The following is a 71,910-nucleotide window of genomic DNA, read 5'->3' on the forward strand; positions in this document are numbered from 1 at the left end:
AGGAAACGGATTTCTTAACATGCAGAGAATGAAAAATTTCCTTTAATTAAACATACTTTGTGCAGTAGCAATGAGCTATGAATTTCAGAACCTGGATTTCTGGTGTTTATTTTCTATCTACTAGTTTAGTGATGGTAGCACATGAGCAAGAAGATGAAAAAGCACTGTTCAAAGGTAAGACAAAAGTACTTAGTGGTGTACTTTAGGGTGGACTTAAGTCCAATTTCAACATTTTTCTACCTGTGAATCTTGTAATTACCAGATGACTAATAAAATAAATGCATATGTAGCCACTAAAATAATCAGAAATAGCTTACTGCTTTACAGGTCACTGTGGAAAGAGACTTGTTTGAAAGCAGTATTTCTCCAAAGTTCTGGAGCACACTTGACTTTGTTTAAATTTACAGTTACAGTAAATTCTTAGATTATAGAAGGGCTTCTCTGGTAGCGTTTTTAAGGGGCATAAATTAGTGTCTGCAATAATACTGTCAAAGACAAATTGATGTAATTAAAATGCTACCAGCTACTGTTGTCTGTATTAAAAACATGCTAGTCCATGGCTAGCACCACTGCTGTTTTCATTGGGTTCACATCAATGTTCTAAGATCACCAAGATTCACAGTGGTCACTGGAAGTGTAAATTCCATTGGTGATACCTTGTTGCTTTTCACATGTTGCTTCAGGCCTTATTCCTGAAAAATAGCAGTTGAATGCATGAAAGGGAAGTGACAAATATCTGTACAAAATGGTACTGGCATCTGACACCCAAAGGAATTTTTAGATCCCAGAAGTCTCTGATGATTTGATCTTAGTATCATATTGCTTGCTTATGTAGCATGTATCTGTGTACATCCTCGATCCTGTACATGGTAAAATGCAGTATTTTTAAGAAGCTTCAAATGCTCATAACACAGTAATCAGGCTTTATGTGATCACATGGTGCAAAGCCTTGTGAGGAAATCTGTGGTCCTTAAAAAAAGGTATAGCTCTCAGGTGGTGATGGCTTTTTACTTAAATCTGTCAGGTATTACCGGACATTCATGACTTTAAAATCATCTTTACATTAGGTTTTTATTTTCTCAAGACTGGCATGTTTTTAAATAGTTAAAAAAAAAAAAAAAAAAAAGGAATACAAATTATACCATGAGACTTAAAGTTGTTGAAAAAAAAAAAAAAAAAAGACAAGCCATTCCCCTTGTCATCCTCTGCTTAGAAGGTATCTTCTAAATAAGCAGGCTTGGGTGCTTTATTTGTGTAGTTTTTTTTTTTTTTTTTTCTTCCAAAATGAAAGCAAAACAGCAACTGTCAGTTAATAATAAAATGAATAATATAATTACATAATTGACTTGCTTTCATGGAACACTTGCTACAAGCATTAGTGAACTGCAGTGGAATAGTACACATCCAAATGCCTGAAATATTAATGATTTTGCCTGGCTATTGGTGCCTGTATTATGACACTTAATAATCCTGAATGTAGTTGGTTCATTTTAACAAAAGATGCCATTTTATTGATCCAATAAATACAACATACTCCTCTTTAAAAAATTAGATAGTGCCTATATCTTGCTGTATGTATTTTCAGTATTCAGGGAGGAAGAAACAACTTGCTGATTTTGGACAATTTGCCTTATATTGTAGCTACTGATAAAGCAGGTATTTTCACTGCTCATATTCCTGCAAGAGCACCGCTGGCTGCTCAGAGAAACTGAATTATTGCCCTTTTCTGTGATGCCTCTAGAAGTGAGGGATGAAACCACTGTGCCTTCCAGTGGGCTGGGATTCCCTGTGTGGGTCTTTCCAGATGGATTTCTTGGCAACTGGCAAGATGAGATTATTTATTCTCAACAAAATTGTTCATGCTTAGCCCCCATTCAATTTTTGTAAATTTGAGTTTTTATAGTCTGGTAAATGTGGGTGCTGTAAGATCTTAAGACTATATGTATTTATTTTAGAAGACAAATTATAAAAATCGAAGGTTTTGTGGTTGTAGAGATGAATTCCATACAATTTAAATTTTACCTAATGTTTATCTTGTCTGCGAAGTGCCTCCGAACTCGGAGGGATGAGCTTCTCCTCCCTGACCTCACTTGGAGAGCCAGTTTTTAATATATCTTTGGACTCATTTGCTCTAACTACCGATTATTTTAGCTGAGTGGGTTAAGGTAATTGGGTGAAGCATTTTCATGAGCACCAGAGGCCTGAATTGCTACCAGGAGAAAAGCAGGTGTTGGGGAAGCAAGATGTAAAAAAAAAAAAAAAAAAAAAAGGGGTAAAAGAACAGAAGTTAACCAACAAAATTAAGTCGTAGACAAAAAAGCTGAAACAGTAGTGTTAGCGGTGCCGGTGCCGTCACCAAACTGCCAGAACCGTGTCTTTGCGAGGCAGGTTTTCAAAGCCGAGCTCTGTTGTGCTGCTGTAATCCTCACGGTGGCAGAAGCACCGGGCGGCACTTTATCGCCTCGGCTGGAACTACTGACGGCCTGAGTTGTAAAATAACGACTGTCTGAGCGATTCTGCTCGTAACGACGTGCTACACCCACTGCTAAGAAATGGTATTTGCACAAATTTGAAGGAAGCGGGTGCCCGCGGGGTGCGTCACCTGCGGCTCAGCCGAGCTCAGCCCCCGCGGCCGGGGCGGAGGGCGGGCGGGCCGCGGCTGCGCCGTGAGAGTCGCGCCCGGCTGCAGTTGCCGCCATGTTGCGCCGCTTTGCCGCTGCGGGCAGGTGAGAGCCGCGCCGCGCCGGGGGCAGCGCGGGGCTGGGCAGAGCCCCGCGCCGGGAGGCGGCGGCCGCGCCGCCCTCGCCCGGGCCGGCGCCGACCCGCGGACGGGAGGGCAGGAACGGGGGAGGAGGCGGCGGGAGGGTCGTCTTCTCGCCCCTGGGTGTCTGCCCCCCGCCATTTCGCGCGCAGGGAGGTCGCGCTGCTGCCGGCTGCCTCCCCGGGTCGGCCCCGGCCCGCGCGGGGGCTGCTAGTGGTCGTCCTTGAGCGCTCCCAGGTTCTGCCCGCGCCCTCCGCCGAGGGGCTCTGGTCGCCTGACACGGTGCTGCCAGACCCTCTCGTCTTTGCTGGCCGGGGTCGCCACACTCGGCCTCTCTTCAGGGTCCCGGGGGCGTTGCTCGCTGTGTGTCCCTGGCTTATGCCAAGGTCACCAGCGATACGGCGGCGGGCCTCAGAGGTGACCGTCCTGCCGGCCCGGCGATTCTCCTCTCGTCGTGGCCCTTGTCATGTCGCGTGACAAGCACGAGGTGTTAAAATGGGCAAGGATGACACAACCTGCGTGGTGTCTGTGCCGGGCATCGCGGCCGTGACGCCCCGTATCATTTTCCGGTACCCGCTGTGGGGACAGGGAAACATGTCCGTGTAAATGCTGGAGAGATTCAGTCCTGGGAACCCGGTGACTGCAGGTTTTTTAGGCTTTTTATTTCCCAGTATAGGGACCTTTTGGATAGCGAGGGAAGGGCACTTCGGCAATTGTCTCTGCTTCTATTTTTAATCAATAAAGATTAGGTGAAGCTTTGAATGTCATTCAGGTTACTACTGGCTTTTCATTGCTGTCCCTGCTTTTCCCTCACCTGCATGCTTGGGAGGGTGCACGAGTCTTTGCAGTGGCCTGGGGGCTCGGTTTGAGAAGCAGCAACATCACGCTGCAAAGCCCTGTATTTGTGACCTTTGTGTGAATTCATCTTTGCAGTCAAGCTGCAAAGTATGCTTGCTTTGAGCTCTTGAGAAATGGAAATTGGATTTCTTTGGCTAGGATATCACCCCAGGTACTTAAAGCAGCTGATCATAACATTAGTGGTTTCAGTCTATTTCACTGGCAAAGCCCAAGTTTTACTGAATAAGACTACTTCCTTCTGGTTTTCTTTTTTTTTCTTTCAGAAGCAGTGCTAAGTTGGTAGCACCCTTTGGGTGCTTGGTGTCTAGGCAGAAGCACACTCTTCCTGACTTGCCATATGACTATGCTGCTCTGGAACCTCATATTAATGCAGAGATCATGCAGCTGCACCACAGCAAGCATCATGCTACCTATGTGAACAACCTGAACGTTGCTGAGGAGAAATACAAAGAGGCACTGGCAAAAGGTTTGTATATCCACAGTCAACAGGTGAGATGGAAGCTTATTGGCATAGATGATACAGGAGAACTACAAAAGGAAAAAAAAAAAGAGGGAAATGTTTTCTTACAAAAGTTTTGGATTATGCCACTGCAGTATTGTTAGGAGAAAATCTTTCATTGTAGCTTCAGTGGTGCTGATAATTGGAAATCAAATGTGAGTAAAAAGCATGAATTCCATTCTCTATAGTGCTGTAAAACTAGAGGAAGATAATTATTGATTGTTGTGGATCTAGTCCATATTGCATTAGTAACTTGAACCAAACAAAGACTTGAGTCAGTAGGAAATGGCAGTCATTTTGCTGAACAAGTACTTTGCAGTAAAAGGTTAATAGCAAAGTTAGATAAAGTGAAATTTGTGGGCCTTGATAGTTTTCACATCAGATGCTCTGCTCCTCTTGGTACGTAATCTCGGTTGCCTACAAGTGGAGGTAAAACAAACGTGCAGTTAATGTATACAGCAAGCAGTGGAGAGACTGGAATTTGGGTGCTAGCTATGTCACTGGGTCAGATTTAGGGGTCATGTAGGTCACAAGCCCATGTGAGACACTAAAATATGCAGCAAGTGATCATGGAATTTTTGGTTACAATCTCAAAACTGGAGATATGCTTCCTTCTGCGAAACTTTGCAGTTGTAGCAGAGCTACCCTAAAACACAAGATGCATTTTTTCTAAATTTTGAGTATTTCAGTTGAACTGATGAAAGTGTGTGAAATAATGTGTATATCTTTTTAAGAAGGTGAAATATTTTCTGGGTTGCTGTTGTGTTGATCTTCTTAAAAGGTATCAGTTTACCTCAGATAAATTATTACTGTATAGACTCAGTTTCCTCTGCTTGCCAGGTAGCTTCACAGTGGAATTTATCTGCTTGGGCTTGGGTGAAAGTGAGAATTGCCAAAATCTGAGTAAACCTGAACCATGTATCCCTTGACAATTAATTGCCAGTGTATTCGAATAGAGAATGGGGATTTTCAAGTACCTAAGTAAGCCTAAAAATAACTTGTACAGTCTGAATTAATGAACTGATGAGATTCGATTAAGAGTCAGATGATCAAGACTGACTGCTGCCTTGCCCTGCCAGTGGCAGATCCAGGAAAGGTGTATTCTGGAGATGTAATTAGTGCAAACACAACTGGGGAGGGAACCTGAACTGTAAGAAAGCAGTGTGTCTGCTGCTGCTGTTACTGATGCTGTTTAATGACCAAGGCTTCAGCCACTATTGGAGGCAGAATTTCTGGTTATCAGAAGCATTTGCAGCGTTGTGGATCCTTTGAGTTATTTTTAAAAAACCATATCTTTTGATAGCATCTCATCACTTGCTGTTGGAATGTTTTACGTAGAGGTAGAGATTAATTTTTCCTTAAGGATTCTGCAGAGATTATTTTCCTAATGGATTATGTATTGGTTGTGGTCGTGCACACCAAAGCAGACAAAGAGTTACTTGGGATATTCATGATTGTGCAGTTTCTTTGGTTGGTTTTTTCCCAACTGGTATCCCAGTATACTGTGTGCAGTATTTTGACTCTAACTAGAAAATGTTCTAAGACCAGGGCAAAGTCTGAACTGTCACCTCATTCTGTCGATATTGTTGTTATTTTTTCATACTTAAAACTGAGCACAGGCAAAAATCTTTCTCGGCTGTGTATCAGTGTTGGATTATATAACATCGGATCAATATCTCTTTTCCAGACAACAGAACCTTGTCAATGTCTTATGTTCAGCAACAGAAAGTAAAGTATTCTCTTCAGATTATCTTTAACATGTTCTTCACCTATCTGTATCTGCATAGAAAACTCAAATAAAAGCCATCCTGTTGGCTTATGTTGTCAGTTCATTTGAAAATACGTGTGCACTTCTGTGACAGCGCAGGACTTTGTTTCAGCATCAACTGGTCCTGACTACTGGCCCATCAAAATGTGTCAGATTTGCTAATTGAAGGATATTAACTTGAAACTTACTTTCAGTGAAAACTTGTTCCTACCATAGTTTTCCCTGCTCTTCTTCGGCCATGATGTGACCTGTGATTGTACTCTTACGTGACTTAGACTGAGAAACCGAGCTGACTGCTCTCGAGCACCTCTGAGCTTCTTGTCTTGGTTTACTGAATTGTCCATGGACTCTATACCAATAAATTCCAATAAACTTTTGCTGTAACTTAAGGGCAAGTCACCCCTTTTCAGTTGTTTGTGGGTTTTTTTTTTCCCCCAATGCAAAGTTCAGCAGCACAAATACTGTTTTACAAGGACAATGGTCAAATGGCATGTCTGGTTCCTAGTAGTCCTGAGGAGTGGGTTCTTCTAAAGGATGGTGGAATAAAGAGTGATGAACACATTAAAGACTTCTAAGTTATTTTTTAGTTTCTGGCTTGCTATATGTTGTATACTCTGGGTGAACTTGCAAGTGTCATTAAGCCATGCAAAATTCAGGGAAAATGTCCCAAAGATGCCATCTGAGTGGCTCTGAGAGACTTGTTATCCTTAACCTGATATCTAAATCCAGCAAATAATGTTTTTACAGACTGCATTGGATGCTTTGTTTCAGTGCTGTAGCCATCTGTGAAGGTTGTGAGGAAATGCTGAGAACATGGAATCCTGAATTAAAACCTTAGTAACAAATAGACTGCTGCTTTGAGTTGTGCTACTGGTCTGAGGCTTGTCTTCATGTCTGTGTTGTTGAGGTGACTTGGAAAATTTACCACTCAGTCCTGAGAGTGGAGGAAACAGCTGCCCCCACTGATTCCTTACTAAAGAATGTATTGCAGTGGTGGAAAAAGCCTTAAAAACCTTTGAAATGCTTCAATGCTTTTAAAAGCCAAAAAAATGATGACAACATTTGTATTGAAGTGGTGCAGCACTGTTCAGAGACACAAGGCACCAGTGAATTCTTCAAGGAATACAGCATTTTGTGGAGGGAGAGGAAGTACAGAGCTGTTCAATCTTGATTTCAGATGCAGGATTCTGTTGTGTAGTAAAATTATTTGGGTCACTTTTCTGAAAGTATCTCCCTCCAAAAAAACCCCAAGTGAAACAAAAGATAGGAAAGAGAACAACATTTTGTTTGTGTATGTGCTCACTTGTTTCTCAAGCACAAGCTGTTTGCCCTGTAAATTGTTTAAAGAAGTTTAAAAATTCTTAGTTTGCAAATCAGTGAGCTAATGGGTGAGTAATACTCTTGCCTTGTAGTGATGATACTGAAGAATTTATAAGTGCTGGGTCGTCAAAAGAGTTCTGGCTGTGCTCATTGTTTCATTCTGCTGTAGAATGGCAGTAGGTCTTACGTATGTAGTATGGGCTGCCCAATAGTTGCAATATTGCAGATCACTTATTACAGCATAAGAAAAGGTCAAAGATAATAAATCTTTATTATAGTTTGTCTGTGGCTGTCTAAAATACGGCTAACAGTACAAACCTTATGTTTTCTATTGATAAGTCATATGCTCGTAGAAAGATTTTGGAGATCAGTGGAAGCCTAATAGAAACTTCCTGCCTGTTGTGGTGGTGATAATGTTTTTATTTATGTATTTTTATCTTCTGCATCCTTAGGTGATGTTACAACTCAGGTGTCACTTCAGCCTGCACTGAAGTTCAATGGTGGGGGTCATATCAATCACACCATCTTCTGGACAAACCTTTCTCCTAATGGAGGGGGGGAGCCTAAAGGTTAGTGCGTGTTACAGTGGTTTATTGCATCAGTTCTAATTAATAGGTAGAATTGATGATCTTTTCTCACTTTGAAAAAGTCTAGAGAACCTTTATTTTTCAGAGTTAGTTCACCTTTCTATGTGACAGTTACCAAAATTCTGAGGTATTGAGGGGTTTTGGATGTAAGCCAAGAGTATAAAAAGCTAGTCCTGTACCAAATATTTTAAATTTCTAGACTTGATTATGTATACACTGCAAAATGCCTGGCTGTTGCTGTATATATCCTTTCCATCTTCATAAGAGAAAATAGTTGTACAAAGCTGTGCTAATTAAGTTGCTGTGTGTATTCGGTTCACAGAAAGGGAAGAAATGTGCTGCAGACCCGCCCAGCCTAGTGGCTGGAGTTTTGCTCCAGTTTGGATAGGGATAGTTTAGCAGTTAAAGCCTAAAGGAAAGAATCCCCTTGGGGAGAATAGAGTACTGATTGCCTACAAGTGACCTGCAATTAAAGGTAAAGGCCCTACAGTACAGATCTCACAAAAGCTGTTGTGATAAACTTCAGAGGTTTTGATGGAGGTTTATATGGCTGTGGTCTTTTTGTGCTTTTTTTCTGTTAAAGGAGAGCTGATGGAAGCCATCAAGCGTGACTTTGGTTCCTTTGCAAACTTCAAGGAGAAGCTGACAGCTGTATCAGTCGGTGTTCAAGGATCAGGCTGGGGGTGGCTTGGCTATAACAAGGAGCAGGGGCGCCTACAGATAGCAGCTTGTGCAAATCAAGACCCTTTGCAAGGAACAACAGGTCAAGTTTCTTTCCTTCCCTTCTGGTTCTGTAGCTTTGATAGGCAAGTGTATGAGATCTGAAAAGTGGTTTATGGACAATGCTGAGAAGAAATTGATGGATAAATAGATCCGGAAAACCAAATGTCTCTTCTAGCAGAAGTGAAAACACAGTTTTTAGAGCAGCATTTGTAAAGCAGGACTTAAAAACTCTGAAGAGCAGTAGGATTAAGTGTCTTTCTAGTCCAAGGGAAAATAGATGGGCCATATTGTGAAAGTGCTTTTTAATTGGCCAATATTTTAGATTCAGCTTCCTTGGATTTTTGAGTAGCTGGAGTAACTTGCACATATTAAGCAAGATTAAATTAAGCCTCTTGCCTTCAGATTTTTTTTCCTCTGGCAGAGGAGCTGTTCACAGCACTGTCAGTGAAGGCCAGACAACAGGAGAGGGGAAGATGAACATAGTAACTCCTGTTCCAATGGCTGGGTTTAAAATGGAGCCTTACAATTGCTTCCTTTATATTGACAAAGAGTAATGAGTGTCAACCAAACTAGTCTAGGATGTGATTAAATGTTACAGTGGGCAAGCAGTACAGCACTGGCAATAATCTCTATCCAAGATATTCTTACCTCCTTAGAGAGACATGGAAGTGGTAATGGCAGGCTGGACATCCTTTACAGAGAGAAGAGGTCATGGCCAGTGAGAATCTGCCTGCAATGTCCATTCACCCAAATCATTTTGCAGATACCTTTAAAACATGTTCCACAGAATTCATAGAGAATGGCAAGGAATTTAATGTATTTTCAGCAGTTTGTGTATTGCCTATCAGTAGGGGGAAAAGAAATTATAGATTTAGTATAGGGACATAGAGCATAATGGGGCTAAGTTTCACCCTCCCTCCTGTGAAAATTTACCATTAAAAATTCAGTAACAAGGGTATTTTAGCACAAAAGCAAGGAGGTAATTAGGCACTTAATGAATAGCCTGTAATTAAAGTATTGGAAGCGAGCTGGCATAGCAAGAAACCTTTATAATGTAATTTTTCATGAAAGTGCTTGCATAACTGTGCGAAAGATACAAACCTTTCAAAAATTACTTCATCTGGTTTTGGTTATGTCTTCAGGGCAGTTCCAGAGTATTTATACATGTGTTTACCTGAATCAGCTCTTTGAGTTTATGCAGAGTGTGTGTGTGAGCACAGTTTTGTTAAATATTGCAATAAGGACCCGTGTGCTGCAGAGCTCTTTGTCTTCCTGCAGAGTAAGACTCAGAAACTGGAAACAGCTTGGGGATGCAACATAAAACTTTACATGTAAAGTGTGTTTTCATGCATTTAAAAAATTCATCCTCTTTTTTCACAGGTCTCATTCCTTTGCTAGGCATTGACGTATGGGAACACGCTTATTATCTTCAGTATAAAAATGTTCGACCTGATTATTTGAAAGCCATCTGGAATGTGATCAACTGGGAGAATGTATCTTCAAGATATGCAACTTGCAAAAAGTAGAGTGGAATTCTTGCACAGACTACTAAAATGTCACCAGTTCTACTCTGATACCACTCTTGTAGTAGTGCCTGTGGCTTACAAATGAATTGTTCTACTGCAGTAAGCACTTCACTCATCCAACAAAAGCATTTCATAATCAAGCAAAGGGTCTGCTTGTTTAATTCTGTGAGAGGTATTTACTTAAGAGTTCTGAAGCTTTAAACTGTTGTGCAACAAAGGGAGACACTTCAATCTGTTCATTGCATATAGAAACATAGGTCACCTTGCTGAAGCTTAATAAGGTAATGGATTTCCTTGTTGCACTAAAATACCTAAGTGGAAATATGTACTACTGTTGCTATAAACAAATAAAACTCAAAAGAAGAATCTTCTGTAACTGTCTGCAAGAGACTCATTTTTAGTAATATCTGGTCTAGTTACTTGATTTTAAAACAATTGGAAGAGAAAAATGCCTTTTGTAATTTGTTGTATTACAGGCTGCAGAGCTTTCATAAAGGTTGAAAAGATAAATGAAAGGGGAAATAGGTGTTGCTGTGCCTGTCTGAATTGACTGTCTTCAGTCATCCCTACCCCTTCCTGCATCTCTTAAGTGAGATCTTTGTGTATCACACTGACGCACAGGTGTTGGAAGCATTAGCTTGGGCAAGAGATTACAGTACTGGCTCAGGCAGATTGTTCATATAGGGCCTCAGTGGCAGCATGTGACATTCATTTCATACTAGCTGTTCAGGTTTGTCTTAGAACGTCCTTTAACTAAAGAGACTGATTCCATGGAGGAATCAAGCATGAGTTGTCTCTGCACAGCCGTGTTTCTGAAGCAGTAGTAGCAAATAAAACTTGATGCTTGAAGCAGGGATGAAGTAACCTGCATGGTGTAATAGAGCATGCCCATGGTCTTGAAAAAAATGGTTGGCATGTTGTACTTCCCACAGTGTCTGCTTGAAGGTGAAGGAAACTGGAGTTTTTTTCTGTTCCTTATTACATACGGTGAAGTACCACATAGCAGAGATTGAAAAACTGGTGGAGTGCTCCTCATAATGAGTGACTGCTGAGGCAGGGCTTTGTTAGCGAGTGCTGTAATGTGTATGCCAGACATCCTGGTACTGCACACTCCAAAGGAACAGGAGGTAAGTATGCCTGTAGACTGGTGCTCTGCAAAGGAGTGCTTAAGCTGTTGAGGAAGCCTGAGTTGGCTCCAGGTGGTGAGGCTTTAAACTATGGAGAGCTCCTCAAGCATAACCAGCGCTTGCTGAGGCTCTAAAGGCAGGAGTGTGAAACCCAGCACATGCTGGTAAGGCTCAGTTTCTGCTGTGCATCAGGTTAAGAAAAAGTTCAGCTCCTCTCCTGCTTCCAGTCAGCTGGTGAGTCAGTCCTGCTACCTTGTGTCCTGTGTCAGTCCGAATGTGGAAAGTCCTCGGCTGTAAACAAACGAGAATGTCTGGGATAGGAAGATGAGAGCTTACTAACTGTTGAAGGTAAATAGTAGGGACAGTGAAGCAGTGAAAATTATTTAATGCTTGTTCTGGTGGACAGCTGTAAAGGACAAAGGTTTCTTATGTGATTCATTTGAAGTAAGGGCTTGGTTAAACTCTTAATTCCATACTGCTGTGAAATCTGGAGAAAGTGGTTCTTGTGGCACTATGAGCTGGAGTATGTGCCTGTAATTTAGCAAGTCTGCTAGCAAAGATGTTGACTGGGCAGTGGAAGTGCATAAACCTCTTACTAATCCATGTTAGGCAGTAAACTTGGAATTGCTGCTGAGAACTAGCACTTTGTGTTACAGTAGTTGCTGTGGTGGTGGCCAGGTCTGTCTCTCTACATGAATTGAGAAATAGGAAGGGAAAGCCTTACAGCTGATCTCAAATGCCCTGTCTGGACAAATCTGAAAGCCATTACTCAAACATGAAGTTAACTGTTTGTTCTACCTAGAGCTTCCTAGCCCTAGTGGTAAAAATAGGTTTGTGTGTAAAGTCATCCCCAACCTGAACTGTGCAGAGCTCATCAATGAGCATGGAATTATTTGTAGACTTGATCCGCATGACAGGAGCAATGAGTTTGCAAATTTCAGTGCTGGATTGGTCTTTGACCTGGACCAAACAGAAGAGTTGCAAAATTGCATCCTGACAGTCCCCAGGGCTTAGCCATGTCGCTGATGAAGATGCTGTGTTTGTAGACATAGTTAATTTGTGTGTAGGCCACAGTATGTTCAAATAAAACCTTGGAATAATTTTAGAGAGGGGAACAAATTGCAGTACATAACCCAAAACCTGGGAAATGATAGTGTGTCATGGCCTGAAAGAACAGGGTGCATCAGGTGCATCCCATAATAAATACTTGCAGGTGGCAAAGCTGCTGCACACAGAGACTTTGGTTTGCACATTACTGGTTTTGGTGGCCGAAGTGTTTTTCAGAAACATGCAGTTGGGTCCAAAAGGGCAATATGCTGCTGGGAAATGCAAGCGCATGTTTGTGACTTTTTGCTGGCCTGTAAAAAGACATTTGAAGGCTAATGTGAATCACAAAGTGTGCATATCTTGTTCTGTACCAGAACAGATTGGAGTAATTCAAGGTCAGCCAAACTGAGCTCTTGCAGCCTTTCTGCCGCCCCCCGTGACAGCCCCAGTGAGCCCTCAGGATGGCACCTACATCCTGCTCGGAAGCAGGAGGGGTCTGTGGGTGTCTTTACTGAGCATGCAGAAATGGAAATAGATTGAAGATGCTTTTGCGCTCCAGCTTCTAATTTGCGCCTCCCAAATTTTTATTTTACCTTTATCTACAGCATGTATTAAAAACCCCCCAAAGTAGTAAACCCCTAAACTGTCTCCAGAAAATATGGACAGTTGACTCAGCTTGTGAGCTGGTAAGCTCTCATAGACATTAAAGCCTCTTTATTTACTGAAGACTTACTTGTCTTTAGTTTGCATTCAAGAATTTAGTTCTCTCTAGTGTAGCAAAGTAGGTTTAAAATGCCACTGTGCCATTCTGCTAATATTTTACATGCCTGTTGCATTGACCTTGCCGAAGTTAATCATTACGCTACTATAAACGGAAAGAGTTGTGTTTGCAGTCATGTCTAATACTGAGGAGATAAAAATACTGGTGACTTGTTAGGCTTAACCTGCCTTTTTTTTCTGCTTAATAATTAAAAGTCATGCTCTCAGATTTTGTCATAGCTGCTATTACTCTTGTTGATTCAAAAAGCAAGGGGCTCTGTGGTAGGAGTGTGTGAGTCTGCAGAGCTGAAGCAGCTCCTGTCCCGGAGACCCAGAGCTGTGCCTTCCCCACTAGGTGGGAGTGTCCGTCTGTCTTATTCTGTTGTCTTCGGGCTTCCAAGTTGCATTTCCAAGAGTCAGGTTACGAACCTGGCTGGGTGTTCTCACTGCTCAGGAGGGGATGTGTTTGGATTTCCACTTTCTAAATAATCAAGGTGACCCTCGTCAGTGAACAGTATGTGGGGAGGAGACAATGCTGCTGTGGAGAAGGTGGTTTATGGTAATACATACAGTCAAATAAAGAATTTACTGTGACTAGAGCCAGGCAGGCAGAGGCTAGAGGGAGGTAGTCCTAACTACAGCGAAGATGCTCCTAGGGTTCCCATCTGCCTCATCAGGCTCTTAGCGTGTCTGTGTAGGGACACTGTACATGACATCCTGAATGGTCTTTCAAGTCCAGAGACCACAGATTTAACTGCAGGGGATGAAATCTGTCACACTGCTACAATTAAGCCAAGTCTGCAGGGAGTACGCAACCTGAGGCACGGAGCTTTGCAGTTACAACTGTGCTGCTTTATAGGGCTGCTGCTGCAGCAGCTTTTCACTGGATCTTCTCACCTAAAGAGATGGATAGACCAATTAGCACAAATTGGTATACCTGCTGCTGGACCTGCTGGAGCTGGTGGTGGACCCACACAGCCTTGTGACACCACTGAAGCAGCTTTGATATATGTCCCGTAACTGTGTTTTAAAGCATGTCTGGATTTATGGCAAATCCCTGGAGCTCAGAGAACTCCCTACAGCACAGCACTTGGGCAGTGTTAACATTAGGGCTTTGTGAAGTGACTGGCAGTCCCCATAGTTGTGGGCTCCTGTTGCATATAAATTTGAAGAAAAAATTACAGTTTAATTACAGTATTAATTTCTGTGGAACTCTGGGGAAACATGTAAAAGTTGCTGGTCATTGCACTTGGTATTTGCAGACAGGGGCTTTAAGAATCTGACTTCCTGTGACGGAGTTTTGTTCTGGTAGGAAAGGTAAAAACTTTGCAAAGTCCAGGTCTGTCTTCAGTTAGACTACGTTTCCTTAGTCCTTTCTTGTTCCCATCACCTTCTTTCTGAGAGGGAACCAAGTCTATACTTCCCTGGCTTCTCCCTACCTCTCCTGAGGTCCCTTACTGAGCCCACTTCCTTTGGAACGAGCTCTGCAGTTCTGTTCCTTGCAGCTGTGTTGCTTCTCACCAGCTGCTCCATAGTGCCTGCATCTTAAGGGCTTATGCTACTGGCGCTAGGACTGTAGCTCTAAAAGGTCAGATCTAGAAGCAAGCAGCATGGTAATTCAGCTACTTTTATCCATAACCTTTGCAACACGCACAGTATCAGAAGATTACTGCACAGGAATTTCAGTTTTGCCTTGTTTTTAAAAGAGAAGGTTGGAAGTTTTTACTCACTTACTACAAAAAATATCACTGACATCACATCAGGGGTCTGCAAATCAGAAGGCAAGAGAAAAGAGTATCTGTTCATTTAAGTGTCATGATTTGAAGGTAGTCTCACAATTCTGAGAAGGACTCATTTGTACTATTCCAATATTTGAACTTGACAGGAAATTGTGATGTTGCAACCCTTGTTTTGCCTCTAGAAATTCAGACCTGAGGTAGCTAAAAGCAAGGGGTTCCAGTTTTCAGGAATTTTGAACTTTGGCTGTGGTCAAAACTGGATACAATTGACAACTTGTCAGTGTTTCCAGGAATCCAGAAGCTCCCCAGGCCCTACAGCTGTCAGGGAAGTCTGGTGTCTTGTCTGTGAAGGCAGCTGTTGTGGGCTTCAAGCCTCAGGCTTCTCCAAAGGTCATTCACACAGAGCTGTTTCAAACAAAACCTTTTGGGCTCATAAAGGTATTGTTTAAGAAAGCTCTCTGTCTCTCTATGTATCTGTCTTCTGACTAAATGCTTCACTGGGATATTTCCAGCTACTCTTATCCCTCTAGCAGAGTTGTGTTAAGAGGCTGTAGGGAGGAGGGGAAATGCAGTCTTTCAAAGAATGCATCATCAAGCTGTCTTCGATTTCTTCCTCCTATAAAAGATGCACACAAGCTTGGCCAGCCTGCCAGGAGAAGAGCTTGACTCTTGGCTCCCTTGAGTGTTTGAGTTCGTTTCCCAAGTCACTGAGAGGAACTTGTGTCAGAAGGACTTTAACTTTTTCTTCCATCTGGGCTCCCCCACCTCTCCCTGGGTTTAATTGCAATAATTTGTACTGGTATTTACAAGGAAATGTGTTCATTAATTTCTGCTTATTTATTATTCTTATGAAAGAATAAGGGTCAAAAAACTAAAACTCTCACCTGTTTTTTTGGGGATGAAGGGATATTATTTATAACAGCTTAAGTGTAGGGCTTGGTGCTTGTTTGCATAACTAAATAAAATGGGAGCAATCAACAGGAATTAGCCTGTCTGAGGGTCAAAAGCTCTGGTGGGAGTTTTTGCTTGCCTTCATGAGATCCAGCTCAGTCAAAAGCAGCTCAGAGCCAGAATTGCTGCTTTTCTGTATTATCTAGCTGGAAATTAGAGTTGTTCCTGGATTTTGTTTTATCTAGAATGTAAGTCGTAGCAGTTAAGTATTGGTTGTTGTCCATCTGCTGATATTCCTTGCTGTCCTAAATGCGTTCTCTCCATCTGGTATGAAACTGTGCAGTGCACATGGAGTGTGTGAGTGGCAAACCCATGCCTTGTATACAAGAAAGCGCAGGATATTAAATGGAACTAAATGGTTTTGTTCCAGATGTGGCTGTCTGGCACAGGCACTGTGGAACGGACAGAGGTGTGGGCTAGTGATGAGGGCTCAGCCTTGAAAATGGTCTTTGAGAGTAACGTCTGCACCTACTGATTCTGAGCTGACCTGCCCAGATTTCTCTCCAGCGGGCTCTGATGTCAGCTTCATTAGAAAGTAGCATGTTTCTGTGGCCTCAGAGAAGTATCCAAGCAGCTAGATCCTATTGGGATATAGGACTATCCCATCAAAGCCCTCTTTCCTTTGCCTGAGCACTTTGCATCAGCAGCCAGTATTTTGCACAACAGTGCAAACAGTGATCTTGCTGCTGTATTTTTTTATTCCAAATCCCAAGCTGTTCACTGTAGGGCAGTTCTGCATGGGTAGAAAAGAGCAAAGATGTCCATGGCCAGCTGATGAGCTGTCCCCATACTGCATCCAGGAAGCATGTTTTAAAGTCGGCTGTAAAGGGATTCTGTGGACTGCCCCCTTGAGCTGATCCTGACATCAGGGCAGCAATATGGAGAAGTCCTAGTCTGGCTGTTACTCACTTGGAGCTTCTTGCAGAGTCTGAGCTGGACCTGACATCTGAAAATCTTAGCCCTGCCTGTAATCCTTAGGGATTACAGTTTTGAAGGGGCTAATATGTGTATGTGTCTAAATATGCAAATATGATAATGAATTTATCTCTATGTGTGTCATTCAGTTAACCTCTTCTGAATGTTTGGAGAAAAAAATGGCAGAAAAACCATCTGGTTACACTCACTCTTGCAAGCCAGCATCTGGCTGCCAGACTTGAGAGGCTGTGTAATCTCTGCTCATGTGGTTTCCATGCTTTGATTCCCTGCTACGACTGAGTGCTGCAGAGGAACTCATCCCTTGTGGCAGAGTGTGATCTGACAATGTGTTGGAAGGACAGAAGGTGTCCACCATTAGACTTTGTTTACATCGAAGTGTTGCCAGGGTAATCCAAGTGGCAGCATATGTCTATAGTGTTTCATCACTAAAGCCTTGCCCTTAAAAAGCTCTTGCTTATGCTGGAACTGTGCTTGCAGTTACCCAGATATATTGTAGAGGTGAAACATCTGTCCTGCACTATGAATGTCATAAAAGTGAATGCTTCCTGTTAGCCTCTGAACTGAAATTCAGGAAAAATACGCTTTGCTTTCCTTACATGCCACACACATGCACAAGGAAATGAGGCCTTGCGTCTTGCCTCTTTGATTTATTTCTGGATGAATGAAAAGGGTGCAGTGAAAAGGATAACAGTGCAGTTTGTGCAAAGAAGGAGGACATGGGTGCTGAAGCGTTGCCTCTGCTGTCTGCGTGGACACTTTGGACATTCCAAAATTCAGGAGAGCAGCATGGAATTCTTCCTGTGCTGACATGGACTTGAACCTGTATCTCCCACTGGTGTGCCCTGTCTGCCATGGCAGGAGCATTTCAGAGGTGATGTATTTTGAGTTCCTGCAGCCAAAATGACTGAAATGCTCATTAGTTGAGGTAATCAGGCAAAGGTGACCCCCTTCAGACCAGTGCCCAAGGTACTCTCCGAATAAGGAGAGTCTGGATATCAAAAAAATACCGTGGGCAGTATCCTGACTGCTCAAGGGGAGCCATCTGCCCTCAGCATGATCTCGTTCCACTAACTGAGCCCCACATCCTCTTTCCAGCTCCAAGCATTTGGTGACTTCAGATGAATTGGCGAGACATTTTCAATCAGTCAACACCCCATATTCAGTAAGTAAGTTATTTGCTTCTCCCAGTCTTGCCCAAAGCATTTTTCAGTTGCATGAAACTATTTTCTATTGGCTTGAAAGGGGAACAGGAATGAAACAAATTTGTTGACTGAGTCAGAGAACATGTAACAGCAGCTAAACAAGAACTCTGATTTACTGATTTTCGTCATGATCAAATTTAGGCTCCATCTTCCACAGATATTCAGGCTGTGGAATTTTTTTTTTCCAAAGGAATTCACAATGAATTTGTTCATCTCTAGTCAGAATGACTGTCTTGGTGGCAGTTGGCAGTGACATTTGGGTTATGTTAACGAGAGCAAAATTAAATATAGTGCAAAATAAAATTTAGCACAAAGTAGGAACCAGCAACATGAAAAAGAAGAAAGAGCTACCTGACTGCAGATCAAAGGGAGAGAATTACTGGAAAGTCCCAGCACTAGTTTTTTTTAGTTTGGGGTTTTTTTCAAGGAAAGAAAAAAGATTACAGTCAGAAAACTGGGATAATAATTTTCTTTTTTGAAGCCACGTAACCTCACCTTCTGTTGGAGAAACAATCAGGTTTTATCATTCACCTTGACCAGAAAAATAAATGCAGTGGAAGAGACAGGGAGAGGAGAAAGGCTCTGTTTTTGTCTTTCATACTAATTTGCATACTGTTCTTGACAATGGTGAGAAATTTGTAAAAGTTTTCTGAAAAAAAAGCCCAAATGAAGGAATCAGAAAAAGAATATAACTGGAAAACAACAAAACCAAAAAAAAGGTTGCTTGTAGAAAGCCAGTTAGTTGGTTATCTGTTGCAGGATATTTTTGGTGAAGACTAAAAGCTGCCCACAGAAGTTAGTAGTATCACCACCATCCACTCAAAACAACCCATTACCTCCACTGCCGTCATCTGTCAAGTTCTCAGGTTGCAGTCAAGGATTGTCAAGCATGCTCCAGCCTCATTAGCAGTAATTTTTAAGAAAAATATGTCAAATAACAGAGAGGCCCCACTTAGACCAGACGTATCCTATCGCTGCATTGTTTTCACTCTCAAGTTGGACTGACATGAAACTAGGCAGCATTAATGTCTGTATGGACCCTCTGCTCTCTTAGAGGCAGCTGCTCCTTATCACCAAAGGGAATGCTCCCAGAAGAGCCTGTAGTTGCTTGTAGCTGATGTGTTGCCATTCCAGTTTCAAACATCCACCTTTCCTGAGTGGCAGCAGTTGCACAGCCCAGATCCTCATGAGTCATGCAGAGCAGGCAGCTGGATGAATCCATCAGACAGTTGTATGTTAAGCCATGATCTACAAAGGCACAGGAAGAGCACTTCCAGCAGGAGATGGTATTTATTTCCACAGAAACAAAATAATCCATTTTATGTCACTTTCTTTGCCATGTGGCAAAAGACAGAAGAGAACAGGCAATGGTAAGCCCATCTGCTTCTTGTGCTCTCTCAAACGTCAGTAATGTAGAGGTCTAAATTGTGAACAAATACATTTATCTCTGATTTATGTTAAATTGTTCACATGTGATGTTCATAGCCAAGAGTGTCATGGAGTAAAAAGCCTGCTGCATTTCAGAGATCTATCTATCAGGCAAGTCTCAACACATCTCCAGAGCTGCAGAAGTCCTTGAAGTTGCGCCTGCTGGTCTTGTCCTGCACCCTCTGCACATAAAATTTTCATTCTTAACAAGTCCTACAGGAAATTTCAATTGCAATTTCCTTAAGAGATAGGACATCAATACATTTCAGAAGGAACATAAGCAACAGAGACCAGAAAAATGCTGCTGCTTCCTGAAAACATATGAGATTTGTATGTGTTTGGAGAAGGCCTGAGTATCTTGAGAAGTGTTTTGTATTTTTTCATTGGGAGCTGATAGAGTCCTTGCTCACTCTTCTTTCAGTACCACTTAGCAGATTAAGGTTATGAAATTTAATGTGGCATAACAGTCCAAGCAATTATTTCTGGGGCTGTGGTGGTGTCTAGAAGGTCATTGCCTGAACCCTCGGCCCGAGATAAAATTAGTCTTAAAAGAACCCACTGTGTAAGTAGGGTCCAGGAACTGCTGACTGTGTGGGGGATGGATGAGGCTGTCTGCTTGCTCCCCTAAGGCATGGTCATAAATATTGCTGTAATAATGAGAGCTTGCAGAAAAATCTGAGACAGTAGTTTGAATAGCAATATGTGTTCTCTAACAAGGAGGTTTGGGAAATCCCATATTCTTCTGAAGTTCCCTAGTGAATGTATTGACCATATCTAAGGGATTTTTGCACAAGTTCACATCCAGCATCTGGAACAGCATATAGGAATATATTCCTGAAATGTGAATGGGTGATGCTGGTAAAATACTGCTATATTAGCATGCAAGTAAATGGGTTTTTTTCCTGAAAACACCTGTAATTACAGCTGTAGAGGAACTAACACCTATTTATTTGGAGGTAATCAATCATATTGTGGCCTGGCTTACACAGGAATTTGTAGAAAATGGATGATCACAGTGTCTCTTTGTGTTTTAAAGCCTGTAAATTTAGTATCTTTTTCCTTTCTCATTTCCCATATAATCTGCTTTACTCTTTCTTTCTCTTTGATGAGAAGTTGAGTCCTCTCTCCTTGCAGAAGCTGAAAGCTTTGATCAAATCCTTGCCTTCCTCTTTCTAATGTGTGTAACCCAGTAGAGTAGGATGTCTGTGGCTAGTCTGAGCCTCTGCACTAAAGTGTATGGAATAACCAGGTTTTCCAAAGCCAACCAATTCTGTGTGATACAAGAGAGCCTCAAAAAGAAATTATGATCTCTTGCTTTAGAGACAGCAATAACTAATCTCCCTCTCAATCACACTGATGTAATACAATTTATTTTTTTCCACAGAATAGGATAGGAAACTTTCAGGAAGAACTAATTTATCACAGCATCCCATTAACTTTGTGGAGGATCTCAGGCTGTTGTTTTTATAGAGAAAAGAAGTAAAGTTAAGTTGAGGCAGGATATATTGTTACCCATGAAGCTTATATACCAGACAAAACTACAAAAGTAGTTTTTTTGTAATCTTGGCATAACTTCAGTAATTGATGTGAAAAGCCACAAAGTGGACCCTTTAAAGTAACAAACGTTGCCTAGGAAAAAGAACCACTACTGTAGAGGGCTGGCTGGCATGACAGATGTGTTTTCCTCTCTTGTGCAGTGAGTTTCTTCTCCAGTATGCTGGGAAGGGAATTGTATCACACCAAAACACTGCCCTTCTTCCACCCTAGGGCACAGGGCTTGCTTGGGTGTTTGCTTGCATTAGCCTGCCATATAAGAAGTCAGGATGTAGCCTTCTCCTGTGTTTGGTAGCTTGTCAAACTAGGCCATGTCTTTGGGCTGTTAGGGGAGTTGCAGATGCTGCTGATTCAGCTGATGGCTCTGTAGGAGTCCATAGCAGGGAAGAGGGCTGGCCTGAGTGCATCCTTCTGCAGATCTGAGAGAGTTTCATTGCGGCAGGTGGCCTCCTGTTGTGGTTCCTGGGAACAAACCTCCTTAAGTGAGGCCATGCAATTTATTTTGTAGCCCTTCAGGCTACTTTCTCCCTGAGTTTGTGCTGTGCTATTTCTAATACCATGCCCTGTGTTCAGATCCTTTACAAGAGCTGCCTTGCTTTGGAGTCTCGTCTGTCCCTCTCCACAGAGTATGAGGAGAGCCAAAGGCTGGCAGCGCAGGAGGATTTATTGCATTGGTTGTGTGCCCTACCTGGGTGCAGGGCAGGCACTGGGGTACCAGTTAGGTCTTCCTGAGGTGCCCACTCATCCACAGCCCCAGGCTGTTCTTGCTGCTTCAGAGCCCTGACTCTTGCTGGAAGGCAGGGGAACACAGGGTCATCTTTCCTAGAGAAGGAGCAGCAGCTGCATTTAAATCCCTTATCCATGGCACTGTAGTGATTTTGCTACTGCTATGAGGATCAAATTCCAGCTGTGTGTGTCCCTTGTGACTGCCAGGCACACAGGATACAGGTGTGTATGTATACTTAAACAGTCGGGAATGGCGGTCTCTGAATCCAGCAGTGCCATGGTGTCAACATAGAGCTGGAGAGAAGTGTGCTTGGAAGAAAACCATTTCTCAAACTATGTTTTGTTGACTCAAAGCCCTAGAACAGCCAAACACTTCAGCAGGTATTTGATTACAAACAGAGGAACACTCACTAGCTTGAAGAGCAACCAACCATGAATTACCTAGATGGGCAATGTTATAAAAGGGCAACAGTTGGCCAGCTGTGCCCTTCAAGAACAATACAGGCCTCTTGATGTAAAATTACCTTTTTGGCCAACATTTTCTCATGTATGACACTACTTCTCTTTGATAGCCAAAGCTGATTGAAAGAAAACCTCAGAAAAACCCAGAGAGATGAAATGAGGAGGGAATCTAATAAGCATAAACCTAAATCTCTAATATTCCTAATTCTGCAACGGCATGATTGTCAGTAACAAGCTTTGCATGAAAGCTGAAATTTCATTTTGGATTCATTAGAAGATTTTTATGCTACTGAGGAAAAAAAAAAAAGACAAAATTACACTCCCTTATGAATTGCCAAGTGATCACACAATAGCTGCATTTGTTTTATTAGCCTTCTGACCTTTCTCTTCTCTGGTGAGGTTTCTTTTTCCTATTAGCTCTATTAGAGCGTCTACTGAGATGGCAACAAAACAAACACTGTTATTGTTGGCTAACTTGCTCTTTTAGCAGGGAACAGGGATGCACAGGCCATGAGCAGACACTGGCCTTGCACTTCCATGGTAGGCGTGGGAGCCACACCATGCCTGGGACACCAGGCTCTGGTAGGAAGCCCTCACTGTGGACACGACCATGCTGAGGATGCTGCACCTATTTTCATAAAGTGCTTCAAGTCATGCTTGACTTGTAGGCTGGGAGTGATTTATTTGCCTCCAATAGAGGAGCATTATTTTGTTTAGTACCATTCACGTATTTTTGCACAGATATTGGGGGGGTTTCCCCCCCTCTTTTTTATAACTGCTCCCCAACACCTCTTCCTCTGGTGGTGAACAGTGTTAGACCATGTGGTGATGGCTGGATGCTTTCTGCCCCTGTGGTTCCTGGGGCAGGTTGGTTTGCTGCAAAGAACTGAAGCTTCTGGAGAGATGGTTGTGATTATTGTGGCAGCACTTTCCCAAAGCACTATGCGGATTTTGTGTCCTTAATTTAACTGGCTGCTCAGCCGCAGTGGAACTGAGCGTTTCAAGAATTTATACCAAGCAGTAAGGGTTGGCTGTCATGCTGGCAGGGAGCAGGACTATGGAATTTTTGGACTTATATGGAAGTTTGAGAAAACTTCAGAAATAATTCTGGAATATACCCAGCAGACTGCTTGGTAACAGAGGAGCTGGCTGAGGAATTTATAGCTGCGGGGAGAGAATAATCATCTTTTTTCTAAAGAAATTTTGATCCCAGGAGAGGAAAAAACAACTCAGAAGAGTAGTGGAGAATTTGTCAATTATCTTTTCCTTTGTGGTTAACTTATCTGGGACCTATACATATAAATCATAGTAATAACACAAACACTGCTGAAATTACCAGCAGCATTTAAGGAGGAGAATTTGGGAATAGGATCTCACCAGCTTTCCAAAATGCCAAGATTGTAGTCCTGTGTTATTCTAATATTAGTCACTTCTAGCAGATAAGATTGCACAAAAACCACAGCCCATCTCCAGTTTCAGGAGGGCCAAACCAAGCCAGTTAGGAGCAGTTAAATTGCTGGTTCTTGAACATAAGTGGCAGCACGATAAATGTGACCTGTTAACTCCAGGAAAGTGCAGCCAATTTTTCTTAGTTTAGCCTTAGGGAAAAAGCGTATTAAAACTTTGCATGTTGGCATTTGAAGTCTTCTATCTTTAGACAAATGGCACCACAACTCTAGAGTTTAAGGAGGAAGGCTGAATCAACTGCTCTTATACTTACTTATATTTACTCCATATAATTACTTTGTTGTCCTAATTAATTTCCTTATAATATCTTACCGCTCAGGAGACTGAGATACTTGCAATAATCCATGGTACTAGACACTTTTTAAACACACACCACTACCAAAAAAACTCCCACCTATCTCTCTTTCTGTGGCTGTCTAGGTACTGGGAAAATGTTTACAGTAGCTGTATTTCTTGTTGCACACCAGAGGTGTTTGAAGTATTGCGTCAGCCTGGCAAAGAGGCAGCTGGAATCAACCCTGACACCCCAACATGGGCTGTGCTTGCCTTTAGTGAGAAATGGGGTAATTGCTGACTCTCTCAGGGAAGCTGTACATCTAAAAGTGAACAAATTACTAGCTGTTCTATTAGATATGATAAAAAGGGGACACCTCAGACAGTGAGGAGAATAGAGAGGAATAGGGTCAGGGCCCATCCAGTTAGGGGATAGGCCCTTATGCCCTGCTTTGACATCATGCAAGGTAAAGTTATACCAGGCCTTTGCTGACAGTCATCAGAAGATGATCTGGTACCCTGGATTCCCAAAACAAACAGTCAGGAATTGGAACTGTGGTATTGCAATTAAAATAATAACAGCTGCACTGCCACAAGGGCTTGCTCGCAGCATGAACAAGCGATGGTCATCTCTCTGGGATTTCACACTGATCCCACCTCACCAGCCATTTGAGCATCCTGTGATTTTCCACAAAGCTACTCAGGACAGGCAGAACAGCAGAGACTGTGAGGCTATTCTGGGCCCCATGGCACAAGGGGTTAAGTCAGGACCAGGGTGAACACACTACAGAAACATAGGGATGAACCAGAAACTATCTTCCAGCTTAGCATCTTCCTATCTTTTTCACCTTTTTTGTGCACAGATGTTCTTGCAAAACCCCTGTTAAAAACCAGAAAGGATTAATAATACCTGCTTCCAGGGCCTCACTTAGACACAGACAGTACCTCTAGTTACCCAGTTTGAGCCACAGAGCATGTCAAGAATGTATGTACCATTATGCACTGGGAAGATGTGTGCTGCATAAACTCTGAAGCCTTAATTGGCTCAGCTAGAAATCTTTCTAAATGAATATTGCCAAACAGTGTATGGTTTTCAACTGGCAGTTAGTATTTTAATATTTTTTTGATCAGAAGTTGTCAGGAGAATAATAGAGTCAAAGAAATTCCAACCCCGTGCATTCATGGCGTCACATTTAATTGCAGTGATCTGAATACTGCAAATTACCCTAATGATCACTTTCGATTTAATTGCTGGGCTACCTCTGTATTTTTCAAATAACTGAAGTTGTAAAGTTTTCTGCTTCTTAACTAAGTTGCTTTTTGGTGTCAGTTAATGTTATGCTTTATTAAGTCAATATGGTGGTTTCCTGCCAGTTTTATTTCATGTTTAACAGACAAGTCATCTCTATAGGGTACTGTTAGAAATTATGTTATAACATTTCATGTCTATTTGCTAACCACAAACAGTCTCTCTGGTGAAACTAAATACATTCAACTAGCTTTATTTTTGCTAATTTCACTTTTCTGTGAAAAGTCCCTTCTGATATGGAGAGCACAGCTGCACAGGATGAAGCCAAGAGAACCCCAGAGAGAAAACAGCGGTGCTGGCAGGAGCCACTGGATGGGGACCGCACTGCTCCCGGAAACCCAGCCTGTGGGAAAGGGACTCCCAGGCTCTGCTCCCCTCTCCCTGCGCCCGGGGCACGGACACGGCTGTGCCTCCGCCGGCTTCTGCCCCCACTGCTCTAGAGCTGCAGCCTGGGGGAGTCCAAGGCAGCTGTCCCACCTGCAGGTGACTAGGGCATGGATGGATCCACGCCGCCAATGGGCAAAAGCACCATCCCTCGGCACCAGCAGGCTCCCCAGCAGCCTGCCCACAGAGGCTGTGCTCGGGCTCTGGAGCAGCACGCACTGAGCAGTGAGTTACACAAAGTGGTGCCAACAAAAACTGTGCTGTTGCTCCACTTCTTTGATGATGTGGATTGGCACAGTCCTGCTCTTTGTGATGAGCCCGGGAGGCTTTCAATGCTTTCTTTTCTTGAGTACAAGGGCAGGTTGAACATATTGACCTGGTAAAGCTGGTTGCTTTGGCCTTAGGGTATATACTGCGTGTAGCGTTAGGAACCTGGTTAACATCAGACTGGGATTATGAAGGGTGTTGTCTTCTGTTTGGAGATTTGTTTAGGATACAATGAATCTTTACCAACTTCTTCTGTACTGTCCTTCAGTAGAAGCCGGCTGCTTTAAATACTGCATTTTGGAAGCTTCAAGATTCCTAATATGGTTCTTTGCAATATATTTTCCATATGACTTTGTTTTAAACATCAAGTATGGCCTTATGGCCAGAAGAGTTTCTCATCTCTGCAAGCCTGTGCACGTAAAATAACCCCTGCAAGGTTCAAGTTCTGAATGGTGTGCAAGGCTGAATCATTTTACTGGAAGCAGGGACCAACAAATGGAAAGAACAATTTTAAGCACATTCTGTCACTGCAAGGAGTGAAGTATGTGTTGGGTATAATTCCTATTTATACTTATATTCTAAACCAGTCCAAAATCCAAGTTAGGTTTGCTCTCCTGACTGCAGTGGAACAAAGTGCTCATCCCATATGGGGACTGGATGCCTCGAAGGCATTCTATTACTCCAAGCAGTCTTCCCAGGGAAAAGATATCTCTCCACCTCCTCAAATCTGAGGCACGAATGCTGAGTGTCGATGCTGCAGTATTTCAACCCCCAGCAACCAGAGAGGGGTTTGCTGGAACCCTGTGGCATGCAGAGCGACATGCTAGACCCTAGTATTGTATCACCTCTATATACTCTCTCAAAAATTTGTTCACAGCTGCAACTGTGGTTTCATGGTGCTGAAGAGACCCTCTCCAAGGAACAGCAAGAAAGGCCTGATGTCCATGCAAAATACCAGGGATTAATTAACACTGCATATTTTAGCTAGCGTGGCTATATAGGGCAGCATAGGTGTAGGCTACTGGGGATAAAGAGTGGCTTATTCTGATTTCTTTTCATTTTATGAAAATAAAAAAAGTTTAAGCAAAGTCAAAATACAGTATTACGGCATTTTGTGCCTTTGTGTAAGCTCTCATTGGCTCAATCAGACTCATTAAAAGACTTAATAGCTACTACAACCAGTGGAAACTACTGTGTAGGTAACATCTGATATGCTCTTTCATGGAAGGAAGATCTTAGAGGAGGTGTGGAAATGATCCACCAATAATTGACCAGACTTGCCATAAAATGCATCTTACAGGAACATAAAACCAACCAAGTGGTCAGAACAGAGGTTCACCCAGCCCAGCAAAATGAGCTCTGCCATTATTCACACTGGAATCCAGGGAATGCTGTAAAGACTGGGACAAATACAAAGGGATGCTTCCCTATCCTCCAGAAATTTTTGTATCAGCTAGAAGTGAATATGTAATAGCTCTTGATGTATTTCTGTCTCATGAATGTGTAAAGTTGTTACTTGAATCCAAGTAGACTTTCATACCCGCAGCATCCCATGCCAAGTTTATTTGGGGTGGAAGGATATTGATGATGGAGTTCTCATGTCATGAACAGAACTAAAGGTTTTATCTGCCTTTCTACAGATGTCAGCAGTGAGATCCAGAGAGCTGCTCAATCTTCTTGCAAACATTTTCTGTAACCAGATGTTCCAAGTGACCGGTGATGAAATATTTAGTAACGGTAATAGTATATGCCAAGCTTCTGACACACAGTGTCTGCAACTATGTCTGCCTTCTGCGGTCCAGGTATACCAGAAGAGCCATATTTCTTGCTGTAGTGTCTCACCCTGCATTTCTGTGCTGTGATTTTCCCACCTGGCATCCTTTATTCATAGGAGCAGCTCTTCTTCTCTTCCAAGATTCTGTTTGCTTTTACTTTGTTCTTTTTCCTTTGAAGTTTCTCACCAGTTCAGGGAAGATAAATGGATATGGAGACAGTGTTGCAGAGGGTGAGAGGGAGCAAGCATCTGTTGTCATCAGCTTTTCTGATTTCATTGGAGCTCTTGTGCTTTTCTTTAGCTGCCTTCATGCAAGAAAAGCCCTGGAAAACAACGGAGCCTAAGGCTCATCAGCTGTACAGAGGTGCTATGCCAGTGCTGATGCTGGGCTGTGCAGTCTCATACTTTTTATTCAGGATGAAAAATTTTCAGGCACTGGAGGGAAAAATCTATGTGTTATTTCCTAAAGAAGCTTTAACATGCTGCAGCCACCATCTGCCTGCAGCTCATAAATTAAAACCAATTAACTGTACAAGACACATCGAGTCGCTGCTTCCCGCTGGCATGCCTCCTCCCTCTTCCCTGGTACGGTCAAGACATGAGGAAGCAGCTCCTCTGGCAGGAAAAAACCCAAACCAGCAACAAAACCCCAAACTCCAACTCCCCAAAAGTGAAAGAGGAAAAACACATTAGGGAAACAGATAGAAACACAGGAAGACAAGTCTTGTGACCCATTAGCTCTTTTGTTTGCAGCATAAATCATCCTGTTATAATCACAAATTTTGGGACATAATTGGACTACATGTCTAAATCCATTGCCAGTGATTACAGGCACAATGCCCTGAGCGGTGAGGCCTGCAGTCCAGCCCTGTGCAGCTTGGGGGGAGGCTTTGGGGAGGGGGAAGGAAGTCTTCGCCATCGCCAGAGTATTTTCCATGAGCAGTTCTGTAGCTGGAAACAGATGCTCCATGCTGCCATCCAGCCAGCAAAGTAATGTAAAAAACATTACAAAGCTACCCTTCAAAGTGTTCTTCACTTTGCTTATTGTCCAGCAATGGCTTGACCTCCTCCTTGCTCTTCACTGAAAGCCCATGTGGGTTTCCTGAGGGCCTCTCTGCCCCATCCCTCTGAGAAGGGGAGAATGGCCTCCAAAGCTGCAGCAGCTCTCTCTTTTGTGGTTGAAGGCAGGCGGTGTTACTGTTTCATAGTCTCAAGTCCTGACTGACCCTCAGAACTACCGAAAGGCTTTTTTGGCAATTTTTCCTGAGCAAATGTGAATGCTGTGGCTTCAGGAGTGAAAGGTTAAACTAATTTCCTGCCAGCTGTCCATCTGGGCACCGTTCTCTGCTGCCCCAGGGTGTGTTTACCCTGTGCTGCTCTCTGCTGAGTTCAGTTCTTGTAGTTAGCTGTGTTGTGAGGAACCTGGGAGTGTAAAAGTCCTGCCATCATTTTGATTCATGCCTTTTAAAAGACTGGTCATGCAGGGCAGCATGGGCTAACATTGTGCCAGCCATTTTCAGTCAAGGCCCAATAGATGCGTGCAGGGAGGAAGTCACTCAGCAGCACAGTTGGTGACCCTTCAGAGGGAGGATGTCCCACCAAGATCCTGCTACAGCTCGGGTGTTGGAGCTCTGCATTTACAAACTCTGTTTCAAGTCTGTGAAAAACACACAGATGATTAAGGGTGAATTTTTCACTGCTCTTGACGTTTCTCCCTTGTGTGTGTTCCTGCACATTTTGCCCTTAAGTGCGTTGTTTCCCCAGGGTATTCCCCATGTGCTGGACACATGGCAACTTGAAAGCAAATTTACATGGACAGAGATTGTTTACTGCTGGCTGCAACGCAGGTACTCCTTAATGTAACTTCTAAGTCTGCATGTGACCTTATGAGCATGTTTCTGCCTCTGCTCTTCTGCAACCACAGTAGCCAAGATGAGGTAATGCTGCTGTGGAGATGCCAAGTGAGAGGTTCGACCGCACAGTGATAGGCTGTTGCTCCACTGGGGTAGGGTTATGTTTGCTTTTTTTGTACCAATTTTTGACTTGGAAAAAAATCTTCCTCTTATTCCTAGACTTGCATGCTCTCTGCAGCAGACCCTAGTGGTGTTTCAGATGCCGCACCCCAGAACCAGTGCGGCTGATTTTCCAACCCCCAAAGAGCTCAGTTTGCTTTCCAGTTCTGGTGCCCAGGCACTCCTGCTACTCACGTTGTGATGACATTTTTCTTGTTCCCTATGTTTTCTTACAATGCAGTATTTTGAGCATCTGGGGTTTTCATGAAGCAGAAATACAGTGATATTTTGGTCTATGGGGAGGCGTTCCCCATGTTGATAGGCTTTTGAGCTTCAAACTGTGACATTACTCTGTTCTTCCTCCCATGGCATTTCCTGCTCTTTCAGTAGCATACTTAACTCCCATGTCTAGCTACACCTTACATAGAAAAAACTTCTTGTTTTCCAGCTTGTCTGCTGGTTGTTTTTAAAATTTTGAATCTTTCTTAGAAAGTGAGAGCAAGTGCTAGGTTTTCTTAACCATCACTTCTTTCAAAATCCCTTTTAATCTACCTGTGATAAACTAATTGTCTTTCAAATAGTCTTTTACTAAAGTTACATAGCACATGATACTTCTCTTTTACAGAACTTGCATTTCCCTCTAGTAACACAATATTTCCAGCTATCATCAAACTTCCCCCATCTCTAACAAGTCTTCTGGGGCTATAAAACAGGAGAGAGGAGAGGAGAGGAGAGGAGAGGAGAGGAGAGGAGAGGAGAGGAGAGGAAGGAAGCAAGCAAGCTCTTAAAACATTATGACTTATTTCACAGCTGCTGTAAGAAAGTGAAGACAAAAGATGAGTATTAAAAACAAAAAGAGAGCAAGTGCCAGCACATGCCTCTCAAAACAGGCTCTCTGTCAACTCCCAGCAGCACCTGAGGAGTGTTTCAGAAGTCCTCTCTAGGGAGGGCTGGCATAATCACTGATGGGAAATCCACTTCTTTCAGGGCGAGGACATCATGGTATCTCCAGACCCAGGCAGGAGAGTACCCCTGAAGATCACCTAGTTCGGCCCTACTCTTTACTGACATCAGACAAAGTTGGTCCTGGGGAAACCCCCAAGGAAGGGAAGAACACCCTGTACCTGGGACTTGCTCCAGCACTGCAGTGCCTCCTGAGGAAAAGATTTTTACTAATGTTAAGTAAAATTTCCCAAGTCACAATCGGTGGTTCTTGTTCTCTTCTATATCATTTGGCACCCATGGGACCAGTCTGGCTCACAGCTCCATCACCTCTATTTTCTTACAGCTTTCTGCCAGGGCAGCTGATGGCTTTTGTGGCTCAGGCTACACCTGGCACCATTCAAGGGTTCAGGCTAAGATCATCTTTGGAGAGGGAATATTGGGGTGCTGGTGATGGTGGGGCCACACAGCTACATGGATTTGTTTCTTGTTTCCACTGCTGGATTTCCTTTGAAACCAAGTTATTTGGGGCTGAATCTAGTTGCTGGGGGGTCAAAGCAGGACTCGTGTGAGCACAGGGGAGGAGAAGGTGCCCTATTCTTTCCACCTGCCTGAGCTCAGGCTCACCTTGAGCTGTCAGTGAGTAGAGAGGGGCAAGTTCATCTGTGGAGGTACCAGCCTCTTTCACGGACTGTAGAGTGGAGTAGGTGACCTGCTTGTATGAGGTGTCTAAGTTACAGATGGTATAACCAGATGAGATGACACCCATTTTTGCCAAGCTTTTCTAACCATGTGATTTAGGAAGACAGTGTTTTTATAAAAATGAAAGTTTAGATTTTCATCTAATCCAGATGCTTTCAGGAGTGGGGACTTCATAAAAAAGTTCAGTATCAGGAACTATGATACAATTGCAAAGGTTGACAGTGCTGTATTTCTGTTCTGCCAGTGTTTTAGAAGCCAAGTTGCGCAATGAACAGTGGCAGGAACTGCAACATTTTCACCATTTTAGAAATGGTTGTAACTCTCTGTAATGTCCATTACAAATATTTTTGGGAACCTTTTCTGATAGATTACTTTACACAAGCAGTTAACTGCTCTCTCTGGATGAGTTCTGGTTTATTGATGACAAATTCAGAGCAGAGAACAGCTATCAGTGCCCACAAAAGAAAAACAAAGAAGCCAAATTATATGCAATTTACAGTAAGATGAAATATTTAGCTCTGTTGAACATATGTTAGTGATGAGGGCAGTGGATGTTAGATTTAATTGGATCCAGAAAAATGATGAGCATTAGTCCCTCTGGAATTATTCCTGGTGAATCTCCAGGAAAATTCACACGTATTTTAATAAATTAAAAGCAAATGGGAAAAAAAGGAAAGGAAAAAATCAACCAATTTCTTCTTTTCATCTCAAAGATTCCAGTTTCAGATCCTCACAGTAACACAGGTAATGCTCTAGAATGCTGCATGCAAACAAACAAAAATAATGTCCAATGGCAACAGTAACTTCCTCTGGGTCTCTACGATGCTAGAATTTATCTCTAGCATTCTGCAATGCTTTCCTTAACCAGGACCAGCTGGATTGCTGGGGTAGGGCTCAGCTCTCAGATGCAGAAAGACAACACCTGCCACAAATTAGCTCCAGGCTCTGCTGAGGGGTGCTAAAGGGGCTGTGTAGCCACAGCTACCAGAGCAGACCCCTTTGGGGAACCAAAGATACTCTTCTCTGCACGTGGTCATCTGCTTGCCCCAGCAGAGTCTAGGGGCTGTCCCTCATCCTCATAGCACTCCAGTCCAGGGGTTTCTCCCAGTTTGCAAGTTAATGCTGTTACAGTCCAGTTTGTCGCCCTTTCGCTGGTGCCAGTGACATCCTTCTCTTCGGGCAGTTCCTCCTCCATGTTTTTTGCCCAGGATTTGTTCTTACAGAACTGTTTTACCCTTTCCATGCTTCACATTTTCAAATTAGCTAAATCAATCTCCCTTAGTATATAAACTTGCTTGAGGAAATCAAAGCCTGTTTTTCTGATCTTCCTGTATTTGCATGGAAATCAAATCATGTAGCACTTTTTAAAGTATGTGTTTTGACAGGTGCGAGGAAAGGTTTACTCCTTGTTCTCTGTTTCAAGACAGATTAGTAAGACAGATTTTTATGCCTCTCAAATTTTTGGAAAAAAAGGTTGTGTTTCTTTATACCGGTAGTCTGGAGCTAAAACCCTAACAATTTGCTTAGCAGTTGTGAGCATCCTGGTGGCTTTCTTTGTGAAACATGAGAAAATTCCAGATAAAACCTGAGCTGTGGAGAAGACCTGGGGATAATGTTATCATCTTAAAGCAGGTATCAACTGTTCTTATCAGGAATTGGCTGTAACATAATAATAGCTGCCTGGAGAACCATCCGCATTGTGCATGAGGGAACAGCTTTTGGGCCCTCACAATCTATTTTCATATTTTTTTCCTCTTCAGTATAGGGAATTGAAGTATCCAGGGGTGTATAACGAATCAGCCACTCTGATGTCCAAAGGCCATGACATGCCGTGCATTTTGGCTTTTACTATTTGAGACAAATGAGCCTGAAAATAGCTAAAGTAAATGGAGACAGCCCATGGTGGGCTGCCAGAGGTCGCAGCAAAAGAGCGTGGCATGTACACGGCAGAGGAGAAACAAAGTGACAAAGGGGAAGAACAAGCAGTGGAGATTCCAGAGTGGTCCTGTCTGGTGTGTAGTGCAGATGGGTTTTGGGGCAGTGGGAAAAATAGTTTGTTACAATGCAATAACCAAAGGAATTTCTGCCTGGAGTTGGGCTAGTTCAGAGGGAGATGGGGTGGAGGTCTTCTTTCTGACACTGCACCAATGCCAAGAAGCAGAGAAGCCTACAGCAGTCAAGAGAAGAGGCATTTGCTAAAGCAGAGGCATTTCTCTGCTATACACTGAACAAACCAGTGGATCAAAACCTGACAGAAAGTATTGCATGTTGTGAAGCAAAGAAATGAATATTCCTGCTCAAGCACCTTGCTATGAAATGGGAGGTCACTGAGGGGCCAGTTACTTGTGGTGGGATCAAGGAAGAGATTTTAAGAATAAGCAGATGGTGACATATTTTAAAGATATTATAAAAGGGGAATCCTCAGGGCAGATGTTTTCTCAAAGACACCGGGACACAGCACTGCAATGACAAGAAAATATGCAGGAAATGTGTGGCTATTAGAGGATGGCAGCAGCCAGATGGTTCAGATTAACTCAGCAATGACTGCTAACACAAAGTACAGCAGCAGGTGGTTCAGGCCTCAGTGGAGCTGCAGCTGTTCAACAAGCTGTGTATCCTCCATCCTCTTTACAACAGTGGAAACACCTGGACATGATACTTCATAGAATCATAGAATGTTTTGCGTTGGCAGGAACCTTAAGGATCATCTAGTTCCAATCTCCCTACTATGGGCAGGGACCCCTTCCACTAGTCCAGGCTGCTCAAAGTCCCATCCAGCCTGGCCTCCCCAAGACTTCAAGGAATAGGGCATCTACAGCTTCACTGGGCAACCTAATCCAGTGCCTCACCACCCTCACAGGAAAGGATTTCTTCCTTATATCTCATGTAAAACTGCCTGGTTTCAGTTTAAAGCCATTCCTCCTTGTCCTGTCACTACACACCCTTGTCAAGAGTGCCTCTCCAGCTCTCCTGTAGGCCCCCTTCAGGTACGGGAAGGTTGCTCAAGAGTCACCCCAGAGCCTTCTCTTCTCCAGAATGAACAATCCCAAATCTGTTTCCTGTCTGCAAAGGAGAGGTGGTCCAACCCCCAATCATCTTCATGGCCTTCCTCTCGACTCATTCCAATAGATCCATCTCCTTTCTGTGGTGGGAACCCCAGAGCTGGATGCAGTACTCCGAGTAGGGTCTCATGGGAGCAGAGTACAGGTGGAGAATCCCCTCCCTGGCCCAGCTGGTCATACTTCTTTTGATGCAGCCCAGACCTCACACTCTTCACTGTATTGTGTTAAACTCTTTAAAAAGCTCTACTTTGAATGCTTAGGATAAACTTAAACCTGGTTGTGAGAGAAATTGGTTCTGGTTGCGCAAGAAAATGATGAAAAACTTCCAGTTTCAGCTGGTTCATGAAAGCAGATGCACCTTGGCAGGTTTGACATGTGCCATCCAGTAGGAAGAACAGGAAGATATAAGCTTGCCAGTGGCCAGACAAGACATCATGCATAATGAAGGTTTTTGATGGAGCAGATAAGACCTGGACAGTGTTTGAGCTCATACAGTCACAGGCACAGTGGGCAGGAGGCCTGTGAAAGAAGGAAAGAGAGAAGGTGTACAATCACTGGGGAATTAGGAAGGAGGATAAGCTTGAAGATATTTTTTCATCTGAAGACCTCTAAGGATGATAGGGAAGGGAACAAATTGTTCAGAGAAAGCACATGAGAGATTTTAGAAATAAACGAAGAGTATGAGCCTGTAGATGTGTAGAAGTGCTGCTCTACAAGCAAAGCCATGTAATGGGGGCAGCCTCTGGCCCTGTCACAGAAAAGATGATGGTGCTGGCTTTGAACTGCATCTGGAGGGACAGCAGCCTCTTAGGATCACCAGGTTGACAGCATAAGCATTCAGGGTTTTGCCAAGCCCAACACTGCCCTGTGGTTTGGGCAACAGGAGCTGAAGCAGAGCAGGTTCCTCAAGACTGCTAGAAAGGTTTAGCTTGGCTCCTCTCAGGAAGGTCTGTTTTATAAGTTTTCCCCTTGTACAGTGCAATTTTATATTTCATTTTTACTGTATAGGAACTATCTGCACATTTTGGAGAGAATGCTTGCCAAGAACAATTATTCCTGTTGCTTCAAAACATAAGAGACATAGAAAAGCCTAAGATGTTTCTTAGCTCTAGTGCTGAAAACGTGGCACTTCTGCAGAGATGATGTCCTCTCCGGAGACACAGCGACGTGGGGGTGTGAACACTTCAGCAAGCAACTGGACTTTTAGGGTTCACTTTTTGCAGGATCATCAATGGGACCTGCTTTGCCTGAAACATTTCCTATCAACAGCATACTATTAATGACTGGCTAACTTTTTTTATTGGGTTGGCTGAGGCTTAGCTGAAAGTTCAGTCAGGCAGCAGACTTATGAATGTGTTTCTAGGAAAAGATTTTATTATAGAAGTTTAAAAGTGCTCACACTCTAATCCTTGTTTGAGGGTAAAAAGTGAACTTCAGATGAAATAAAACATTTGAACACGAATGCATGTCACTGCCACAACAAACTTGTTTGTAACTTGCTGGCAAAATGTTGGAATGAGATATAATTTTTGACTTAAAGCATCTGCTGAGTGATATTTTACAACTATGCTCAGTGGCTGAAATAGGAATTCAGAAACATCATCACAAATATAATGAAATCCTTATATGGATACTTCAAAGTTCTGTTAGTAGCCTGTTCCACCAGCCTCCCCTTGGAGACCATGTGGGTGTTGTCTTTTCCACCACTGCTCACACTGCAATTTATTTTCGTTTAACACACGCCTTTGTGGTACGTCTGCTACTCCTGGAGCAGGTTCTCTACATCCCTCTGCATTTATCCCTCAGGTCTTTTCTGGTAAAATCTCACAGTGTGTCCATTGGTTCTCAGCAACTTAGTTTAGCTTATTTTTTCTCCTTTGCTGTTTTGGAGAATTATACTGCAGCAATCTCACGGTGTGAGATTGATCAGCAATTCCATTGATGATGTTTTCTGAGGGCACTTTTGTTCCCATCTCTTTTTCAGAGTCCCAGTTGAAGATTTGGACCATAACTGTCAGGCAGGTTACAAATTTCACTTGTGCTCTGGGCTGTATCATCTTGAATTACCTAAGGCAAAATATGGGTTTGTCATCTTTAATTGTTACCAAAACCAAACTCTTCCCTGACTCACAGAGAAAACATTCTGCTGTTTGATTAGCTGCAGTGGACAGACAATTTAATAAGAAGAATTGAAGTAATTGCACTGAAAACAGGGCTTTTAGGAGCATGGTTGGAAGCTTCTGCTTGTCACTTTAATTCAGAGAGCTGGCTGTCATCTCCTATCCATGTAGCCTGATGGTGGCTTGCAGGAAAAGGCAAAAGCTCTGTTGGGGTGCCCCCAAGGAATGTGGGGCATGGGGAAGGGAAGACCTGAACTTGCAGCAGCAACTGCCAAGGTGTTTCTCCATTTTTACCTGCCAGGTTTGTGCTCACTGAAAGTAAACTGAACAGCTGGAAGGTTTTGGCTGGCTCCAGGCCACTGAAGAGAGCCCTTTGCTTTTGTCACTGTGCTCTTTTGCATTCGTTAGATTCCTGTCCTGGCTGTGCTCTCAAGCAGTTTCTGTGGGAGGAGGAAGGGGCACAGCACTTCTTACAGATACTTCTGTTTATCCCATTAGGGAAAAATTCACCTCTGGACAAATGTGTTTTCATGGTGAAGCTGTGACAGTGATTAAGGAAGTTAATGGAATTGGCATATTTACCCTCCATGTGGGACCTCTGAATATTTCAGTATTCTTCAACTGAAGGAGGAAAACTCAGCCTGTCACCTCAGCCTACAGGGTGGAAAAATAATGTTCTACTTCTTTATAGACAATGTGATCTTAGCCAAGGTTTTTCATGCTCAAACAGTAGGACTGCTCACTGATGGGTTTGCCATATACAGAGATCTCTTCTATATACACATGGATATTATTACGTACACATAGATATATTTATATATACATGTATGATTTCTGTATAATCAAGTGCATCTGCCCATGCTTATAGCTCTATACCTGACTAGGAAGTCCTAAAGATAACTCATGACATCCTCCTCACTGTCATCTCCCACCCCAAAACCAGGTTTTGGTAAGGTGAACAAGACCTTTGTCTTCAGGTCTAGCTTTGTTGCCTGAGCCCGTCACTTACCTCTGCAGCTGTAGGACAAACATCTCCTGCCTCAGCTGCACTTTCCTAAAATGCTGCCTTGCTGAAGGGCCATGGGAAGAGGAGGAGAAGAGTTTTTTGGAATCACTGTTTGGGTAAACCAGAGTGACTTTGCAAAGAGGACAGGAGCACTGATGTACCACAAGCCAAGCAGTGGTGATCCATGTGGGCAGCCACAGCAGGGTGCAAGGGTGATCTCTGGTGGAACAGCCTGGATAATGCTCTGTAATGGCATGGCTGTGGTTTCTAGAGTAAGACAAAGGTTTTCCGTGGCTCATTTCCATGGTGGCCTCAAGTTTGTGGCGCTCCCCTTGAGGGCTGGAGCTCAGCACTGGTCATTTCCTGTGCTTCTCTGCTGGCCACCAGATCACAAGGCTGGAGGCTGGGGAAGGTGCGTGTCTGTCAGGACATCCCCATGACAAAGTAATGCTGCATAGTGAGGAATGGCAGGGGAAATTCCTTGCTGATCCCTGCAGGAAGACAGCTCCTCTTCCAGGCTCCTGGTACAGCATTAACCTCTTAATTACAGTGATCCCTATAATTACTGGGGATTGCCTCAGCCAAACCATTTGCCCTTCTAGCCACAAGTATTCAATATACTGACTGTTGCTCTTCAGTATCAATTATACACCCTCTACCAAAATCCCAAGCACTCAGAACTTGATACAGGCTTTTTGGGAGGATTTCCTCTAGAGAGAAAAGATTGACTACTGCCATGGAAATTGCTTTTGCCCTTCATGAGGTACCTGCGCTTAAGCACAGGCTACAAGGCTGTGTTGCTCCTGAGCAGCCTGGAGGAGATTGGCTGGCTGAGGTGGTCAGAGTGATGCTTCCAGATGTGCAGCACAAGAGAGGAAGTTGCTGTTTTACCACTGGGGGGAAGTTAGTCTTGTTTCTGCCCACACCAGGGTACCTGTGCCAGGGCAGAGGCACCCACAAGCTAACTGGAACGCAGAACAGGGCTGGGAGGAGGATGCTGCCACTGTGGTTTCTCCTGCTCATTGTAACGGAGGCTGTTCTGCTTGCAGACTGGGGTGTCTGGAGCTCCTGAGAGGACTGGGACACAAACACCTGCTGAGCAGCAACTAATGCTGCTGTGTATTGCTGATGTATCTCCCCCACCAATACACCAGACAAACATCCTTGTGGTTTGAGATTGATGTGTTTCACTTGTAAGGGAGACACAACTATTGATGGGGTTAAATGCCAAGGCACAGAAATGATGGAGGGCAGCTACTGAGATGTAAGAAACTCAGTAACTACTACCAAGATCTTCTTTATTTCAGTCAGTATGCCAGTTTTGTTTTGGTCTCTGGCATATCTGAAAAGAGATGGTCTTTGTCTCATTCCAGGTGCCCATGAGATGTCAGACACCACATGAAGGTCCATCATGAAATTAAGAATGAGAAGCTCATCTTGCAGCATTTGTAACAACAGCCCTTGCCATAAATTTGGGGACCAGGACAGATATCCTCCACTCTTGTCACATCTTCAAAGACAGGAGGAGTCAAGAGGGCTGTGCTCATCTCCTGCCTCTCCTCTCGCACTTGAGCTGTTGGTGGTGTGGGACACGGCTGTACTTTTTTTTCTTCATGAGGCTATGTCAAGCCAGACGAAGGGAAAAAATTATTTGGCTTTGGATTGAAGTAGTGTGAAAAAGGAAGTCTGGTTTCTCACCCAGTGAAGCAGAATCAAACTAAGTCTACATAGTTTGGCAGGAAATACCCCTTCTGACTCCAGATTAAATGTGTTATTTCAAGAACTTGCAAGAAAAGAAAGGAAGTGAACAGCTACAAGCAAAATGCCTGAGAGGAAGGCGATGGACCCTTACTTTTTTCCAGTTCCCAGGAGGTGAGAGTGCCATATTTACAAGCATTTCCATCCCTGGAGCCACCCACCTGCACCTGCTGAGAGGGTGACCAGGTGACAGATATTTTGCACCTGGAAAGGGCTCTTACACTCTCTTCCAAACTGCTCACTTTGTATAAATATCTCTATTAAATCCCATTAGCCTCAGTTGCATTGCAAATTATCACAGAAAGAAGAATATTTGCTCAGATATCTCAGACTGATGATCTTACAGCATGTTTAAGTGTTACTCATAACTGTAGGTGAGTGGAAAGATTTCTCAAATAAATCATTACTGTGAGTATCATATTTTCCTGTTATTCAGAAAAAGGAAACACTATAATCATTTTGAAGAAGCTCTATTAACTTTTAAAACCCATTGGGAGGGCAAGAAATAGTAATGGAAAACTAAAAACAACAGCTGGATTCTTCTTCGAAAGAGTAGCTGTGTAGGCACAGGCAGAAATGCACACGTGCATCTCGTTTTCATGAGTATCTTTCTGGAAGTGGAGTGGTGTTACAGGAGTTGCATTTCTTCTACCACCTTTAAATTTTCTTGGTAAAGTGAATGAGCCAAAAGATGGGTGCAAGATGTTTCACTGAGCAAAGTTTGGGGAGGGAGGCAGGAAGGAAGGAAGGAAGGAAGGAAGGAAGGAAGGAAGGAAGGAAGGATGGATTTGTTTTTCAGAGCATCTATGTAAATCAGTAACAGCTCTGCATTCCTCTGAGAGGGTTGCCTGGCTATGATATGCAGCTTATATAAAGTACACCAGTCAAACTTCGGCTTTGTTGCAGTCACTCAGGTCAGAGGAAATTCCCTAGTGACAGAGTTGGGAGTTGTGTGTGGATCTGAGCTACCTCTGGGATTGGTGTCTAAGTCACAATGCACTTTTTCTGAATGTGGAGTACTAGGCAAGGAAGATAGATGGGGATGTGCTGTCACTCTTGCATGAGCAGCCATCTCCACAGAGAAGTCCAGTAAAGGTATCAGCCCTGGGCTTGGAAAAGCAAGGAGATCATGCATAATGTTGAGGAGGGAACTTAGAAGGAACTCTGCAGCCTATTCTGATCCAGCACAACCATTCTTATGTTTAATTTTGAAGTTTCATTCAAAATTACATTCACAGTCTGTAATCAGTCAAACCCAGCAGGTCATACAGTAAACATTTGTCATACATGGTTGCTTCCTTATGCTCCATATGTGCCTGCTCTGTTCTTCTCTCTTGTTTTGATCATGGACTTGAAGTGGGGTGGACAATCACTTTGTTACATGTTTGAATAACACCCTACAAAGCTGTGCATTGGTCCATGCCTAGAATTTCTAGTCATGTCCTTGATATAAATAAATATGAATAATCTATACTTCTCAAAAAGTTCATTTGATGTTCCTGTAAGCAGCCTAAGTAAGAAACAGAAGAGCTCCAGCCCCACAGGCTGTGAGAATAAGCCAGATACACTGTTTAAGAAATGTCATCAAGTAACAGCCTAAATAGTTACAGATTCTGTGATGCAGATTTTAAATACCATTTGCTTACTAAGAACATGGCTCTTGATAGTCAGTGATGCTAGATGAGATAAGGGGTGAGGTATAGGGGAAGAGGGTGCTGTAACCAAACTGAGCAGTGTCAGCACCTACATCCAACACATGCTTGTGCCCATCTCTTACATCAGTGCTGCATTTAATCCAGCAGAACCTGCTAATGGCTGCAGGACACAAGGATGGGCATCTCCCACTCCACGTCCACACAAGACAGCACCTTTGTATCATGCTCGCTGAGCTCTGACCAGATTCATTGACTGTCCATGGTGGCACAGTGTTGTAGCTCTTCCTCCACAAAATAGTCTCCCTTTAAAATTACTTTACACCTACTGATAAGGACTGTGTGCTGGCAGGATACATCAGGCATGGGGATTCTGGAGGATCACAGAATGCTCAGGTTTAACCTTAGGTGTTTTCCCTGCAGCAGGGAGATGGAATTTTCCTTTCCATGCAATGGCAGGTATCTCCCATTCCATCCTTGCTGCAGGGAAAGAATGGTTGATACCCATATTGTGTTGAGGGCTGAGTTGTCCATGGTGTATTACTTTTCAAATAAAAACCTGATTTTAGTGTTCAGGAGGCAGAACTTCTGTGCGATCAACTGGAGGATGATCTTTTCCTTTCGTGGATCAAAAAATGTTCTGCACAGCTCTTCAGAAAAAAAGACCTAAATGCCTGTCCTGCAAAGACTGAATAAACACTATAAATTTTCCTGCTGACTTTACACATAACAGGAATCAAAGGTATCTGTTCTTGCACAAAGGGAAGGCCACTAAACTGAACTGAAGTGAGGAAGGGAATGTGATTTTGCTAATACCCTACACATATTGATGTTGATCCATACCAATGTACAGATCTCTTGGCTCAAAGGCAAGAATGTTTATGGATATGGGAGTCCAGCTGATGATGGATGTGAATAACCCAGCAGGAGCCAAACATACACCTGTTCTTTCCAATGTTTGCCTCATCTGTGCTCCTGTCACTCTGCTGATTTTGCAGGATGGAAAGCTGGTTACGTGCCGTGCCTGGCAACAGTGACAGGCAAGGCTGAAGCTACCCAATGAGTCAGAAAAGGCTGAGGCTACCCAATGAGTCAGAAAATGCTTGCAGGAGTTAGTTCTGGCAGCCAGTCGTGCTGCAAAGTCACATTTCTTTTCTGCACCTGCCATTTATGTTGTTGGTAACCATGCAAACCATAACTTTGGCAGCCCCTTAAGGGTATTAGTTTTCTAAGTGTGAGCAGCTCTTCAAGGATTTCTGAAACATACAAGTACACCTTGAGGCCCAGGCACTTCGGCACCTTCCTCTGTGTCTGAGTTCACATATATTGTGAAGAAGAACAATAAACCCGAATTTATTCTTTATTTGGTGGGTACAGGTGTGAATGTGATGGGATGAGCCCAGTCCACAAGACCAGCAGTAGGGACCAGGCTTCAGTCTGGAAAGGGCAATGGAACACTTGTTCCTCCTGCCCCACACTTGATTGACATCAACCTGACATCACACCCACAGCTACAACTGCCCAATAGCTTTTAAAAAACTCTTAGTAAAGGTGCAAAAGTCACAAATAGAAGGTACCACAGGAACAGAGGTGGGATTGGGGCACTAACATTGAGTCCCCACAGTGGTTTTTCTATGCAAAGGTAATTTAGGGATTGCTAGACTATAGGTCCAGGCTCTGCCTCGGATAAGCATCTTCCTCTCCCTAAGACAGTCCATTTGGGGCGGAGCATTATGCTAGGACTGCTGTCAGGGGTTGTCACATTTGCTTTGGAGTGTTTGAGGGCTCTCAACTCACCAACATTTTTGCACTCACTTTGCAAATTAAATGTTTCTTTTAATTTGCCAATCAAACTGAGGTAATACATTGCAACAGAGAAGAACATGTCCTTGAGTGTTGTTTATAATGTAGTGGTCAACTGCTCTTTGACCTTGGCTAAACATGGATTTTTGCTATGTCCTATGAGATTTAAATACTTAGATACTGGCAGTAATGTCTTAGATAAAAGGATACTTACTTGTGGATGTACCTTATCTTTGTTCTCCTACATGTCTCCTGAATAATTTTATTTCAGTCTGCTCTACGGTACTGCATTTACATTAAACCAGTCCTAAATTTCAGGGTGACACCTCCTCCCCCATGATGCTTGTCTGGATACAAGGGACACTTACCTGTTTGATGGTTTCAGCAGAGCTAAAGGCTCAAGTCTTTAGTGAGTGTATTTATATGAAGCAAAGGAAATGTTCTATGGCATTGGTTTCTCAAAACTTGCAAGTGCCATCTCTTCAGGGTAAAGTTATTTCTCTTACAGCATACGTAATTGAGTTGCATTGAAATGACATCCTAATCCCTATGTTAAATCTTATAATATTTATAGTTTTGGATAAACAGTGTTTGATATCCCTTTGTAGCAGGTCCACAGGGTATTTCATAAGAAATAACAAGTGGGCTCCTATTCCTTCTCCAGCAAACTTTGATCCATGTCATGGATTTGGCTAGGAGTACAGAAAGCAGGAGATTTATGGATGATAAAAAGGATGACATAATGTCTCTGGACTGCTCTCATGTCACTGCTGCCTGTAAAGAAGTGTGTTTTGGGCAGAACTGCTCTTCTGCCTATTTCAGTGCCCTTGCCTGCATCCAAGGGGGGATGGATCACAACGAAATTCAAGCCCTGGGACACCTTATTCCCCCCGTGCACAGCTCTTCCCTCCATGCTGGCAGAGCCAGGCACAGGACAGCCCAGAATGGCCACTCCTCCATCTGTAAGCTGACAGTGTTTGGGCAGGGGGTCAGGTTTTTAGTGTTTGCTGAGATAACTGTCACCCAGTACTTGCCAAGTTCTAGTAAACCTTCCTACAGCCAGGCTTCACCTTCCAGCTTTGCTGACGTGGGCAGTGATTTAAGGGTATTTGTGAACACAGTGAGTAGCACTAGGATCTTTCCAGGATTGTGTGTTTGCCTTCAGCTGCCTGAGGGGGCCAAGGTGACCAAGGTGTGAAGGAGGAGGAGGGAGGAGAAAGGATCTTCTGCTGCTCTTGGACCTCACACCAAGGCCCCCACAAACCTTTGCACACAGAATTGCCATAGCAAGGCCCCTGTCCCCGAGGGTGGCATCAGCTTAGTGGCACGCATTGCACAGGAAACGAGACCTTGTCTTGCACTGTCATTGTGCATTTAGCAATTTCTTGCTGCCAGAACTCACCTACACTTGCAGGAACCACTGATAAGCAGGTAGTAGGCTTTTACAAGCAACCATAGGGATTGTGGAGCACAACTCAAGCAAGTCACTGCAGAACCCCAGTGCTCAACTCCAGCACTACTGGTATGTAGGTGGGGGTGTGTGTCAAGATCCAATTTTTAACTAAATAACTCTGTGTGCCAGGCTTATGACATAGGGCACTTGCTGCTTGTGCTCACAGGAAACTCCTCCTGACTGTTGGTATTGTCAGACAATGTCAAAATTGTCAGTATGCTCAGAAACTCCATGTCTGCTCTCCTGACACAGAGGGTGTTTCTGGTGTCAGAAGGAGTGTCATACCTTGGGAAGCCTTGAAATGAGGTGTTGCTGGTGGCCACTAGGGGTTGGGACTTTCAGGCTCCAACAAAAAAAATTTGCCAGTTAGCTCCTATTAACCCTCCTTTCTAAATTAATGGCCAGTTTGCGCAGACTTCTTTGAGTGTATCAGCCTTTGAGAGATGATGATACTGTTACTTCACCCTTCTATCATCTAACACTTCTCTTCCAGTGTTTTTCTTATCGTGATGCCTGCTTTAAAGTATTTGTGGTAGCAAAAAACCAACCAAACAAAAAACCCTCTCTCACTGAGAACACATTTAGAAATTTGAATGTCATGTATATTAAACTCAGACAGTGAAACCCATGGAATGCAGGACTCTCGAAGAGAAAAATGTGGCCTGAGATACGGAAAATGAGTTTCCTTCCAGCTCTCATAAGTTCTGCCGCAAACTCTGGAAATCTGCAGACTGCTCAGTGGATGACCAGCTATCTGCAGAAGTCCCAAGAAGGCTTGCCATAGAAATTCCAGGCATTTCTGAGAGAACTGAATAAAAAGCATCTGTTTGAGCTAGTGCATAATCTCTTTTGATCTGAGTTCAGATATGAGGTTTTGTAGTGTTTATGTCAATCAGGGTATGAAACGATAATAAAGCATGTCAGTAGATAATAGTAAGTTTATTACATCAAAGTCAATAGCATACAATGACTTAACTCTGTGGGACTGCATCAAGAGTTACCCAAATATTTTTAGCACTTACAAAGGAAACAGACTTCAGGGTGGATCCCTTCTCTGCTATGTATTTATGTCTGCTTTTATGTTTTTGAGGCAAAAATTATGAACTTTGTCCTCTTGCAGAACATTTATAGTATCAATAGGACTAGATGAGAAATCTCCAGTCAGATATTGATGTATCAGTGTGACATATCAAAAATATCAGCACCTCTCTGGAAAAAGATATGCAGGCTTTGTCTGCCAGTGATTTTGATCACTCTGAATTGGAGCTGCTTCAGAGATTAAACAAAAGTTCCAGCCTTTCAGCAGCTGTAACTCAGCACTTCTCTATCAACATCACAGAGCTGCTGGGATCTTAATAGAGGGATGTCAGGTGGTGAACTCTACCATATCTCATAGCACCTGCTCAGGTGTTTCTTCTAGAAGTGTTTCATATTATGGAAATGATTTGGTGAACCTCAGTCGTCATAAATGTATCCTCCCCTGGTCCTTCTCTCTGCAGCTGTGATGGTGCCACCTGTACAGACCTCCTCTGCAGGCGTGGCCTTGCTCCCATTCCCACATCAGTGGCTGGCACCACTTCTTCTTCATCCCAGGATGCCTGAGCATACTGGAGTGGAAGGTGGTATGAGAGAGGAAGATCAGGACAAAACAGGTCCTTCCCCACCAGTGTTGCAGCCACCTCTGTAGAGGAAGGTTTGCTCATACTCAAGCCTCATACTCCTTCAGAAAAGGGACTTAAAGATTGGAGAATCATCACATCCAAATGGCATCACCTACCATGGTGTGGATGCTTGGTCATAGTTAAGTGTGAAAGAAAAAAGAACAAATCATTGTCTAAAGGCCTAGTGGTTTCATCCAACTTAAAATCTTTGTTCACAGAAGAGAAGCAGCGCTGTCCTATGGACAGACACAGAGCAGAATGGACAGAGATGTTCATGGTCTGGCTTTCTGTGTTCATCTCTGGGGTGGGTTATGCTTAAACAAGCCTGATGCACATTGCAGAAGTGTCTTGAAATAGTTTCCACTGCTGCAACTTTTTTCCATACTCTTAGCCTAGTGAAACACTTCAGAGTCAATGCTCTCAATTGTTTTTCAGGGCAAACAGCTCATAACATTTCCTACAGGAAGTACAATTTTTTAAAAATTTAGTTTTATTTATCCGGTACTTGTAAAGATGTAATTTGTTTTTCTATTTTTTATAGGATTTCTTGTTAAGAAGGAAAAGGCTTTTATTCACACATTTGCTTATTTGACCAAATGCCAAGGGAAGGCACAAGGAATTTACAGCAACTATGATGCAGTATAATTTCAACAAGCTGCAGGTCTTTCTAACAGACAGTGAAGACCTTGAAGCAGGCCAGTAAATGAAACAGATACTGTGTGCAAAGCCTTATGGTTCAGGACTTTAGGAAGAGAAGCAACTTGCACTAGAGAAAGTTCACTCTCTGCTTGGCCCTGAAGTAAGTTGCCATTTAGGAAAGGATCTGCTTTTATCCATTTCTGAAGATTATAGGAATTTCAAGTTTTCAAATAATGTGACATGTGGGCTAAGAAATAGGCTTTCTGGGGAAATTTCTCCAGGCATGATTCCTTTGGCAGCTGAATTCCTGTCTTTCATCTGCAGGAGCCTCCTTTCTTGTTAGCAGCTATGCCTTCTGACAGAATGCGTGTGATAGAGTCGCACTTGACCAGATGTGATAGGAGCACAATAATGGCGCTAGATCCAGAGGTGTGAGTCTGATGTAGGCTCGAAGTAGAGACTGCCCTTTAATGACTTGTCTACAGGTGAATATTTGATCATTTGAGCAGCTGGTAAAGGACGGAGGATGCTGATTGATACAGATAGGTGCATTGATTGATTGATTGACTTCTCTGTCTCTCTATAGACACACAAGATATTGTTTGCAGACAGTATCTGTAGATTTATTTTGAAAGAGGTGCCCCAGGGTATTGGACCTATTCCTGCTGCATGAAATCCTGTTCGGACTGGTGTTGGGAATGTGACAGGATGGGATGTTAAGCTCAGGTTTCTGCACAGAGGAGCTCTGCCAGCACAGCCACATTTGGGGATTCTGAAGAAGGAGAACACCATGCAGCAATAGTTTTAGGCAGACAGTGCTGACCATGCCAGCAGTGCTCCATCCAGAGAGCAGGGTCCAGCTGTCCCAACAACCGGTAGTTTTGTGCTTGCATCAGCAGCACTTGACATCCTTACAGTGGCCTACATTCTCAGGGCAGGCCTGTTTGGAAAGGGCACTTCTTTATGCTGCTGAAATTATCTGACCCTCTGACTAAGTAAGTCTTTTGAGGAGAAGTACAGAGGAAAGGATAAAAGTAATGATTTACATACTATAATTAGAACATGGGCCACAGGATGCAGTAGCTCTTGTTAGGTGGTCAGGCTTCATTGCTTTTGCCTCTGCAGGGTCTCCTTTTTCCAGTTCCTGTGTTTCCCAGTATGCCCACCATTACTGGGTGAGAAGAGGTTGGAAAACTAGGAAAACCACATCTCTGAAATGAAGGAGCCTAATAAATTGAAAGGGAAGCTCAAGCAGGAATGCTGATAGCAGTATCCTGTGAACATCCACTCTGCTGGACACTCACCATCACTGCTGGATGTTGAGAAAATCTGCAAGGCCACCCAGTGACCACAGCTTGTGTGAATGAAGACCCACTTAAAGACTAACCATGGCTGGGAGTGGCTTCCGTTCTCCACATATGCAGCTCCTGCTACCATTGACAGTGCTACAGAAATGTCAGAACCTTTCCTATGCATAGTGCTCATTCTGTATTTTTCTTCCTCTGCAACACTGTGGGGAATAGATTATTCCTGTTTAGGTTTTGGCTTGCTCTGAACAAATGGAGTGTTCTTGCTTTTGGAAGGAATACTGTATCTTCTGTTTTCTTTGATTGTTAACATTAGAATTAAGTCTGCAAGCAGGCTGTTTTTCATTAACCCCAGTGCTTCCTTCCTTGACTTTTATGTCTGCTGGTGACTCACCCAGAGCACAGGAATGATGTAGGTGAGTCTCAGGGTTGTTTGTAAAACATGTCTTGGGGATTCCTAAACACATTCTACCTTTTCCATCCATTTGCAAATGATTAGATGAAATGAAGAGCATTTCCCTACAAAATAAAATAAAATTGAAATAAATCCCAGATGAGTTGTAAATTTCATTTCTTTAAAAAAAAAAAAAAAGCCTTTGAGGAGGTATTCAGTGCCTGACACAAAGGGCCCGTGCTATTTATGTGCATGCTATTTGTGTCAGGCACACTTACTGCATGCCCATTTGCTGCATATTGGCTACCCTTAATTTATCCTGTTGATTTTCAGGTATTTCCAGCCATTGTTGGATCTCCACTACACCACCTCTGAGATGCCCCTTTGCATCCTCCCTGACCAGCACATCATGTGTAGCTTTCTTCTCCCACCCTCCCTGTTCCTTCCAAGAATTCATTTCAAGCAGTCTTCTGTTGTCTCCCTCAGCCAAAAACAAAGTCACAAGCTTTGGCCTTGGTTTGAAAAACTTGAGCACAGCTGCCTTGGGTGGGGTTGGAACCCAATGACCTCTACAGTGAAGTCAGAGCTGCAGTTCAGAGGTAACTTTTTTTCTGCTGCATCTTAATCTCCTCTCCTCTCCTTTATCTATGACTATTGAAAGCAACTAGTAGGATGAGTGGATCAGGCTTTGTTTTAAGCCTGCATACCTGTCCCAAACCTTTTTTCAGAGCTGGCTGCAGGACATCCTGTCGCTTAAGGACCATATTTTATTGGGGTTTTGTGCTGCCACTAACCTTTCATTTAAAAAAAGGTATTTCCCATCCCTGGTGTGTTTTAACTGATAAAGCTTTAGAGAGAAATTGCACACATTCAGCCTTACTTTTTTGTTCTCTTCGTGTAGAATAATGTAGTGGTTTGATTGGAAATATCCATTACTTATGTATTTTCCTTCTGTGAGATAAGAATTAGGAGAAAGCAAAGCAGGCACAAAACTTAAAAGAATATAAAGAAGTTTATTAACAGACCTAAAAGAAAGAAAAAAATCAGAACACACCTTCAGAACTCTTCTCCTACCCCCACCTTTCTCCCTTCTCCCACTGACAATGTAAAAAGACAACCCTTGAGATTTTCAGTCAGTTTACCACTTCTATAATAATCTTTTTCAGTTCACTTAGGGAGAGGAGTCTCTCTTGCTCCTGCTATGGAGACATCTCCACATGAAGTTCTCTCATGGCTTCAGTATCACAGTGAGACAGCCACCCGGGTTGGTTCTCTGCTCGCGTGTGAGAGTCCCTTCCCTGACTTACAGCTTTCCCCACAGCTCCTTTCAAGGGTCCAATCTTGAGCTACTGGGGTACCATTTTAAGGTTGAGCTGTCCAGAAGAAAAAGGTTCTCTTCATGTATCTCTGGGATCATCTTCATCTCTAGGAACAGAGGTCTTCTTCTTCCCTGGGAGCAAGGGTCCTCATCACTTTCATCTCTCTCTGTTCAAGCTTCTCACCAGATCACAGCACTTCAACATTTGCTTATTTTAGCACAGATACTTTTGCTCACAGTTGCAGTTTGAACGCTCCAGCCCCCATGCTTTCATGAAATTACAATGGGTACTCTGATATATCATAGTCCATCACCACCATAGCTTTACAACAGAATTTCAGCTTCTAAGCTTGAAGCATCTCCTCTTTCTCCTCCCTCAGGGTTTCAGCTCTTCCTTCTTCACTGACTTTGGTGTCTCTGTGATGTTTTCTTCATGTGCCTTCACCTTTCCTCTTCCTCTGACCTGGGAGAGGATTGATGTCTGCAGGCTTCATCTGTTCTGGAGGAAACTTACAACACTAAAAGGGTTGATCTCACCCGGGCCCCGCAGCTGGAATTCCCTTATTGCTGTTGCTCACCTGATCTTTGCCGGGCAGCAGCCTCAGATGAATTTTGGCCGCACTGGCTGAGGGCCGGCCCGGCGGAGCCACGGGACGCCTGCATGGAGCAGGGCCGCAAATGGAACAGAGCCACTCGGCTCCGGGGTGGCTGTGTCCCGGCCAGCCTGGTCCGCACTGAGGGGCTGTGCTGGGTGTCCAGCGAGCAGAACGGCTGAGATCTCAGCCAAGCCACACCATGGCTGACCTGGCCAGGCTGCACCGAGCAGGGCCTGGCCCGGTCTTGCTGGGCTGTGCCGCAGGCCCCCAAAAGCCAGAAGCAACAGAGCTTTCCCGGGGTTTGTCCGTTCTTAAATGTGCATCACAGAGGTGTGTCAATCTTCTTAAGTGGCTTTAAAAAGTTCCCAATATTCAAACTAGCCAGTTGATTGGTTCTGTCAGGTCTAGAGGAAGATGTAAGCACCTCTTTGCAAGAGAATCACTTCCATGGCTGATGGAGCCCTCTTTAACTAAAAACCCAAACTATGCTAAACCATGACAAATAACTTCTCTGGTCACTTGATCCCCCCAGTAACCTTGCTTAGTACTACTCCAATTAAATTTACTCTTTACAAAAAAATTGTGCATAGCAGTACAAATTAGGTGTCACAAGAAGTCGGTGTAATCTCACGGATTTGTGAATTCTTGTGTTCGAAATATCTGTTTAATTTTGTGATCACATCTGCTCTTCTTATGGATGCACCACATTTTTGGCTTGACATCACCCTAAATAATACACTTCAGTCTGTCTCTTCCATCCTCTCACACAAACAAACTCCTGTGATATAGCAGAGATCCTTCCTACTAGACATTAAGTATATGACTTCATACTTTTAATTGAATTTCTACTGTTCCAGACTTCAAGGTTTTTGGGGTCTCCCCCCTTGCCATGGAGCCCTGGGAGAGAGGCCCTGGGGGGGAGACACGGGGTTTCCCTGCCCCTGGTCAGCCTCATTCCCGTTGGTTGGTTTGCATTTCCCTGTGTGGGAAGGACCCTCGGGTCCCGTGACTGGAGGAGTTCCTGAGCAGAGCTCCGGCCATGCGGCTGGGGAAATAAACATCTCTGAAACATCTACCACGAATCTGTCCATATATATTTCGTTTCCACGGGACTCCTGGTTTGATATATGCGTGTTACAGTAATCCCCGCCGTAACACAAGGTCATCCCTTTTTTTCCCCAAATGATATTGCAGTCCTTCTCTCTTGGCAGTTCCTTTCTCTGTTGCATTAGCAAAGATTTCATTAACACACAAAAAACTGTAGCAGGTCATTCAGGTCATTTCTGAAATTGTTGTTCTGAGATCCAATACTTTCAACTGGATAAACTCCACCAATCCCTTCCAACATAGTCTGTTCTCTGCATTTAGTCTGCTGTCACTTGCAGCTATCCCCACAAGAAATGCAGTGGGAAATGTTTTACTCGAGGTCAAAAAGAACAGGTTTTTTGCATTTTCTTTTTCCAGAAAGCAGTTGTTCTGTACCCCAAAAATCATGTTAGCCCTACGAAATGCACTGTAGGTTTCATTGTCTTTTCTACTTGTCACAGTGCCTTTAGTTACTTTGGCTTCACCCTTTTCCAGTTGTAGGTTCTCCAGAGTTAGGGGAGAAGGAATGTATGTGCCATCGACATTTCATGAATTATCTTCTTTCAAATTTATGTACATCCTAGTTTTGGGCACCTGCTCCCTCTAACTAGTGTCAGCCATTACATCTTTGTTCCCATGTTCAAGATCACCATCTTTACTAAAAACTTAGGTTGTGGGACTTGTCTAGATTATCCCTCATTTCAACCTTCTCCATTTTGCCCATCAGCCTCACTTTTCAGTCCTTCTACCTTCTATACATGGCAGAAAAAAATATTTCATTTCTTTGCAACTACTTGCCTTTTTAATTTCTATACTTGTACTTCCTGAACTTTTAACCATAAGCTTCTTTACTGACTAATTCATCTTTTCCATGCCCTACAGACTGTGCTTGCTCCTAACACCCTTTTTTATGGTAATACTAATTTTTGTGCTAGCATTTTATTCAGTTAGATATGCAGTCCTTCTGCATAATTTTTTTTATTTAAAACACAGTCTGAGAGTAGTTTTGTACCTGTGTCAAAAAACTTTCCAACCTATGCCTAGAATACTTTTCATTTTACTTCATTTTGTAAAAACAAATCTTCACCCTTATTTGTGGTTTGAGGTTTTCACTGTTCTTCACACCCATCTTGGCTGGTTTCTTAGAGTAACACTGACATGCAAATGCAATAAACATCAGATAAGTGCAGCTAAATTGAACTGATCAGCTGACGATTTGTAAGCAAAGTATGGAGATAAATGTGATTTTATAGAAGGTGATTAGGGTTGCCATTCAGCATACAGGTTTCACTGCTCGATCCTTTGATAGAGAGAGAGACCTAACATGGCAAGTATTTCGGCAGACTTAATTGTTGCTTATTAAATGATCTACTCCTAAAGCCAGACCTCCTTTGCAAAGCATTGTGTGTGTCTGTTCAATTTTCACACAGCTTCTCTCTTAGTGTGGTAGTTTTTCTCCTCCTAGGGAAAACATACTAAAAATGCATTTGTTCTGCTCACGGCCTTGTCGAGTCTGGCGAGCATCTTCAGTGGCCAGTGTGAGTGGAAGCAGAGCCCTCCCTAGCACATCTCTGAGATGGTATTGGAGCTGACAGCCTTGGAGATTGGCCCAGACCCAGGCGGGGGCCAAGCAGATTCTGGGAGGGGTGCAAGGTGATGGTTCCCACAGGCAGCGGGATCATGCGGCTCCACCTGGAACATGCCCTGCAGTAGTGGTGGGGACACCTTGATCAGACCTCCATCAGCAAATGCCTTTGCTGATGTCAGCACTTTGAAGGGGCTGGGTGCCTCGCTGTGAGCACAGGACACTTTGGGATGGAGGGGGAACTCCTCCTTCCCTCTGGCATGCCGCTTACTTGTGGTTTTCCCTGTTGGCCAGCCTTAGCGGCACCCAGGCCAGCAGCTGTGGGAACAGGGCACTCCTTCCTGACCTGATCAGCAGTGGGATGAGATGTGGCAGTCCCATGGGCTGCCCCACTGTAGGACCTGCATCCAGCAGGGCTCTTCTCTAGCTCATTCAGCTCCCTGGGCTGGGCAGCAGAGGAGGGATCTGGTGTCACAGAACTTCCACCAGCCTGCTCTGATACAGGGAATAGTGGAGACTCTTGGAGCTTTTGGATACAGTGGATTGGACTGTCACTTTTATCCTTATCTTATATCACTGTGGTTTAGCCCCTGATTTTTTTCAGTGCATTATGAGGAGAAAGAAGAATAAATGTCTGGCAGGCAGCCTTGTTATCTGTTGCACATCAAGGATAGGATTTCTATAAGGCAAGAACCCCACAATGGACTTGATTTCTGCACATTTGCTCAGACAGTGAATGCACATTTTCTTTTCTAAGTCCTCTAGCTTATGATAACTTTTAATTTACTTCAGATCACACAGGGGGCAAAGTACTTTGAAATATAGGCTGAGTAATACAAAATTGAAGTGACTGACTTGGAATAACAAAACTGAAAAATCCAAAGGCCACAGGAGTGTTTTTATTGAAAGCAATAGGATGCTACTTCAGCTCTGGCTGCTGTGCTTTGTAAGGGCATAAAGGCGGGGAGCTGCACCTGAAGGATGGTGCAGAGCCAAGCCGTGGCTTGGTGTAACTGACTGTATATAGAAACCAGCCCATGATATGAAAAATCAGTGCAAACTTCCCCCTCCAGACAGAAAAAGGCATGAAGGAATGAGAGACCGGGTAAAACTCCAGCCCTGCTGAAGTGGGTGGGAATTTTGTCTCTGATCATGCAGTACAGGAATCTCCTCTACAGACTCGTAAGGAATTTTGCAACTGTGTAGTAATGTGTGCCAGGGAAAATTCAGTGCTTGGCTTAATCAGTGTTTGATATTACATCTGTTTACATGCTTTCCACCAAAGCTATACTGGGTTGTGTCTCCTTCAGGGACAGAGAAGCCTGGAAAAGCCTCTCTGAAGGGAAGGAGTAGGAGGAGCCATTTTCCTTCCCATTTATGTTTGTCACATGCCAAAGAGGTCTTAGTCCTGTGTGATGCTTGTGTTTTTTCTTCAAAGGCTCTGTACTGGTACAGACAATCCCAGCTGACTGCCCTGGCTGTGCACTTTTGTTTTCTAACATAACCTCCTCAGAAAATATGATGTTACAGTATTGTCCAGTCCAGTCAGTCAGTCTGTCATTCTTGGTTGGTGTCTCCTGTAGTAACATGATGAACAGGTTGTAGGGGTTTTTTCTTAGTTTGGGGGTTTTTTTTGGTTGTGGTTTTTGTTTGGTTTTGTGGTTCTGTTTTTTGTTTGGTTTTGGTTGGTTGGTTGGTTTGGCTGGGGGGGAGGTTGGTGAGGGGTTGGAGGGGTTTTTTTGTTAGTTTTCCATCAGCTCTCAGAAAAATTAGCCTATGAAATGTTGACTTTCTCCTGAACCTTTGCATCCTATTGGTATGTCCTTTCTGCTGGATCAATTCATCCCACTTCCCAGGCAGTTCCCAGCATCCTCTGCAGAGCTACATCCCCGTTTTTTTTGACAGGCTCTTCTCCTTCAGACTGCAGAGAATATCAGCCTTTCTTACAAAAATAAATATAGTAATTTCACAATAATCCTGTCAGATAAGGAAGGATTACCACCCCCCCCTTACACCAGAAACATGGGAGCTTTTCTAGTGCCCAGAAATATGCAGTTGCCAAAGGCCAGCTGATTTCCCTAGCATACATCATGTTTTTTTCTGGAGAAGATGGATCGTTTCTGAGTGGGGTGGAGATGTCTCCACTGACACAGGGTGTGGCAAAGGGATGATGGGGAGAACTGCAGTCACCAGTTTTGGTGATTGACCGGACAGGACATTCCCTGTCCAACCTTTGGCGAGCAAGTGCAGGATTAGCGTAACAAACTACAAGGATTTTTTTATTTTAATTAAAAGAAGGGAGGGATGTGTTCAGTTTGTAAACACAAATGCAAACACATTTGGTAACTAAGCAGTTTGGCCGGTGTCCTGCTTGTAAAAGCTGAAGTTTGCAGTTAGACTTTGAAATAATAGCGTATAACAGTACACTGAGTATTTGTCATGAAGTGATTTCATCTCCTCTGTTAATGCAGTCTACCCAGTGCTGAGACTGGTGTTTTTAAAAGTCAGATGTGACAAAAGAAAAAGTTAATCCTTTGGAGAAAGAATAACATGCTGATTAGCTTCATTATTACGAGCTGTATGAATATGCATTCATATAATGTTGGATTGAATATCTCAAGACTGAGTGCAGGTCGTCACAAAAATCATCTCCTAAGAATATAAAAAAAGCTTTTGCTTTAAAAGAAAATAAACATTTTGTGTGATTTTATGACCAAGAACTTATAACATTAAAATTTAAAGATAAAAATAATTTTGAAAGAGCTTATGGCAGTTGATACTGTATGTTTACATATTAAATTCTTCTTCAGTTTAGGCACTGAAAATAGATGAGGTGGTTCCTGAGTTTGTTTCTAGAAAATGTCAGCTTCACATTCCTATTAACACATTGCTAAAGCTTCGGCCAACTCTGTCTAAAACAAACCTGCTACCACGAGATGTAAAACTGAAGGAACACCATAAAAGTTTGAGGCACAAAATTGCTGCATAGAGTGAGACCTGAAGAAGAGACATCCTTCAAGGTACAGCCAGAGGAAGAAATCCAGAAATGAGAGAACCAGTGCCCCTCCTCCCAGAGACTGCTTTCCTGCTCCAACAGATGGACCTCAAATGAGCCCAAGAGCACAACCACAGTTAATTAACCAAGTCACAGTGTGGATCTGATAATGACATGGGTAAGAGGGTCTGTGTGGTTGTAGGATCAGTCCCCTCACTTGTTACTGAGAGTGATTGTAAAGCTGAATCCCAGTGGCCACCATCTCAGAATACTGGTTTCCAGGATGGTTGTGGTGTAGAGAGAGGGAAAGGCTTTGCACTAGGAAGAGCTGAGATGTTAGAGTGTAGCAGATCCATATCCAGCTTCAAGACATCACATGCACAATGGATCCGAACAAGAAGGGTCATGCTCAAATGTCATGGCGAAGAAAGGTTTCTGAACTGCTGAAACCCTCTTGCAACCTTGCAGCCTGCACTGACAAGGTAACAACATGAGAAACAGCAGAAATGAGAAACACTCTGCTTCCAGGGTCAGAAGGGTCATGACACCCTTTTCCCCAATGGCAGTGAAGAATTATTGGGAGCTCTTTATAACCTTGACTGGGGAACCCTGGAGAAGTACTGCCTGACAGCATTACCCCTCTACACCTTCATCCATCAACCACAATGCAACAAACCACATCATTATCTAACAGAAATAACTTCCCTCAGTGCAAGGTGATTAAAAGACTGTAACAGGATTTAAAAGACTTGCTAATCTAAGAAATACACACCACAAACCATCAATGTAACTGTATGTGTTGTTTTTTATTGACACAACACTTGTACTTTTTCTTTACCTGCATATGTGTGGGTCTAGAAGGATGTTTTTGCATCTGATGCAGTTAAAAATTTTCTCTCCTCAATTTTATGCCTATAAATGCCTTCATGCCATTACTGCTCTAAAACAAAATGAACCCCAATCCTTACAAAGAGTTTAAAAATATTGAACTGTTACTCTACTTACCAAAAGCCTTCATTTAGTCAAGTCTAATTTGCATGTTATTGCTGCTTCCCTTTCCCTTTGTTGTTTTGTTTCTGGGAAAGATTTGTGTTTTAAACCAAGACTTCCAAAATGCCCTAATGGATCAGAAATAGTGTTTCTATTGTAACTGTCTTAATCTCTTGATAATTTTTCTTTTCATTAGTGAAGAGTCTGAGTTTGTTGTTCCAGCTCAGCCTTTAATGCTGAAGATGTTTTTGTGGTTTGACATGTAAAGAGTGGTTGCCCAGGAGCAGAGATTCATGTGGCACAAATTCCCATTGCTCTCTGAAAGCCATTTCTGAGAAAGCCAACTCTGATTCCTGCATAGGGATATCAGTTTACAGCAGCTGTAAGCTTTTCCTATCTACTGTAACTTGAGGATGAATATTTTTAGTTAATATTATAGAATCACAGAATCAATAATGTTGGAAAAGACCTCTAAGATCATCAAGTCCAACCATTAACCTGACACCGACAGGTCCACCCCTAAACCATGTTCCTAAGCACTACATCTACATGATTTTTTAACACTTCCAGGGATGGTATCCACCACCTCCCTGTGCTGCCTATTCCAGTGCCTGACCACTCTTCCAGTGAAGAAATTTTTCCTATGAGTGAAGAAGCTTTTTAGTGAAGAAATATTTCATGGCTCCAGAATCTGCACCAGGAGTGTTTCCAATGCTCATGTCAGGCCAAAACAGAAATTGTGTTTTAAAAATTTTTGTTTATTTTTGTTGAATGTAGCAACTGGATGGTTGGCACTAGCTGGAGGCAGTGAGAAGCTGGTTTCTGCCCCCAGTTCTGCTCCTGCAGTGACACAGAGGCCAGGATCCCCCCTTGTGTCTCCTCCGCTGTTTTTTTTGCTGTCTGTTTACCAAGTATGTACAAGCATAGTTTGGTGAGCATTTTCTGATTTGTGGTGGTGCTTTAGAGCAGTGCAGGCATCTATCCTCTGCTAGAAAGCAAGAAGAAGTGCTTTTAAATCCCTTGGGATTTTTTGGAAAAACTTACCCTAGGTCTTGCAGATTACTAAAATCTCCTTCCAAAAACCAGTGTAATTAGTTACTCTGAGCACAGAGAGCTGAGATTCAAAAGCAAAGAGCCCATGGACAGGCTCCAGCATTTTCTGACCTAGCGAGCCTAGTGTGCGCCAGCAACCACGTGCTTCAGCAGGGTAATTGTCCTCACAGGGACAAAAGCAGCAGTGCTGTGAACTCCCTCAACCTCCTTGTACAACTTCTGCCCCCATACTCATGCCTGCAGCCTCCTTCCATGTGTGGAACTGCATGGAGGTAATGAAGTCAGAATTGGATTGGTAGCATGTGTATCCTCAGAAGGTTATAAAGAGAATAAAGTGGGTTTTACTCATTTCCTCTGATTTGACATTTAATGTATCAGCATTTCTTTCTTTTAGTATTCCTTAAATTGGTAAAATGTGGGCTTTCATCATAAGGTTTTCATCTCAGCAATGGAAAAAATATATTAAGCAGAGTTCAAATAAGCTTTTATTTTGTGAGAGACCAGCTTTATAACTAGGTGGATAGCTACACTGGAAGAGAGCACAGACCCCTGCATGCAGCACAGATTGGCCCCACTCTCTCAGGAGGCAGAAAGTTTTCTTGCTGGTGTGTTGTGAACTCCCTGTGCTCCCCAGGCGAGTGCAGTGAGCAGGACATGGGCACAGAAACATGCTGCTGCCAAACAAACCAAGCATGAACTTGCAACAGATCAGCTCTCTGATAACTGATTTAATGACCCTTTCCAGCTTGCAGGACAGATTTTGCCTCTGATCCTACTGCGGTAACTCCCTCAAAAGTCTCTTCAGATGCCTTTGATCATGCCTGTGAGAAATGACTGCCCCAGACCCCCAGAAAGGGCAGCATCTGCTACCTCCTGACCGAGCTATTTACCGTGTGCTACCCAAAAGGCTTTCTCTTGTATTGTTTATCTTCAAGATGGGGACTGCCTCAGCTATTATTTCCCTTTTTTACTTCCTCAGTTTCCTGTTGCTTTACACTCTTTGCTCTCTTTAGTTTTTCTTTCCTTCCCTCTACTTGCTCACCATCGCCTGCCTTTCTTCTTTTTCATTTTCTGCCTGTTCTCACATTATAAGGGGTTTTCCCCACTGTTCTCTTCCACTGCCTTCTCTCCCATTTCTTTGCTCCCTATTGTCTTTCTTCTGTATGGCTCTTTCTGCTCATCAATCACATCATGACAGCAAGGAGCAGCTCACAGAAAAAGGACCAGCTGGGTTGTGTCCTGGTAAGAGCCAATGCTGCTGATGACAGGACCCAGAACACGGAGCAGTGATGCCTCCAGACTGTTTTGGTTTTGAACATATGATCCAGATAGGGAGGGAGTGGGGGTTTTTCACTAGCCCTAGGTCAGTTTACATACCCCTGCACACATGGGACAGGGGTACAGTGCCATGGGCATTGGCACAGCTGGGGAAGGTAGCAGCAAGAGGACAAGCTCTGCATGCCTGATGAAAGGAAATTGCTAGAGGAGTTATAGCTTTGCTATGAAAGGCAACAAGCCAAGGAGAAGCATTTGAGAGGAAGGCAGAGTTCTCTGCTGCACATGTCATTCCCATCTTGAGGAGGATTTTATATATGGGAAAGAAGCAAATGTTGAGCATGGCCCGGCTCCCAGTTATGCTTTCCAGGAGAGGGCTCCCTGGGTTGCTTCTCATCATGTCTCTGCCATGAGCCTCTCAAACAGGACAGGCAGTGGGCATGCAACACACCCATGCAGGAGTATGGGGCAGCTTGTGAGCAGTCAAGCAAAGGACTGCATCCAAGGAACCCAGAGAGATGGTGCTGGGGCTTAGTTAAAGGACAGCCTTAATGGAATCACCTGCTGATGTAAGGCTGTTCTGAATTAGCAACATCAGCAGCAGCTGCGCCAGTCATGGCAGGCACCATTGGCTCTGGCCATTTTTGAATATTCACAAGCCATCAGCACTGTGACATGATTTGCATGCTGCTGGTGGTAATGGTATCCGTTTAGAAACCCTTGTGCTGCCCTTCTTCTTCCTCTCATAGATCTAAGATATGGAAGAGCCTGTGATACCCTGGGGTGAAAAGAAAAGGCAGACTGAGGTATATTTGGTGCTTGATATTACACTACTTGGTGCTGGAAAGCAACAAGAAATGCTAGGACTTGGCTCATGGGCTCTGTTGAGCAGGATGGAGCAGCACAGGGAGGGTGCTGGAGGGAGGCCACTTAGGATTCTGAAGTCCAGGGAGGGTTTTAGTGTGTGTGAGTAACGGAGAGCACGTGCATATCCAGAGGTCTGCAATGCAATGGCATGCTTAGGCTAATCTCTTGTTGCTAAGGAGCCCTACACGTGTTTGGTGTTGGCTTGAGTTACCCTTCCTCAGGTGGCCTCCCCCCTCTCCCAGTGAAGTCCATCTGTTTGGCCTCAAACCCCATGAGTTTTGGCTCTGAAGCACATGGCCCATCACGAAGGCCCAGAGCATGCCTTTCATAGCCTGGAGAAGGCTCCGCGCCCAGCACCCCAGCACCGCTGAGTGCCGCCAGCTGTTTCCTGACAGGCGACTCCTGTGTGAGTCACATCACTCCGCTGGCTCTGTCCAGCGGAGAGCAGCTGGCCTGGTATGCCGTGGGCAGGGAGACGTCTCTGGCTCCTGCAAAGTCATTGCTCTTCTGGAAAAATCTGTAAGACACTGCTAAAACAGCAGCAGCGGGTGAGGCTGAGGGTAGGTGTGCCTCAGGGTCTGTTCCATGCCAGCTTTCTGGTAGTGCAGTCTCTGGCTGGTTAAAAGGGGAGTAAATGCACACCACACGCTGCTAAACTGGGTTTGTAGAAGCAGTAGGAAAAGTTAGATACTTGGCCTTTCCCAGCTGAGGCTACCTTCTGGTCTCTGAGGAGGGTGCACTGCAGTGCTGATCCACACAAGCATCCCCCGGTGCACTGGTGAGGAGGCACCATGAGGAGGTGCTCGTTCAGCCATGGACAGCAGCGAGCTGCAGAGATATCCATCTTTTCTTCCACGTCAGTCAAGGGAGCTGGTTCCTGGCACATGCCTGATCTGAATTCAGCTGTTAGCAGGAAGAAAGAGTCAGGATTCAGTCCCTGTGGCCGGGATGGATTGAGTGATCACCTTGGTGCCACTGCCTGCTCACTTGGGTTCCTCATCTGCATACCATCCATACTGGCTTTCTTGTGTACACTCCTTGCCCCACAGGGGCATGTACTTGCCAAAGGTGAGATGAGATGTCCTGCTATCCTGGTGACTTGTCCACCTCAAAAGTCACACCAGCCAGACATGGATGTTATCCCTTCATCAGGCCTTCAGAACTATGTGCACTTGAAAGCACGTGTGAAGTCTTCTCTGAAACAGCACAGCACAGATTGCAAGCCAAGCATTCAGTACTTAGAAAAAGCCAGGTTTAAGCTTTCCTTTTCTCATCGGATCTCGTCACTGACTACAGCCTCCTGTTTCTCTTAGCCTAAGCTCCTACCTCTCTCCTGCTTTGCTGCCAGCTCCAGACCTTTTCTGTCTTCCATTTCAGTCTTTCCCTCTTCCCAGCTCCTGGTCTAAGTTTCTTTTTCTACCCATCAGGTTATCTGCCCTCATCTAACCCCCAAACATGCCTCATAGCTGCACTGACAGTATACACCTCTCCCCCTTCTTCCTCCCATCTCCCAAATCTGCCTCCTGATTCAGGTAATCATTCCCTGTTATTCCTCAGCTCCTTTTCATGATCTGTTTCATTCATGCTTTCCCAATCACAGAGTTTGTTCCTAATCATTGCATGCCATCCTGGGGGACCCCTAAAATTCCATCCTTCTGCTGTGGTCTGAAGCTTCCTCACAGCCATTAGCACTCAGAAGCCACAGCTCCAGGAACAGGAGGAGCTGCACCTTCTCATCAGCCTTAAAACAGAGACACCCAGGGAGGTCAGGACCAGGTTGTCATAGACAGCTGCCCCTCCGTGGGGCTTCTAAGCCTCTCAGACAGCCCTGCTTCCATCCATTACACAGGTTAACCTTGTTAGGTGCCTAAAGTTCAGATGAGATCAACCATCTTCACAGCATGGAAGTCTTGGTCAAAGTATTTAAAGACAGGCAAAGTTCAGATTAAACTACAAGAGGGTCTTACAGTGAAGGCAGTCAGGGAAACATGCTGTGTGTGTGCAGCACAGCTACTGGCTTAGTCAGCAATAAAGGCTTACAGGGCCTTTACAGTGTGAAAAGCAAAGGCATTCCTCATTTAATTTATTTGCTTCTGGGGATATAAACTCATAGGATGTCACAGCAACTGGTCTGTGATTCTTATAACGTATAGTGGCTTTCCAGGCTGTTATTTCTTGTTGGAACAGCAAGTTTTTGTGACCATGCCATAGCATGTGTAATGCTACAGTTTTTTTGGCTGAATTCACAGACAGCAAATAGAAAGCATTGGCTTACCCTCCTGCCATGCCACAGCCTGCCCTCCAGGGTAAGGGAGTCTGTTTGGTCAGAAGCTGCACAGATGGCTTTAAAATATTGCAGTAAGAGTTTCATTTGGAACAACTCTGGGCACCATTTCTGGCTTTTTGGATAACTGGAAATCCTTGGCCTCATATGTCATCCAAGAAAATGTAGGAAGAGCGTTGGACAGGTTGGCTCTTTAGGAAACATTTAGAAACCATGGTTATAAACTTACCCTGCCCAAGTAAGTAAAACTACTTCTTTATGTGACTGTATGCTATCCCTTTATGCTACAGAGGGGAGATACAGGCTATGTGGCAGCTCAAAGATACACTTTCAATTCAGTTTTCTGAAGTTCCTGTAGTCTGGTTTCCTGAGAAGTTGTTATGACATCCAAGTAAGCAAGTTTGCTCCAACACGTGTAGTACTGGCTGAAAAAAAGCCCAAAGAGCAAATGAAGCCTGACTTTGGCAGGCTGCTGCAAGATTAATTGGGTGATATGTGCCAGCTCAGGAAATTAATTTTTATTTGGACAGCTTCACTATTAGTAGGGGTGATTATCCTCTGCTAAGCAGAATGACCAGCCACACTCTTTAGAGTTGTTATAGAGGTGTATTAAAGCCAAAGAGAGATAACATTCTTCATACCTGGCTAGCAGCTTGGTGACAGGGGATGGGATGCAACGTACTCAGAGAAGCTCCTATATAAAAATGGGCAGGTTTTGGCTTCTAGCAAAACTTACCTTCTCCTGAGGAGATATTCAGAGACAGCAGATGCTGTGTCTTCCATGGTGAATTCTGCACTGTGGTGCCAATCTTCAGAACAGGGTCAGGCTTAAGGTAAATATGAAGAAAACCAGGGTCTAGAAAGGATGAGAATTCAGAGAACCTCGTTGTGGTCTTTCATGTTTCCTGTGTCCTGAGACAAACCTTGCCACAGCAGATGTGACTGCAGGTTAGACAGTTCCCCAGAGTTTTTGGATTCAGTTCAGAACCAAAAGCTGAAGGGAAACTTGGGGTTTGAATATGAATCTGCGGCCTCCCTTGTATCCCATAGGGTAAAATACTTTTAGTTTGATTTTGCTTCAGCATCTATTTGCCTGGCATTCTGGAAGACCACATATGAAGCAAACCAAGCTAGTCAAATTAATCAACATGCCATTTTTTGTTGTTGCTGATTTATCAGCAAAGGACAGCACTGATCACATTTCATGTACCTCTCTTCTGACAATTTCCCAGAATGCAGGAAAGAGTGTTTATACTGTATATATGGTATTGTTTGGCAGCAGCTTCAGGAGGTCACTTTCCTTGGAGGCCTTTGGTCTACCTTGGAGGTCTCTCCTGTGGGTCCTCTGGATTTTTTGATCTGTCTTCTCTGCTACTTTTAAAGCTTTCTCCTTGAAAGCTTAGAGGAGGAAACAAGCAAGAGAGAACCCTCGGGACATGATGGTTCAAAGAAAAATAGTCCCCTGCTGTTTACCTCCTGTTTCTTGAGACTTGGATGTACCTGCCCATATCTCCTGCTTTGTGCGCTCTTCTGCCTCTGGCCCTGTGCCCCCACAACCTTCCAGCCACTCTTTTCCTTCCCACAAGTCAGAGCTCTCACCCACATCTCCTTTGTCAGCTTCCCCCACCTGCTGAAGAGACTGAGATTGCTATGCTTTTTTTTTAAGTTTAGTTTTCTTATTTCTGATTACACCATGTCCTTTGGGAGAAAAGTCTCCATATGCATGGCAAAGATATGGCTTTTCTCCCACATGACAGCTGTTTTTCATCTCCTCTGAGCACCACAGAGCCACCTGTGCCTCTTGCCTCCTGCTGGTCATATCAGCTCTCTCTCCCACAGCTCTGTCCAAAAGAAAGCTCCATGTCGGGGTGTGAAGGACTGAGTGGGACACTGAAGCATCATCTAATCACTCCACGTGTTGGAATGGTTCAGCCTCTGTTGAGCTACCAGTACCAATCCTCCTATTTGTCATTACACAGCCAGCATAATGCTGCTCATTAAATCATTTGTTGACATTAATTTGACTGAGCTCAACTACAATACCAGCAGTGTTGAAAGAAAATGTGATTTAATTATTACTGTAACTTTTTACCACAGAGTATTATGCATTGTTTTGGAATGTCTGGCTGTGGATGTTCCTTCAACATGCTTTAAAGTCCATAGTAAAAAAAGTGTTAGATGTTCCTCATCCTCACTTTCCATTGTTGATCAGACAAGTCAAAACCAACAAGTCTCTGCAAAGTTTAAATAATTCTCCCTTTCATGTTATGTTTTTAATGCATTTGCAACTAGCGTACAACTTTTTTATGAGTTCCTAGGCATAGCACGGGGGTTTTTGTATTTCAGTATATGCCAAAAATGACGAGGCTAACATGACTCGAGCAGGTCCCATCTCATCCCTATTCTTGTTTCAGTCTAGGAGTCAGGGACTTCATATCAAACATGTTTCTAAAATCTGGCAGGCCAGGGACGTGCTCCTGCAGCGGGATGCAGCCGGATGCTCCCGGCTCTGTGGCTCTTGCTCCCAGCTGAGAGGACAAGCGCTGGCTCTGGTCTGGAAGCTGGCCAGCCACATGAGCACGGCATTGTGCCCAAGGTCAAATCCCATCCCCAGAGGGGCCAAAACACAGCAAAATCTGGGATCCCAGTCTGCTTCTGGCCATGCAGTCATTGCCTTCAGATCTAGTTTCTTGGACTGGCAGATTAAACAGGTGGATTCCCCACTTGGCTCTTTCCCACTGCGCAAACACAGGCGGGTTCACAGAGCTCCTGTGCATGCCTTTCTGTCTTACACCTGAAGTGTGTGGTTACTTAGATTCACCTGCACAGCATGCTATAGGGAATTTAGGGACCAGAGGATGCTATTTATGCTGTGCTTTTCCTTATTTATGAGCCCTAGACTGTGCAGAAGGGCACTACCTTCTCTTGGCATCACAGCCACTTGAACCAGCCAGCACAGGCAGACTAAGCCTACCAGGCTGCACATAGTGCCGCCAGAGAGGGGAAATTCAGTGTCTCCATGTCACATAGACCAAATTTGCTTCATGTAGTAAAACAAATCTACAGCCCTGCAGCATCTCTTGTCTCTAAATAAAAGATGTCCAGTGTATGTATGGCATTCATTGTTGCACACCCTAAGCACCTGTCTTTTTTATTTTATTTTTTTAAAACCTATTAATGTGTATTTGAAGCACAAAGGTATTCCTTCCCCCATTTCAGAGGGTCACAAGAAGGCAATAATCAGCCTGAGGCTGTGTAGGAAAGTGGTGATGGAGTCGTGAGGAATCTTCCAGACAGTCCCAGGCCAGTGGACTCAGGAAGAGAAAAGATGAGAGAAGAATAAAGCTCATTTAACAACATGCAGAGTTGGTAGAGAAAAAGAAAGGCCCTTACTGAGACTGCAGGTACACCTGACAAAATGCAGATGTGAAGCACAACTTTTGTGAACGTGTGACATACTGACCTGGAAGGAAGGGCTTGTGTATTCTCTGCCTACTCATTTGTCTCACTCCTTCTTGTCTCTATATTCCTCTCCTTTTGCTCCTGTGCATTTGAGAATGCAGATCTGCATGTCAAGCCCATGCAGTGGAGCAGGCAGGCAGAGAGCTGTGATGCTTGAAGTCTCTCTGACAGCACCACTGCAGAGCCCTGAGCCAGCAGCAGCGCTGGGGTCAGCAACAAAGACCATGCTGTGTGCTCCTCCTGCCACTGATGTCCATGTTCCTCGCAAGATGGAGAAGGCTCTCTTGTGGCTGGCCATGAGGTGTTGACAGGACTATCTCCAGCTCTCAGCAGAACGCAGTGCCAGCATATTGAGAGCAGAATCCTGCATGCAACACTCTGACTTCCCTCTCATACCACAAACATCCTCTTCTAGAATTGAGTCATACCACCCAGCACCTTAGATTGTATTTGTTTTAGCTAAACTCCACAGGATGCTCTTTCACTTATGGCTCAGGACATTCCTGTTCCCTTTGACACAAGGCACACTGAGATATCTGTGGTGGGGAAGTGATGCACAGCCAGGGTGCTGGCCCTGCTCCTGCAGAGCTTCCCGGCTCTGTGGTGCGGGAGGTCAGCAGGGCTGCAGCGCCCACACAGATGGAGTGGAGTTACTAATTCCTTTGAAATGACAATCTTCTCTTTGTTTTGTATGTTTTCCAGATGTCACCTGCTGGCTTCAGGGAGAAGGGAAAAGTTAGTGTGAAGGAAGTATTTCAGTAATTTTCCTGGGAAACCAGGTGCCTCTCTGAGCAGCTTGAACCACTTTTAATTAAAACTTCAATAGAAAGAGAGCTGGGGCTTCACTATGGGCAGATGTAAACTAGCAAGCAGCTACTGAGGTGTCTTGGGGGAACTGGTTTGCCCATGGCCAGAAGTCAAAACCAGTTGATCCCCTCTTTGCCCATCAACTACCTGCAAGACCAAACTCACTTTTGTAGGCCCCAAATCCAGCCCTGTCCTCACTGTTTGTGGCTACAGTCAGGTGTGGGAGGCCACAGAGCCCTCTTCTTTGTGTCCCTGCTTTTGGCTCATGCATGGGCCCAGATTCATCTTGAGCAGGTGTGATATTGTGCAAACTGGTTATTGTATTTGGGGTGCCAGTATGCTGTCCTCTGCATATGAACCACTTCTGGGGTTATCCTTTAGAGAAAACAGTGGCTGCTGGCTCACCCCTGAAGGAAGGTAAGTTTTGAGATGGCAGTTGTGGCATTTGGGTTCACTTAAATGAAGCACCTTAAAAATCTGTCTGTATCATCTCTTTCTTGCACTTGATCTGTTTCCTTTCCCTCAAGGGAACCACTTTTGCCATTATCTAAGAGCTCCTTGTTGATGAAACAGAATGTGGAGAATACAAGATATTTTAGTATATTCTTAGCATAATAGGATCTTTTATGAGGAAATAACAGATAAAAGGTTTCTTGAGTAGAAAGGGGAAAAGTAGGTCATCAATGTTAAATAAAAATGTACCTTTAAAAAACCTGAAGCCTTTAGAGAACATGGAAAAAACTCTGTAACGTGAAGTAAAGTAATAATTTCCCCTATTAACACACACTAAAACAGAGCTAAATGATTGCACCACATCTTGATGAGTCTGTTTTTAGGAAGGTGAATCTCATGCTGCTTGACAAAAGGTTGCTAAGCATTCTCCTGTATTCATTAGTTATGTAAACAGGGATGTAGAAGAGCCCCTTTCTTGTCAGTGCCTAAAGAAACAGAGCTTGGACCCTGGCAACCAAAAAATAATCCCCCTGCTTCCTGGAAGTCTGTCAGACTGATGGGATTTTTTTTTTTCTTTTGAGTGGGGAAATATATTATTTGGAGAGAAGAAAAAATATCCTTGAGTTCTTGGCTCCCTTCTTGGCATGCAAGGAGTGCAGTGGGTTTAGGTATTTCTGAGTAAATGTGAAAAATATTGAAGGGGATATTTTCCTCCAGGGATCAAGGTACACACCAACACGCACTTGCATCCTGTCCCCAGGCACTACTGTATTACACAGTCTTACAGCAGTGCATGAATTTCAGAGAGAAAACATTGTAAATATGAACTAGAAAGCATGTGTTTTTCTGTTTCTCTGGTTACCTCTTTGAGAAGTTCTTGATGAAGTCAATTAAAAAGAGAAAACCTCCAGCCTCTTTCTCTCAGTGGAAATCAGTCCTTTTCTTGCAAACAACTCCGTGTTCAGTTCTTGCAAAGGAACAGCCATATGAAAAATGGAAAAAAAATCATAGTCCTTGGCAGTTCACCTTTTATTTAAGTTCAGTAAGTATTTTCAGCACACTGTACATTTGCAAACACTGGTTTCCATCCCCTCTCCAACCTGGCAGATTCCTCTGCTCCTGCCCTTCCTCCTTGACAAAGCAGACTAAAAACAAAACACTGAAGCCTTGGGCACAGATCATTTAGTGACTCCTTTATCAACCAGTGATAACTTTTTCCTGCAAAGGCAAAGCTGCACTCTGTGCTATTTCATAGGGTTTTCAGGAAGCTTCTTATCCAGGTGGAACAAATGCAGTCTGGCCCACTACATTTTCCTGGAGATTTCAAATTTTTCTCTAAATGGAAAAACAAAAAGGGTCAAGTATAATAAATTCAGTGCTGCTCCTTTTGCACTTTCTCTGGGATTTTTTTACTTTGGAGTCAATTTGTATTCGCTTTCTGCTCCTTTACACAAGGTGCTTAGGCACAATCTGTAATTCAACATGGCATAACACTCCATCTTCTCTTTGTGGAGATGGTGAACTGCAGGTGACTGTTGAAGGATCCTTGCTGCCTATGGGAGGGAAGGGAGGCCAGGAGCTGGTGCTGCCATGCAGATTCTGCACTGCACAGTGAGGATGCACACTTGCCATGATGCAAACTGGCACAGGTAGGGCCACTTCTGTTCCTGTGTCATTAGCAGAGGAGGAAGGAAATGGTGTTTTTAATTGTCTCACTAGATATTTTGAGTTAATAGGAATCTTAAAATTGATGGATAAAGAGTGTGGCGTTTAATTATGGCTGTAGTTATATGTACATAGATTCTCACAAGCAAATGCTATTGCTTATAGGGGACTGCCGTCCACCGGGGCTTTCTCCATGTATTTCAATGGTGTGTCCTTCTTCCATATTCCCATCTGTAAGTACATGTCATCCATATTTTTCTAACTTTTGTTGACTCCTTGGCCCTTCTTCTGCAGCTGAAATGGAACAAATGGGCTTGGAAAAAATTTCCTGAGTCATGAAGGTTGGTCCTCTCATCTACAACCATTATATAACTGTGTCCAAGCCCTTAGCCAGGTCCATCCAGGAAGCAGGGAGACTTCTTGTCCTTGCTGCACGTTTGGGAGATTGCTTCAGCACAGGGCTACCATAGTTGTAAGGAATATGCTCATGATCTCCAGAGTAAAGGATAGTTATGGCTGGTTTATACTTACTTGAACTTTGTACTTGGCTTAAGGTGCTTTTTTCCCCTCTCTGCTTTTTAATCTATTACTGCATTTACAAAGGTCAGTCATGTCTGTTCTCAGCCTTAGCTTTCCTTTGGCTGTAAATTCCACCCTGTCCCATCTGGTGTGTTAATACACCCTCCCCAGTAACCCCACAGTCAGCATCCGCTTCATGTTCACTGCTTCAATTTCTTCAACGCAGAAATAGCTGAGGAAGCTGTGCACAGCAGACCTGCAAGGTCTCCCCAGGGCTGTCCATGTCCAGGGGGCACTACTCTGTATCTGTCTTTTTTGGAAATTTCTGTATTGCACCTGCCTTTTCCCATCTACTGCCCAGTTTGGCTTCAGAAGCTGAGTGACAAGAGCCAGGTGAGAGCTCTGGGTCCTGACACAACGTATGTACACAGGTCTCCTTCCATGCTTGTTTTCAGCTGGTAGGACTCCTGACGCTTGCAAACACTTGGCTAACTTGTCCCTGTGTGCATCAGCTTGGATTTTGTAAATTATTCAATTTTGTTTGGATTCATTACCCTGGCCTTCTGGGTCATGAGTCTTCTCTATGTTGATTATGCCACCAGTTTTATATCAATAAATACTACTGGATGTTCCCATTTTCTCTGCCAGTGGTCATGGTGAATTGATGCTTAGCCTCACTCCTGAAAAAACTGTTTTAGTTTGTTAGATTTCTTTGTGAGAGAATCCTTTGTCATCTCCTCAGGAATGTCCTCATCTCCTAATCCATTTCTGTGCTGAATCCCATTTTTGCAGTTTTAGTTAATAATTCCTTTGTGATATCATACAGATGTCCAGAGAGATTTGGCTGACTTGTATTCCTCCGTCTGAAAGGCATCCATCTTATAAAAAAAATGATATCATGTTATTCAGGCACATTCCTGATGCATCTTGTCCCAATTTTCAGTTACCTTCTTAGCCCTCTCCTCTTTCACGTCTCAAAGCCTTTCACAGATCACTTCCCCACTCTCCTGCATCATAGGATAAGCTCGCTTGCTATTTCAGACACCCATTTGGCTTTAACAGAAATCTTTGCAGTGCCACTTTCCTGGCCCGTCACAGAGCTGCTTGATTCAGGATACAGAATCTGCTTTGAGGGGCGTGTATCTAAACATCTGAAATGCAAACATAAAGCAACTTACTTTATTGTATTAAAGGAGGTTATCTGAGCTATCAGACTCAGTATTTGCTTTTCCTTTTTGGGGGACTGTTTTTCAGCTTTTTTGGTCTGCTAAATCTTCTTACCATTTATCTGTATGTCTGTAATCTACAACCTTGCTAACAGAGCAACATCAGTGCCAAAATTAATTTCCAAACTTGTAAAAGCGAACTAATAATTGAGGTAAACGCTTCAGTATAAAGATGCCACTTACATGATTCATGCTTTGAATAATAACATAAACCAGGCTGTACACAGCATTAGCCAGACACACAAGATGTCATTATAGTGTTTTTTTCTGTATTAATATTTAACAGAAAGGAAAAGCTTCAAACTTCATCTTAACCTCTGTTTTGGTGGAGTTATACTTGCTTCTAACCTTGTTATTCTGCCTTTTCTGGTCTGTTTCTGGGATCTGGGATCATGCTTTTCAGTTAAGGACTGAGTTCAAGTCAGAATTGGGAGGCTCTTGGAGAATGGTGGGACTGGATTCAGCCCCCCAAAGAATCAAAGGAGGAAAATGCCTGATATATGAGGGGGTCTGGTGTGAGTTGACACTACCTTCACTGCGGGTTTCACACTGCAAATTGTCTCTTCATAAAAAGGCCAGAAAGAAGCCACCTTCCTGATTAATTCATGGGGGCTACTGAGTAGAAATGAAAGCAATCAGCATCAGACCAGCTATGCAGAGATGGTAGCTGGACTGAACTATCTGAAGGTATGGAAGGAAAGCATTTATTTGTCATCACCTGCAGTTAAAACCAGTGTTTCCTGATGTATATGGACATTATGAAAATTATTTTTCTGTGGTCATCATAAAAAAAGCATTGGAAAGGAATAACTATATGTAAAAGAGAACAGTTGTTTTAGCATCTTTCAGTTGCAAAAAAGTGTAGTGGGAAACTGCTGTTTGAAAACAGTAATCTGAAAGGGAAATGGGACAGACTTGAAACTTTTTGCTTTGGAAGTCTTTGCCTTACTGTTTGTAGTGGGCCCATAGATTAAAGTACTCTTTGTCTCCACTGATCTTCAATTTAATTGCAAGGAGGAGATAAAAAGCTGATGGGAATGCAGAAATATTAATAAACAGCATCGATGAGGAACACACCCTTTCAAATAGGCACTCAGAGGAATATGCTCTTTACAAGTCATGTAAAATAGAAAGCTGGGTTGTGCAGAGTAAATAGAGTCCTTCCTGCTGGAGTGACTAAAGCAAGCTTGTAAATGATCCCAAAACTTTGCTATCTGCTCAAAGTTCAGTGGCTGACCCAGCTGATCACAACATTACAGCCTTTTAAAAAATGCTTACCATAATGAAGTGCCACTCGAATCCAATTAATCTGTTGTTAGTAGTGATTGTTCTCCATCTTTCCTGGATGAAAGATGGAAGAAGCTCAGAGGAATCCCACTGCTGGACCACTTTGCATGTAGGAGGGGTTTGTGTTAAGTCTCTCTTGCAAAGAAAGCAGCTGCCAGAGGAGAGTCACCTGAGCCCACACATGGTCATGAGAACAGTGTTCCCAGACTCCTGGTGTTCACATCTATGTCCCTGTGGACATGGCTTGAGTCTTTCACAATACATATGCTTGATGAAGGTATTAAAATATCACCAGGTACATTAAAACTCTTGAACATTTTGGATAAGTGATTGATGGCACCCAAGAGATTGACAGAAGTGAGGTAGGTCAGTGTCCCTCCGTTGACCCCTGATTCTCAGCTCATACCTCATGATGGATGTGGACAGCTTGTGGAGGACGCTGGGGGCAGAGAGAGATTCTTCCTTAAAATCCTAGGCTTCTGCT

General features: G+C 43.5%; 1 protein-coding gene across 1 annotated transcript; it reads left to right on the forward strand.

The window, feature by feature from the left end:
* The first annotated feature begins 2,620 nt into the window (after positions 1–2,620).
* On the forward strand, positions 2,621–10,413 carry SOD2 (superoxide dismutase 2). The gene is made up of 5 exons (XM_048298786.1): positions 2,621–2,726; positions 3,883–4,085; positions 7,659–7,775; positions 8,377–8,556; positions 9,897–10,413. Exons 1-5 carry the CDS (start codon positions 2,698–2,700, stop codon positions 10,040–10,042), a joined length of 675 nt encoding a protein of 224 aa, XP_048154743.1. The 5' UTR covers positions 2,621–2,697; the 3' UTR covers positions 10,043–10,413.
* Positions 10,414–71,910: the final 61,497 nt, after the last annotated feature.

This window comes from Corvus hawaiiensis, chromosome 3, assembly GCF_020740725.1.
Source record: "Corvus hawaiiensis isolate bCorHaw1 chromosome 3, bCorHaw1.pri.cur, whole genome shotgun sequence".
Taxonomy (NCBI): Eukaryota; Metazoa; Chordata; class Aves; order Passeriformes; family Corvidae; genus Corvus; species Corvus hawaiiensis.

Excerpts from the sequence above, each read along its gene's own strand:
- SOD2 (XM_048298786.1), top strand. The coding sequence starts at position 2,698 with ATGTTGCGCCGCTTTGCCGCTGCGGGCAG. Across the intron at positions 2,727-3,882 it reads CGCTTTGCCGCTGCGGGCAG|AAGCAGTGCTAAGTTGGTAG; the intron begins GTGAGAGCCGCG and ends TTTTTCTTTCAG. Across the intron at positions 7,776-8,376 it reads TGGAGGGGGGGAGCCTAAAG|GAGAGCTGATGGAAGCCATC; the intron begins GTTAGTGCGTGT and ends TTTCTGTTAAAG.